The 72,089-nt window shown below is 42.3% G+C and overlaps 2 protein-coding genes across 3 annotated transcripts; one reads left to right on the top strand and one right to left on the bottom strand.

Moving 5' to 3' along the window:
- The first annotated feature begins 16,399 nt into the window (after window positions 1-16,399).
- On the top strand, window positions 16,400-24,865 carry LOC147460929 (linoleate 9S-lipoxygenase 6-like). 2 transcript variants are annotated; one of them, XM_086508617.1, is made up of 11 exons: window positions 16,400-16,554; window positions 16,998-17,158; window positions 17,269-17,350; window positions 17,907-18,202; window positions 18,765-19,005; window positions 19,382-19,741; window positions 19,881-19,966; window positions 20,042-20,149; window positions 23,104-23,405; window positions 23,510-23,794; window positions 23,886-24,865. In XM_086508617.1, coding segments are annotated over exons 1-11 (2,676 nt in total). In that variant the 5' UTR covers window positions 16,400-16,553; the 3' UTR covers window positions 24,640-24,865. The 2 variants fall into 2 exon arrangements, with proteins under 2 accessions (XP_086364743.1, XP_086364742.1); XM_086508616.1 differs by lacking the exon at window positions 16,400-16,554 and having other exon boundaries at window positions 16,620-17,158.
- A 30,565-nt stretch (window positions 24,866-55,430) lies between these two features.
- LOC147460928 (uncharacterized) lies at window positions 55,431-60,879 on the bottom strand. The gene is made up of 4 exons (XM_086504449.1): window positions 57,217-60,879; window positions 56,211-57,099; window positions 55,820-55,910; window positions 55,431-55,731 (listed from the first exon to the last, which is right to left on the bottom strand). The coding sequence occupies exons 1-4, from the start codon at window positions 60,877-60,879 to the stop codon at window positions 55,431-55,433; spliced, it is 4,944 nt and encodes a 1,647-aa protein (XP_086360575.1).
- Between the last annotated feature and the right edge of the window lie 11,210 nt (window positions 60,880-72,089).

The raw sequence follows: 72,089 nt of genomic DNA, 5'->3' as shown, positions 1-72,089 counted from the left end.
CACTATAGCACATCCACATCTTGGTGCATAATTGGTGTAGCATGTGTTAGCCGCTGCTAACATTCCCCCCTTCCTAATTTGGCGCACGTCCTCGTGTGCCGGTGAAGCAAGACACGGTGACATGTTAGAAAGCAAGTCAAAATGTTGAGATGCAAAACATAAGAACAAGTAATGAGCATCAAAGGCCACCAAGAATGAATAAAACATGAAGCATAAATGAACAATCATGCAAAGTGATTTTTTGCTTCTAAAAGATGGGTCAATCATAGTCAAAAACTAGACAACATAAAGCAAAAAAATACTCAAACTATTGTGAAGATTAAACCACTTGAAATTTCAGTTTTATGCATGAAACACAAGCAATCAATTATGACCCTAGGCTAATGCAATTTCATAAACCTACTAGCCTAAAACTATGTGAACAATCTTAATAAATCATTCAACTCTATCATGTCTATGGGCTATAAAAAAGCTCCTAATCTATTAGTACATTGTCAAAGTTTTTTGAAGCTCATGGAAGTTTTGATTTAGTCATTCATTGAAAAATTAAAGCACAATCACAAGGCTACCACCCCAAGGCAAGTCTAGGTGCGACTCTCAGCTCCTTGAACCCTCAAGAAGGTGTTCCAAAAGCCTACTAGCTTACCAAGGCGACGGCTAACCCCTATCAACCCAGGGCATCCGTTTAGGGAATTGACCAAGCAAGCCAAGGTGATTCCCCTCGCCTGCCAAGTGCCAATAAGGCGCTAGGCCTCTCATAGACACAACATAACATATAATTTTTATTTTCATGTGCCTTAGTAGCATTTTTGCTACCTTTTTGGACACTTCTTTGCTTCATGGTTCATTTTTTAGCACATTTTTATTGCTTACTTTATGAGATACTAATGGCAATTGGACTAAAAAAGACTAAAGCCTAATCATAGCCCTAGGTCATGTTAAAAAAGGATGGAGTATTAAGACTATCACTAAGATTCTAGGACTAGCAAGAAATAATCCTACATTAACCTAAGGTCAAGGCCAATTATCTATGATTAGCACACATAAAACCTAATTTTTTGATGAGTTAATTTTCACAAAGAAAAGTGTTGAAACTTTAAAATGCCTAGCTTTCGAACATGAAAAAACCCATAGCTTAGAAGCAGATTCACTTAAGCCAAGCAAGAGAATGAAAAGATAAAAGAGAAAAATCATGGAAGGATTACACCTATTCATGCTCTTTGTAAATTGTGCATCCTTGAGCAAGCATCCTTTGTGTAGAGAAGTCTCTTGATCCTTTTTATTTGCAAAAAGAAGCCTTTTGAAGCTAAGTGTAAACACAAGCTACAAAAGCCAATTATTGAAATCCAAAAGCACACAAAAAACATTAATGAATACCTAAAGCTAGGGTCTTGCATACCTAAATTTGCCAAAGGGAAAAACCCAAGGGAAAATAGTGCCTTTGGTTATGCACATAATGCTATTTGACAGCAAATTTATGCATACATAACAACAATGAGAGATAAAATATGCTTCTACATAAGCACATTTGACAATTTTTAGCAACTCTCATGCATGATTCAAAAGTCGATTAATTTCTACCTCTATGAAATATGGAGTTTAAAAACAAGCCAAGAGCTAAGAATAATGCAACTTTTGAATGAAACAAAGTGGCTCTCGATAGCCAAATTTTACAATTTAAAGCTTTTCAAAAAGTTGGCTAACAACTAGCTCACATGAAATTTTACATTTTTAGAGCAATCTATGAGCTAGAGATGACTGCAACTTGATAAAATGAAATGAATGGTTCTCAATAGACAAGTTTGTACTTGAAAGCTTCAAAAATTTGGGTAAATACTAGCTCAAAAGAAAACATTTGCATTTTAGACCAAGCTATTGGCTAGCATTACAATTTTAATCCAAACATTTGGAATGGCTCTAAGTAGCCAATTTTTGCAATGATGACCCGTCCTTGGATCACTGAAAGCACACTCCAGTCGCAACCTTTCATAATAACTCAATCATTAGTACTTTCAAGCATTTGGAAATACAACACAAGCACTAAAAACATGCTAACTCACAAGCCCAAAAGTTTTGGTGCTCTCTTTTGTCCATCAAACAAGATCAATGTTAGTGTTATGCAAGGATTTTTCATTTGAATCAAAAACTAAAAATGTTCAATCAATGCCAAGCCCAACTTTCAATGTACACCCTCGATGATCACATCCAACTAGCACTCATACGGCATGCATAGCAAGGGAAAAAAAGAAAGAGCATAAGATGAAGTAAATTGAATCTCCCTCGAGGAATAGAAACCTTTTTTGTATCATTGGCCATCATCCCTTCAAAAAAGATCATTGATTAGTGCTATACATTCATATGGTCAACACAATACAAGCACTAAAAGAATTTAAGAACAATCATAAGCCCGAAATTTTATTTCCCTTCCATGGTCGTCAAACAAGATCAATTTTAGTACTTTGCATGATTTTCACATTCAAATCAAGCACTAAAATGTAACAAACAATGCCAAGCCCAAGTTGAATGCACATTCTTTGACCAAGCATCAGTTTACTTCAATGTACCTCAAGATGAAGCTCGCATGTAGCTGATATGATATATATAACATCGTAGAGGAAAAGTATAAGGTAAACTTTTGTTTCCCAGCTCTTTTGAGAAGACCAAAGCAACAAGCTCTGCTTATGAAATTCAAGGAAAGCCCGAGCACTTGCAGCTGAAGCCAGCAAAATTTTGAACTTGAGGGTGGGAATGTCCCCTTGATTTTGTTTTTTATTTTTATAAATGATTTTCTTTTTTGTTAAACTGAGTTATTATCTCCTCTTTTTTTATTTTTAATGGTGAGACGCTGCAGCTTCCCAAGTCAACAGGGAGAGGAAGGCAAAGCAATGGCTCGTCGTGCTGAGAAAGTGTGTGTGTGTGGTCTCATGCTGACGCGAGATGAGGTGAGCAGCATCCCTCAGTTGCGGTGCTGTTGCAAGTCCCGGGCCCCATATTCCGAGGTGTTTGCAGGCTTTGAGCCAGAAACAGGACCAACAACGTGTGTGTGTGTGTGTGTGTGTGTGTGTGTGTGTGTGTGTGTGTGTGTGAAGGGTTTATGGTAGGCAGTGCCATAATTGGCGAGGTGGGCCAGGCTAGCTGTGTGCATGCGAGGGAATCATTTGTGTGTGTGTGTGGCAATGAGCTAGCGCGAGTGTGGCGGGTCATCTGCAGGCTGCAACCGAAGAAAGTGGGTGTGTGTGCTTGTGCTGGGGTCAAGCCAACTCAACCAATAGAGAGCTGAGCTTGCGCGGGTCAAGCCACGAGGCCATTCTGTGTGGGTGTGGGTCTCTGTGACAAAAGCAAAGTCAAGTGGGTGGTTTTTTTTATGCGCCACATTCGGCAGGTGGCATCCTGAGTGTGTGTGTTGCAAAAACGCCAACTGCAAGTGGTGTCGCCACTCCGGGTCAGCAGGTAAAACAGATGGGCTTAATGATGTTATCAACAAGGAGGTGGTTCCCACTGTGAGCAAGACCAAGTGAGAGCAAGAGTGAGTGATGACAAATCACAATTTAGGCATAATTGGCCATTAATTAGGCACACACACCTAAATATAGGCCATCGATTTGTGCAGAAATTTCATTAAACACTCATTGCATTTCATCAATTGCACACTTGATCACACATACATGAGTATATACATGCTAAATTAACTCATTTTTTATCAAATATTGATCAAATTTTAACTCAATTTAGCATTGCACACACACAAAAATTAGGTGCACAAATCCAAATCTTTTGCTCAATTAGCAACGAAATTAGGCCAATTCCTAATGTTTGCACGCACATTTCTTGCAAAATCATCAATCTACAAGCATTTAGGTGTTCAATTTGACCATAAATCTTCTCATCAAAGTTATTTAAAATGGACACACACATTCAAATCTTGCCCTAATTTTGGCAATTAGGCCTACTCCATGACCGGAATAGCCTCTCATACACATCAATTTAGTGATTTGCACACACAATTTATGCAAAACTACCATTCCTGAAGCATCTAGGCATCCAATTTCATTCCAATTTCATCAAATTAAGCATAAATTCCATCAATTAGACACACACACCTAATTTTAGCAATGATTTAGCAACTCAATGGGATCAACTTAATCAATCAAAAATTGAATAGAGTAGGTCAATCTACTTACAATCGATGGCTTGCTCACTTAGTCACGGCTCCTCGCGTAGACACTCCATTGCACACACATGTGTGCAACTCCGATTCGGTCCAAAATTGAAATTTTTTTTGACCAAAATCAACACTCAATCACATGATTAGGCATAGATAAGAGCAATTATGAGTGATGATCCTCCTCAATTAAGGGGATTTAGCATCCATTCCAAATAAAAAATAATGGTTAGGTTAGCACAATTAGCATGAAATTAGCATGGAGTTAGTACAATTAGCATGAAATTAGCATGAATAGGGATGCAAAATTAGTGAAGGTTAGTGAAAAATTAGCAAAATCAAAAGAGAATTTAGGGGTTTTTTAGGGTGAAATCACTCTATACACATCTAATTAGACCTAATTATACTACACACAAATCAAATCCTACATAATTACAAGAAATCGGTAATCAAATTACTCTTATCTTTTGCAACCTCAACTCCACTAGCGTAGGCAACCCGTTCTCCGGCAGCGGCGCCAATGTTGGAGGCTCGCCATTGCATAGGCAATCTCCCACAAAATCTATCAATCCGGAGAGAGAGAGAGAGAGAGAGAGAGAGAGAGAGAGAGAGAGAGAGAGAGAGAGAGACACGGCTAGGGCTTGAAGGCATCACACAAAGAATGTGCGAGAGCGTCATCGGATGCAAAGATTGAGAGGATTCAAGAGCGTGCATCCTCCAATGGAAATAGAAATCATCCCAAATCAACTAATGCTAATCTCACATCAAGCATCAATACAAGCAATCATCTACACACATCAAGCAACGAAGTGAAACACACTAATCTTCGAGTCTCTCAAGCACAACTCTAATTACATGCATTGACGATTAAGCACACAAGATCTCATTCAAGTCGGCCACCCCAACCATGCCAATCATGGTGTCCAAATCAAAGTTAAGCTCAAGGCTTCTTAAACCTACACACACACAGGCACACCATTAGAGGACAACTCTAATCCCTCAATCACGAGTACGCCCACTCCACTTAATCGAGAGAATTAGATAAGGACTTCACTAATCAGAGTAGCTTAGCATAAGTAAGAGTTGGATTAGAAAAGGTCAACACTTCAAAACAATGACAGAAAGTAGAGAAACATGATTGACAACATAATGAAAACTAGATTAATTAAGAGAGGATTACACTAATTACATGTGATTAGCACTAGCCTTCTAAGCATGGGCATTAAGCTCAAAGGCTAGGCCATCAAGACCTACTCTAGGGAGAGATTTCTCAAAAGGACCACTCCAGAATGATCTCTTTGCATAAAAGGGTTCCTTATAAAGGCATGCACCACAATGTCTCCTCCTATGGGATTAAGTTGAGCTTTCTGGCTAGCATATACAACTTTGGAACTCTCAAATGAGCCCAAGACCTTATACAATGTGAATAGAAAATATTGTGCACTATAGCATATCCACAGCTTGGTGCATAATTGGTGTAGCCTGTGTTAGCCGCTACTAACAGTCATGTATGAATCACATGCTCCTCCTTATGTGGGACATAGAGGCATTCAACCTACTCTTCGAGGAGTAGAACATATGTCTTTTGGCCTATCATGAAAGTGGACATACAAGAGTATGTTTCAAAATGTGTGGTATGCCAAAAGACCAAGTTTGATAGAGGGAAGCAACCTAGATTACTCTAGCCATTGCCTACTCCAAATTCACCATGGGAGAGTTTATCCATGGATTTTATCTTTGGATTACCCAAGTCTATCTATGGGAATACGAGAATATGGACAATAGTCAAACAAGTTTAGCAAGCAAGCACACTTCATTCCTGTCAGAAATACTATTAAGGCACACCAAATGGCAATTCTCTTCATATCACAGATTTTCAAACACCATGTATTACCAACATCCATCGTCTCAGATAGAGATCCTAGAATGACCACTAATTTTTGGAAAGGTCTCTTTGAAAATATAGGTACAAGATTGAATTTCTCTTCGGCCTATCACCCACAAACAGATGGTGAAAGTGAGATAGCCAATCTTACAATACTCAACCTACTGAACTAATTACATCTTGTAGCATAAGAGTACAATAATATTGTACATGCTTCTACAAGAAAAGAACCTTTGAAATCAGTGAGGGAAGACCTAAAAGTCCCTTTCTACTTAAAGTACATGGGATAATCTTCACTTCCAATGAGTATAGTTGTGACCTACAAGAATCTTTTCAAAAGATTAAGGAGGCTATATCCATCTCTCAACAAAGGCAAAACGCTACTGCTGACAAGCACAGAAGGGCCTTAACATTCAAGGAAAATTTTTGGGTCTTTTTAAGTTTCCCAAGGCTTGATTGAGGTAAACAAGCACAGAAGGGCCTTAACATTCAAGGAAAATGTTTGGGTCTTTCTTAAGTTTCCCAAGGCTTGATCGAGGCAAACAACGGGCAAAAATCATACGGGCCATCAAAAGTATTATGCTAAATTAGCAAAAAGATACTATGATCCTTTTCAAATCTTGAAGCCAATCTATTAGATGGCTTATCAACTCAAGTTTCCCAACCATTAGCTCATACACAATGCTTTTCATGTGAGCCTACTCAATCCCTACAAGGGAGAGCCACCAAGTGAGCCAATTATTGAAGACTCTCCCGAAATCAAAGACCAAGAAGAGATGCTACAACCCGAAGCTATCCTTCGGCATGAAGACAAGGTACTATGGCATGGTAAGATTATCCGATGATATCTTATTAAGTTCAAAAATTATCCTTTTGAATATGCTAGATGGATACAAGGAATACAGCTTAAGGATAGTATGAACCTTGTCAATGCTTACAAATGCTACATTAGATTAAGAAAATGTACAAATTTCTTTTGAATGAACAATGTTTTTGACTTATAAGACTAGTTCTTTCTTTATTGTGCACAAGTTCAAATAGTATGCATGCTTAAGATCATGTTTGTTATAACGACGTCTCTCCAACATCAAGTAGAATTTGTCACTCTACTTTGAAAAAATGAAATGGACTAAAGAGTATACATGCTTGCGATAGCTATGTCTCCCAAGCACCAAATGGATTAGTCATCCATCTTGGAATGATGTCATAGGGTGAAAATAGATCCTCTACTCGCTAGGAAACATTGACTAATGACTAAGGCTTTATCTCTACCTCATAGGACGACTATGATTTCAAGAGAGAGTTAATTTCATAAAATCTAATATCTAACCAACCCAAATGATTTTCTTGTATTAAACTGATCATTCAATGTGGGAGAATAAACATGAACAAGGGTTAGAATATAGACATGTGCTTACAGATCTATCTCAACGCGGGGCCAATGGTAAAGGGGTCCAAATGAGAGATGGTCTATCAAAGACCAAGGCTAGCCAATGGAGCTTAAAATACCATAGGGTTAGCTTCATTAAAAACCTGCAAAGGTTAGTGTTAAAAGTCCTTTGACCTTAGGTAAGCTAGGGCTGTTGAGCTTGAGGTGGGAACCCGGCCCAAGCTTGAGGTGCTTGTCGTGCTTGCTGACTAAGGTTCTTGAGGTGCTTGTTGTTCTTGATGACTAAGGTTCTTCATGTGCTTTTCATGCTTGTTGACTAAGATGCTGAGGACCCAGGGTGGTAGTAAAGCCATCTAGCAGTACATGCATCCATAGTTGAAGTCGTGTTGTACTGTGGTTCAAACGGAAATCCGTATTTGCACACTCTAGCTGATCCCATGACTCTACAAGAGTCTCTGCATCTGTGTATCTGTTTCGTGGTAATGAGGGTTCGTAGCTCAGTGGTGAAGGTGTCTTGTGATTCTGCTGGTATGTATGCAGCAATCTCATTTGTAACTTGGCACAAATCTTCGTTAGAGATCCACAGTATGACATGTGCATGTAGTGAGCCTCGATTTTGCACTTCGTAGCGCACCATGTGATGGTCTACATGGCCAAGTATGCTGCTTCCATTGATGATGTGTTTATTCAGGAAAGCATGCAAGCGAAGGTGAAACAGTGTTGCACACTCTATCGTTCCACTTGAAGTCTTGGTTGTAGCCTTGAGCAAGTTTTTCAATTGTGATGACTTCTTGCCATCTTGTTTGGGAAACCTCATCAGTAGTGAATGTCAAGAACAAATGTGGTAGTCCCCATGTGTCCACCATTGTTATGAGGTCTCTCAAGTTTTGTCGATGCCATGGTGGAGTACTTGGCATTGTGGCTGGGAGATTGTATCGAATAATATGCTTCACTGCATCATGTGTAGATGCCGCGGTGTGTGCTCGTTTGTAGTTATCAATATCCCTTTGTAAAAATGTACTGTTTGTGGAGTTTGCAATCATGATAGCTTGTTTCAATTGGTACATCATGAGCAAATATGGCTTGTACAATGTGTATACAGAGAAGGAAGTTCCGATTCTCATTCTAATGTATTCACTGAAGTCAAATTCTCCTTGGTAGTTTCCTTTTCCTGTGGGAAACAGGAAAGGGAATATCCCTGATTCTAATGTAATATCCTGCACTTCAGATTCATGAGACGGAAGTCCATTGTATTGAAAACTAACTGTCCGCTCGCTTAGATAAGCGGTATCACGTATTTGTATGGAACCAAACTCGTGTTTGTCTTTAGCAGTAAATGCAGTTCTCTTTGTTGTGCTGAACAAATTTTGTAATTTGCTAATTTCACATTGTGCTTCTGCTTGTTGCATAAGTTCAAATGGATTGTTCTCTGAGTGGTCCCTTACGATATTCTGTATAGCCGATGCTGATAGAATACAAATAGATGTCCTTTTGTTTGGCTGCTCAGCGATGCACCGGTACTTCTTGAGAATTGGATTATTCTTTATGTTGTATGCTAGCACTGCTGCTAGTGGCGTGTTTGCAAGTAATGAAGTTGGCTGAGACATGTTTTGCTTTGTTGACGAGCAGATCAGTGGATTGTCGAGTAGTGATCTTCTATCAAGCAAGCCTTTTGCAACCGCAGTTGTTGTTTTTGTGACGCTGATTGTAACATCGATGACGCTAAGGAGTTGCACAATTAGTTGATTTGTGTTTAGGATGGCTTGTATGTAGTCGGGTTGCAAGATGACAACACTGCTTGCTCGTGAACTTTTCAGGCAAGCTGAACAGCAAGTCCAATTCACGTTGAGATTATGCATTGCAGTTGTTTGCAATAAGATTGCACTTGCTTGCTTCGGGGCGTGTGGTATTAAGATCATCATTGTGGGTATCTTTTTTTGATAGGTTGCAAATGCCACAACTTCCGCAAATGGAAATGTTGCGAGCTGTGATGTTGCATTCTTCTTGCCAAGCCTCATAAATATGTTGCACATTAAACCATGAAGAAGCAACAAGACAGAGTAGAACTTTTCGTCTATTCATAGTTTGAAAAGCGACGTATTCACGGCGCCTTTTGCGGGTAGCACGTAGCGTAGTAGCGATTGCCATTGAGAAGACCTACACTTAAATGCAACTGTGAACACAATAGATACAAGTTAGTCCGATTCAAATTAGAAGGGACAGCTAATATAATGAAATTGGACGACGAAAAAAGAAGTAGAAGGGATGAATATAATGGAAGTAGGCAACAAATTAATGTTCAAAGAACTATTGCAAACCATAATGGAACTTTCAGCTCAATAAATAAAGAGAGCTTGGCAGTTGCGATAAATTTTCTAGGATCAGTGGAAAAAAGAAATACACATTTCAGAGATGGGACGCAAGCATTGTTCGGGGTGCATGTGCAAATGTTCCAGATCTTTATCTAGATCAGCAAGCGTCTTTCTTTTAGACGGATTCTCCAGAAGGTAGGCATTGTTGTTATATTTTGTATGGCTTCAACCTCTACAGCAGTACTTGTTTGCATCAAGTCAAGTTTGTAATACACACAAAATTCGTTGCAGAAAATACCAAGCTGATTGATGACCCATGCAAGTGCATATACATGATCGGTTGATTTGCTCCAAGGGCATGTAGATCTGGTATTCAGTAGTTTGGCTGCTTGCCAAGGCCTCTTGGTATGCTCTTTTGTCTTACGAATATTTGTTGGTCTTCTCTCATACGGTGGTCGAAGGGCAAGACCGTACCCCAATCTATAATTCCTACTCTTGGTATTCCCTCTCTAGTGAAGTCTAGCATAATGTTCCAAGGGTGAAGGTCATTGTGAATAACTCCATTCTCATGTGCAAATGCCAAAGCTTTTATTAGTGCATAAATCAAAGACAAAGCATGATTGATGATAAGCCTGCATTGCTGCAACTCCAGTTCAGTTGGTTTTTTGTGTTTTTGATCACCCATCGCAAGTACAATTTCACTGATGCTTCCAAAAGGTGTAGGCACACACTCCATCAAATTGCCAAGGGAAGATCCATTGAAATAAGGAAATATAAGTATCCATGGTGATTGAATTGTATGTGCAAGAGCACGCACAACACCTCGGTGATTGAGGTCAACACTGCTCTCGATTGCGAATGATTTGAATTGTTGTTTTGCTTGACCTTTGAATTCCTTACAACAATACACATTGTTGGACGGAAGGAAAGAAATCCCTTCGATCTTGCATTCATAAGTGTCTCCATATGACCCAGATCCTAGTTTCCTTCCTCATTTTATAGCCTCAAATGGAATGCCCAAGGTGACAGAGCAAAATGAGTTCAGTACAGTTTTCTGAATGTGCAAACTAGACATCGATCCTCTGCTATCTTGAAGGGTCTCCTTCCGCAATTTCTTACTGAAGGTGTTCTGTGTGTCAATATTCCTTGCGCGAGTGGATTTTTCCTTTTCAATCTTCCAGCAGTTATACCAATGTTGTAATTTCTCCATTTGTATGCCCTCTGGTAAGTCAGCTCGCAGGTCGATAGCGCATTTTGGCATGTCTCCAACAATACTAAAGAGAAGATGCTGTACGTCACTAATATCTGCGCCCTCAAACTTCGAGGCTGTTGAGCGGACCACTTCAGAGAGAAAGGCCTGCAAGCGCCACTCATCTCACAAGGTTGTTGTTATCTCGTATAATGTGAGGGCATCCACTACACACACTAATTGTGTGCGTAATCTCTTTTTCAATTGCACTGCTTGATCGGGAAGCATTTTACCTACAACCATTCAAACGACATTATGATGTATTGGCGAGAGAATTTATCACTTCACAGCTCAAAAGGGGAGTGATATTTGTTGCATCAATGACCCATATTGTATAGAATAAATTAGTGTGTATAAATGAATTTTGCAAATGACATCAAATAGTTGATAAAGCAGTGCAATATGTTTGGGCAAGATCGATGCTCGTAGCCTAGGACGAGCCCTCCACGTACAAACTAATAGGAAGTGCAATTGTTTCACATTGGATGGCGTGCTAAGGGTAACAACTCATGGGAATTGTGCTCCTACAATGGGAACTAGCAGAAAATGGTTCAGTCAGGCGCAACGACATGTGGGGGGTCAAAATGGTAGCCAATGTTGTAGAACGGGATCGGATCTTTGTAGTCGCCAAGTTAAACAATGGAGTTCTATAACTAATTGCAACTTTACAGTTTAGAATGGGGTGTGTGTAAGAAGGACGCAATCACCACAGTGTGTTTGGATGGGAGACAACGACATTTGCAATTGGAGGACGGTTGGTGTCGAAGTAATCATGCTTTTGGTGTGCGGTAAATTTTACAGTTGAAGACGGGGATGTACACAAATGAGGGATGCCGACATCTGCAATTGATAAGATAGTTGATGTCGAAGTGATCAAGCTTTTTGAGTGTCATATAGGTCCCTGTATTTACGCCACAGCAGAGCTAAGCTTAATTTTATAGTTTAAGACGGGGAGGTGCACAAATGAGATGGTGACTATAGTGTGTGAATGGGAGAGCACGACATTTGCAACCGAGAGGACGATTGATGTCGAAGTGATCAGGCTTTTGGAGAGTCATACAGTCCTTCACATTTACTCAACAACAGAAGTAAAATTCAGTTTTCTTTTTAATACCTTAAATTGATATGTACAAGAAAAAACCCTAAATTGATATGTACAGAAAAAAACAGTCTCTGAACTTGGAACGATAAATTGATAACACTAAAAAATATACTAGCAATCAATTGATCCCTAGATTTTCAGCAACAACATCATAGTATTGCATAATAGATGAGCAACCTTGATCACTAAATCACCAACCAATGGCAGAGTGTTAAGGAAATATGGTTTTTTCTCAATAAAAAAAAGGCAATGCAAAAGGTTTGCATTAGTTGACAGCATGGAATTATTTGTTGCAGTAAACCGTACAATACATCAATATGCACGTGGACGTACACAAATGGGAGATGACGACATTTGCAATCAATAAGACAATTGATGTCGATGAGATCAGGCTTTTGGAGTGTCATATAGGAATGGGAGAGTACGACATTTGCAATCGAGAGGACGATTGATGTCGAAGTGATCAGGCTTTTGGAGATTCATACAGTCGTTCACATCTACTCAACAACAGAAATAAAATTTGGTTTTCTTCTTAAGGCGCTAAATTGATATGCACAAAAAAAAAGTTCACTTTTCTTCTTCATACCCTAAATTGATATGCACACAAAAAAACGACCTCTAAACCTGGAACGATAAGTTGATGATAGTAAACAATATACTAGAAATCAATTGATCCCTAGATTTTCGTCAACAACATCATAGTACTACATAATAGATGAGCAACCTTCATCACTGAAGGAAATATGGTTTCTCAATTAAAAAGGCAATGCAGAAGTTTTACGTTAATTGACAACATGGAATTATTTGTTGCAGTAAACCGTACAATTCAGCAACATGCACGTGCAAAATGCTAGTGTTTTTTGTGCAAACATCGTGCACAGAATGCTGGTGTGCTGTGGAAAAAAAAACCCATACATAAGTATGGTGTGGAGTTGGCACAATTCTCCACATTTTTTATAATACCGTAAGGAATGTGCCCTTCCCCCGCTACTTTTATCCCCTCCAATGTTGAAGGGGGGCTTATGCTTTTCCTCTAGTGTTAGAGGGGCTAGTTTTTTTAGTAAAATATTTTTTTTAATAAAAAAAATGACGATAGTTTGTTAGCTTTGCTTTCTTACATTTGATTCAAGGAACAAGCATGCACGCAGTATTTTTTAAGAAAGGACTAGCATGGCCACTAACAATATCATCGTGAAATACTTCAAAAAAGTAATTGGCAATAGTATAATTGAAAAGCCTTAGACTAACAATATGATCATGAATTACGCAAGATGCATGCAGACTCCCTCTTCCCCCCCCCCCCCTCTCTCTCTCTCTCTCTCTCTCTCTCTCTCTCTCTCTCTCTCTCTCTCTCTCTCTCACTTGGAGGCAGCTAGAAAATCGAAAATCCTTCGACTAACAATATCTTCGTGAATTATACTTCCAAAAAGTAATTGGCTACTGCTCAACAGTATAATCGAAAAGCCCTAGACTAACCCTACCATTGTGATTTTTCCTTTTTGTCTATATTAGCATCTTGTGATTGCAGACTGCACTCTCTCTCTCTCTCTCTCTCTCTCTCTCTCTCTCTCTCTCTCTCTCTCTCTCTCTCTCTCTCTCTCTCTCTCTCTCTCTCTGTCTCTCTCTCTCGTTCAATAGCTCCTCAGCGGGGCTAGATGTTTAAGGTCTCTTGGGATAGTTTCTTACAACATTAACAGTCTCTTAGACTTACAATATCATCTAGATACATGTATGTTGGAAGTTATTCTCACAGCCTCGACCACCCAACAAGACCATTGAAATTTGTAGTTAGCAGACGTATCGGGCAAAAGATATTGCAAAACATAATGTTTAAATATGCGTACGTGCTGGGGGATGCTCGTGCCCATAAAAAAAAGAAAAATCATACGCATGCATGGCGTGGAGTTGGCACCGTCCTCCACAAATTCAATAATCCCGTCGGGAACGTTCGCACACCAAGAAAATGTCGACCCGTGGACAAGCTCATTGCAGGTGTATGGCAGTAGGCAGGGTCGCGACAATGTGGTTGAGCCTATCCCGGACGCCAAGTGTGACAGGTATCATTGGATGTGTATGCTAAATGTGGCTCGAAGTTGGTCGAAGGCCGTTCCGAAGCTTTGCCAGGCTGAGAGGCATCAAAGTGTTGAAGCTTGATGGAAATCGTCACGAAGTGTTTCTGTGATATGTGCGCCAAAGCTACCTTGTGCTTGCAGACCCTTGTCAAGCAAGACCCTAATTATGGTGGCTTAGTGGTTTGGATGTTCGGTTTGCGGCCGTGCTGTCTTCTCAATGGAGGCACTGTTCGAATTGACAGGGCAATTTCTCAACAAGTGAAGGGAAATTATGTGAACTTCTTTGATCATCGGCATTGAAGCCTTGCCGTGGGTGTTGGCGGAATGAGCGGCCGTGGGTTGGCCGCGGGTTGTGTTCGGTGGGAATGGCCACTAAGTTGCAGTATAATTTTTTTTAAAAAAAAAGATGCCATAATAAATTAGAAAACGAGATGTAGTCTGTAGTCGACTGAAGGCGAGAGCACTATTTGTTGGAGTGCCGCCATGTGCAGGTCACAGAGGGAAGGAGGGAAGAGGAAGCGGCCATATGTGGGGAGGGGGCCAGCTCGTGGAGCAAGGGCAGCCAAGTAGTCGGCAGCCGAGGAGGGCGTCATCTGTGGTGGGAAGGAGAGCGGAGGTTTTGAGGAAGCAGGAGGCGGCCTTGCTGTGCAGGGGAGGCCCAGACGTGGGCGTTGCTTTTGCAGGTTGGAGGTTGTCACAGGGTCGCCATGATATGGAGATGGCACTACAAGCAGGGCCATAGAGAAGGAGGAGAAGAGCAGGTGAAGTGCACTGAGGGACGGGCCTTGGGGATGCAGAGACAGGCCTTGGGGATGCAGAGGGGCGGGCCTTGGGGATGCAAACAGGGGAGCTGTACGTGACAGCTTCTCTCTCTCTCTCTCTCTCTCTCTCTCTCTCTCTCTCTCTCTCTCTCTCTCCCCCCCCCCCCCCCCCCGCGGCAGTCCGTCTCTCTCCCCCCCCGCGGCAGTCCGTCTCTGGGTAGCACTTTCGTTTCTACAGCAAGGTGCACGCCCTGCACGACTCTCTCTCTCTCTCTTTCTCTCTCCCCGAAAAGCAAGACTACAGAAAATATTAACGAATTACCTCTCCAAGCTCTGCTCTGCACTTGCTCCGCGTCAGTTGCCTTGCTTGCTCTCTCTCTCTCTCTCTCTCTCTCTCTCTCTCTCTGTCTCTGCGCTAGGGAATTGCTTGATCTCTCTCTGCTGGGTGCTATATAAATTGGGTGGCCGCGGCCATGCTTTTCTTTTATCTCTAAAAACAGACGGCCATGCTTTGCTTTGCTCTCTAAAAACAGAAGGGTGCTTTTCTCTCTAATAAAACGGCACGCTTCTCTCTCTCTCTCTCTCTCTCTCTCTCTCTATCTTCGTTAATTCTTGAAACAAATCAATGAATGCCAAGTGGCATGCCTCTTCTTGCTCCTTTCGAGAAATCGGTATTACGTAATCAAGGTAACCATGGTGAGTTGTGTGCGGGCTATAAGAGAAAGAACAAGAGAAGCTTTAAAGTGGTAGGAACTATGGCTTTCATGTTTGATTTAGTTCTAACGCTCTAAACCAAAGAGTGTTGGACATTTCGGCGGAAGGGCAGTCCTTTTTGGGACTTATATCCTTTCACCTACTAATCCCAAGAGACTTGAAAGATCTATCTAATGAGTTGTGAACTCAAAAGACTTAGGTGCCCCCCACACGGAGGGGGTAATCGTAAAAGAAGCTCCATGCGATTTTGATTTGACTTCAGTGGTCTCACAAACACATGTGTTCAGGTGGGGTTAATGTCCAAGTCATCAACTGGACCTTGTTGAGGTTCTCCTCAAGCAATGAGAGTAGCCCAAGTGGTAGATCATCCGTCCTTGGCGTTGCAAGTCAGGGCTCAAACCCTCTCAACTGCTATCGCGCGTGTACTTTTGCAGATGGCCGCACATTTGGAAAGTTGGCCAGGCATGCGAAGCCGCCCCTCTGACATCCTCTCGCGGCCAGCTTTCTCTTTTTGCAACGGCGAATGAGCGGATGCCAAATCAACATGGCCATCCATTCCCCGTCCCAGTGTGACACCAGCCTTAGTGTGGAAGTACCCTTATAATAGAGGGAAACTGTGTGTGTACAGTGTGAGCCTTGAGGTACATGTAGATCGTTTCAAACTCAAGACGTAGCCAAATCAATTGGGAACTCTGCGAGAGAGAGAGAGAGAGAGAGAGAGAGAGAGAGACGCGCGTTTAAACTTCAAAGCTTAAGAGTCGCCCCGCCTCTCTCTCTCTCTCTCTCTCTCTCTCTCTCTCTCTCTCTCTCTCTCGCACACACATTGCCAGCACGGTGCGTCTGGCTTCTAAGAAAAGGCATTAGCCTAGCATTTTGGAATGAGTCTTTGCTACATCAAAGCTGCACAGTAAGGTCCCTAGCTTCTTTAGAATAGAGTGTTTTTTACTTTAAATCTGCAGTGTACGTAAATTCCCTTATTTCTTTTTAAGCTGTGGGAGAGCCACCGTCAACTTGCTCCCTTGTTAAGCTTGGCTATGCAGAAACATAGAACCAGCTCTCTCTCTAGCTCTCTGTGTCCGTGCCCAGGATTTTCTTTTTTTTACTTGAAAAAAAAACCCTTCTTTTAAGCAGACAGATTAGCCATTTTCTTGAGCTTGCTTTGTTGTGGGCAGTGGGTGCTCAAGCAAGAAAGTGGGCTTGTTAAAAGCTTTCATTTTCCTGTCAAGGGTTTTTTAATTCGGTTTACGAGCAAAAGTTTGTGTCTGGCTGTTAAGTGCTTTTTTAGAAACGGATACTGATTCTTATATTCCCTGTGGTTTGCAACAAAAATGGAATGCATTTCATTTATAGTGATGCTGCTAAAGAAGATGGCAGCTTTTGTGAAGAGATTATTTCTCCCACATGCAAGTGCTGATCATGAGCAGCAACAACAACTTGAAGACCGCCTTCTGCCGCATTTCTCCGGCACAGTTCTCCTTCGTCGGAAAGGCTTTGTTGATTTGAATGACCAGGTCTCTTCCCCCCTACCTTTTCCTTAAAGCTTCAAAGATGTGGGGACTTTTTAAAAGTTAGCAAAAACAAAATTTGGACCCTTTTTTTCCTTCTTTTTCTTGATCATCAGGTTGCCCACATAAGAGGTCAGATTGATGAATTTTTGGGGCAAAAAGTTAAGTTTCAGCTTGTAAGCTCTCATAGCTTATCAGGTATTCTGCTGTTCTCTCCCCAAATATTTCATTCCCTGTATGGTTTGCTGCATATACGCATTTTTAGCGTATTGCTGTAGTTCTGTTGCAAAACCTCAGAATTGTAAACCACATAAAGTCCATGCAATATCTCCTATACTGAAGCACACAAGCATACAAAGAACACTACATGCATGCGTACACACACACACACGCACGCACGCACACACACACACACACACACACACATATTCTTTTGGGTAAAACTAAATTTTCATGGATTAGAGGAATGCACAAGATATGGCCACTCAAGATGGGTCCAAAAAGCTAGAAACAATCATAGAAAACCTCAACCACTGAAGTATGTCCGTGGACGCATCCACGCACACCCACCCACACACACATGCATCCTCACTCACACTTACTTCCTTTCTCAAGTGTGCTAGTTGCATAGAACAACCAATGATTCTACCCACCCTTTTTGGAATGTGCGAGCTTCTTGGATTCCTGGCTTATATTCAAATGTATTCATAAAGCAGCCTGAATGCTTATGAGAGAGTGCATTTTTTCTAAGCAGCAACTGATGGGGCAGCACGTGTGAGCAAGAATGCGGAGCTTCAAAATTGGGATGCACAGCACAATCAACTGGCAGCGGATCAGGGCTCGACATATTCCATCACCTTTACCATAGACAAAGAATTTGGTCGTCCAGGTGCCCTTCTTGTGAAGAACCACCATCACGACGAGTTTTACCTTGAGTCAGCAACTCTTCACGATCCTGATAATCCTGGCCAGCATCTTTATTTTTCTTGTCACTCTTGGATCTACAATGCCACCAACTACAACAGCCCCCGTGTTTTTTTCACCAATCAGGTGCGGATGATTCAAGGTCCTTTGGGTCAAGTATTGTAGTTTCGGAATGTTGTCGCTTACGCTGCATTTTCTGAAAGGCAAAGGGGCATAGAAATCTAACCTCATCAATTAATGGTTTAAGGGAAGCTCATCTTTGATTCATTTCACTCCTCTCCCACCTATTATGCATGTTTTTCTATTGTCTATACATGTATCATGTCTGATTGTATGCGTTTACACACACACACACACACACACACACACACACATCTAAACGTTGTACGTACACGTTTACATGCACACATATCATGTGTGTATAATGAAAGGCTTGATTTTCTTCACTCTCTTCCTTGGCCCTCTTCCCTTTTGGTCTACTTGTCTATGGGTATGGTAAGCTTTATATGTATAATTTTTCTTCTATCTAGTAGAAAGACCTAGTAACAACCATCTTCTACACACACATACACACACACAAGCACACGTATGTGTAGATATATATTTATGTTGTTATGGACATGGATGCTTGTTCCACAGTTTTTTGGCATTATACATCTCTTGATAGTCCTGCATTTTATGCACATAGGCCTACCTCCCCAATCAAACACCACCAGGCCTTATGGGTTTGCGAAATGAGGAGCTCAAAATGCTACAAGGTGATGGAACGGGAGAAAGAAAAAATGTCGATAGAATTTATGATTATGATGTTTACAATGACCTTGGGACCCCCGATGAAGGAGAGAACAATGCAAGACCTACTTTAGGAGGATCAAAAGAGTTTCCTTATCCAAGAAGATGCCGCACGGGCCGTGAACGCAACAAGTCAGGTAAGTTTTATTGGATGGTGGCCTACAGTTAGGACATAGAGACATGTGCTTCCAAGCTTGAAATTGTGTGTGTTGAAACATGGGGTGAAATGTCTATGCATTTTGGTCATTGCTGAAGTGCATGCTTGCCTACATGTTTGTGGCTATGGTTTTGAACGAAGCATTACGACTGATGTGTTTCGCCATATACTCGTCTATTTTTTGGGATTTGCATTACATTAATCACAAGTGTGTTGTTAAGCTATGAAAGATTGCATCGGTGTGGCATTCACCACTGGAATTTGTATTGTATTGGGGGTCTTGGATCCTCTCTACTAAGGAAAGGTAGCACAATAATTGCCTGTCAATGCTTTTGATTTTTTATTGGTTCTTACAGATCCAAAAACAGAGAAACCAGTTTCTCTCTTGGAGCTCATATATATTCCGAGAGATGAGATATTTGACTACACAAAGACCGCAGATTTTACAGCTGGTGCGATCAAAGCGGTGTCTCACCTCCTTTTACCTGCAGTGAAGTCCGTTTTCAAGGGCATTGAGCAATTCAAGACCATGAAAGATGTTTACAATCTCTATGCAAAAGGGATAGATCTTCCAGCCACGCCGTCTTTACAAGCTAGTAAAGAAGAAGAAGAAGAGTATATGAGGCCTGCTTATGAGATCTTATCCCAGCTAACTACTGATAGGAGCACGGGCAATACAAGCCTTCTTAAATTTCCACTTCCCCTTGTCATCCATAGTATGTCTGAAAAACAACCTTTTGCTTATTGATTGCATGGTGAATTTGTACATTGAGAACTAGAAACATAGAGAAATCATAAGATTCTTTAAAGTAGGAATGTCAGTATAATACTCATATGCATGCATTGATGGTGTAGAAAACAAGGATGCATGGAATACTGATGTCGAATTCGGTCGTCAGACTCTTGGTGGGATGCATCCCTTCACCATTGAGAGGGTGAAAGTAAGCATGCACTGCACTTTTCTTGGGATTTTAGAACTCCTTCTGAATGAGTTCACAAATGAGGCTTTTCTGTAGGTCTTCCCTCCTGTGAGTAAGCTTGATCCCCAAGAATATGGACCGCCAGTCTCTGCCATCAGACCGGATCACATAGAGCCCTACTTGGAGGGAATGACTGCTGCAGAGGTAGGCCCTCCTTTTCCATAACTTCGGTTTCATTTCAATTCGTGTTTTTCGCGGTCATGTTCTCGAGCATCTTTTGCTCTTGCTTGAACCCTAAACCCTAAACCCTGAATCTACATAATAACAAATCTCAGAAGGCTGTGAGACTGTACTACTATGCAAACAGGACAGTAGCCAATTGTCTGGTTGGGTGCGCACAAAGTCGAGCTATCGGGATTGAAGCCTGGTGATCTGGTTTCGATTCCCAATGCCATATTTCAAAATTGAGAGGAGGAATGAAAACCAGTTGAAAATGGATATGTCCAGGGGAAACCCTCTCAACACAGAAAATAAAGATAACTGAGGCAAAACCAGGAGGAGAAGTTGCCTCCTGATTACTTTGGGAACTTAAGCTTAACATGAAGAGAACGAGAGAGGTTCCATGACAGCTTTAAAGGACAGGCTCCCTCACAGAGCCGCGCCTATAGAACTTCATTATTCCAGAAAAGCAAGTGAAATGACAGAAGTGGGGTTGCAGCTTACATAGCCTTTGCTTTATTCTGCAGGTTTGATCTCTGCATTGATCTACATTGCCACTCTGTGTTTGATGCACATTGATGGGCGGCCTGTCCTTAAAGGGGCTGTGGGTCTGTTGCTGCTAGTTTTCAAGACCTCGCTTCATCTTCTTATTGGGTTTGCTGGCAGCGATGAGAGAGAGAGAGAGAGAGAGAGAGAGACGAAGGAAAAGTTTGCCGCATGGCCTGCAAGCGCCTCTGCCCAGCGTTGCTTCGATCTGCCCTCGGCACCGTGCGCCTTCTTCCTTTTGCCCTGTGTACTATGTCTTTTAGTTTTCAACTTGTCACGTTCTTTTTGTGTTGCCTTCCCTTATATGTGATCCTCTTTTTTTTTTTTCTTTTTCTCTTTTTGCTGTTTTCGTTTTCAGGTTTTAGGTGTTTGCCTCTATTAGGATATTGAACTCTTTCCTTGCTCGCATTCTGCACGTGCTTGTCACGTTTGTGTACGATGTGGGCGCATGCACACTAGTTTGTGTAAGGTGTGTGCTCATGCAGCTGTGTGCATGTGAGGTGATGAGTGGTTGGGTAAAGGGGTCTTCATGGTGTGAGTAAATGTTTGTGCCATAGTGATCGGGAACGGAAAATCGGAACATGGAACGGGGAACAGAAACGGGCATGAATTGCCATTCTTTGTTATGGATAGTCATGTCTAAAACACGAAATGGGTATTTGGAATGCAAAACCTTGGAAAAGGAATGGGGGAATGCAAGCTTTAAAATGACCATCTCCTGTAACTATCGGTTTGTGCTGTTGTTTTGATCTTTTGCTTTCATATTTTCTCTCACTGATATAAAGTCTATGGAAAATGGCAACAAAGGACGATTAGGAATAGTTAAAGAGTGGAGCAATTTACGGCATTGTTGCGTGGCTTCGTGTGCATGAATTGTTTGGTCAATTTCCACCTTTTGGGCCACCAAAATCACCTTGAGTAGAAAGACTTTGCAAGAGACAAGAACTTCGTGTTGCATGGACTTCAACGAGACGGACGAGCAGTGATGTAAATGTAAGTGTGCGGATGGAGTAGCGTGTGAGAGCGAGAGAAAATGTTAAAGAGTGAAACCATGATGAATGACTGCCTGTCATGTGCATGTGGACAAGCTAACTCCTACTTCTAGGGTTTAGGACAACCTAGCAACTGGCACCTTAGTGAGCTTGTAAGCAAGACTTGCCCAGGCACTTTGTAGGTGGATTTGATGCTGCATGCTTAAAACGCCAGGCTGGGTGCTGTTGGTGCTGTGGTAGTGATTGACTTGTGGAAATGGTGACCCTCGGGGTGACCTTTAATATAACCTGAAGGCTTGGCTGGGCAAAGCTATTGCCAACGTTTTCACCCATCAGCCCATCGCCAACTTCAGTAGCAGAATCAGCCAAGCGTTATCAGATTGCGGCCTAGTCTCATTGTCAGGTTGCAGTTAAAGTCAAATCAGCCCAACGTTTTCAGTTTTCAGCCTTAGCATCGTAGATCCACGCATCAATAGCAAGATCCCATCAACATCTCAACATCTAGGACCATTTAGAACCATTGTATTAACATTCATGCAATCTAAAGCAAAAACCTCTCTAGTGATCTAGAGAGGGGGGCCCTTGGAGGGGGTTTGGGACCCCATCTGGTGTTAGTCTTCTCTCTCTCTCTCTCTCTCTCTCTCTCTCTCTCAATATCATTATCTCTTCTCTCTCTGGTTTTTAGGTTCTTCCAAGTTCCAACATTTTTCCTTTTGGGTGTTTGCCCTACCCAACCCTACCTCCCTATATATATGGGTGTAGGTGTAATGTGCAACAGAAGTGATTTATGATAAATGCTAAGGATGAGTACTCGTGAAGGGATATGGCTTCAGAGGTTACCTGAGGAATTGGGATTCCCTCAAGTAAACACTTTCAGTTTGGTCCAGTTGGTCATGTTAGGTCTGAATTTGGGGTTTCCTTCTTTTCCTGTATTTTCATGTAGTGAAACAAGTTGCTCTATCCAATACTGCGAGAGACTGGATAGCCATATAAAGAGTCAAAACCCGGGCTAAGCATGACCATAAATGATCCTAAGCATGACCATTAATGGCCAAGCTCTGTACAAACTGTGAGAGACTGGATAGCCACATAAATGATCCTAAGCATGACCATTAATGACCAAGTTGAAAAATCTTCACCTGACTTGACCGGCCACACCTCACTCCTTTTGTAGGAATCCTTGCAATTAGTTGCCATGCAGTCACTGCTTGGAAGATAGATGATGATGGTGATGATGTGGTTACAAGATGGCAAGGTAGCTAATCTAGGTGTCCATGCAGATAATCTATCCATAATGCCTTTCTACATTGTACATAGAACGAGGCAAGCTAGCAAATTAAGGTTGTGCTATTTTCGGCTCTTAATTAACTTTCGATTTTGTATTTGCGCCTGTACATTCAGGCATTGAGGCAAAACAAGCTCTACATGCTGGACTACCATGATGCCTTCTTACCATTCATTAAGAGGATCAATGCATTGCAGAATCACAAGGCGTATGCCTCTCGATCTATTTTCTTTCTAACAAAGAAAGGTGCTTTGATGCCAGTAGCCATAGAGTTGAGCCTGCCTGCAGAGAAAGGAAGCCTTGATAGAGTGTTTGTCCCCCCCCTTACTTCTGATAAGCATCAACATGGGCTATGGAAGCTTGCAAAAACTCATGCCATTCTTAACGATACACCAGTACATCAACTTGTCAGCCATTTGTAAGTGACATTTTCGGATTGTGGCCTTTCATTTGTTATGCTTGTGCATGTGTATGCTCTCAAAATAACGCATGGGTGCTGGTTTTTTGGTCTTGTTTTTGTAGTGTAAGGACCCATGCTTCCATAGAGCCCTTCATCATCGCCTCTCATCGGCAGCTCAGTGCTATGCATCCTTTAATGATATTGCTCCTCCCTCATTTCAAGAATACGTTGAACATCAATGCTATAGCTCGAAAGATTCTTCTCAATGCAGATACAGGAAATGTACTCCAGGGTGGGCTTGTTGAGCGGACATTCACAGTAGGAAGGTATTCCCTTGAGCTATCGTCTGCAATGTACAAGGGCTGGCAATTCAACGAGCAAGGTTTACCAGCTGATTTAATCAAAAGGTGAGCTTTTAAGAAGGAAAATTACCAGAATAGTCTTGGATGCCTAAAATTGTTTGATGGCTATGATAACTCATTTCATGGGTCGAATCAGAGGAATGGCGGTGCAGGATTCAAATGCCAAACATGGAGTGAGACTATTGATAGAGGACTATCCGTATGCAGTAGATGGATTGGAAGTGTGGGAGGCAGTACAGACATGGGTGGGGGACTATGTAGCCATTTACTACAAAGCAGACATGGATGTGAAGCATGACGTCGAGCTACAAAGATGGTGGCAAGAAGTGATAGAAAAGGGGCATGGTGACAAGAAAGATGAACCATGGTGGCCTTCAATGCATAGCATCGACAGTCTAGCGTCGGTATTGACGACTATCATATGGTTGGCATCTGCCCATCACGCTGCTGTGAATTTTGGCCAATACCCATTCGCAGGGCACTTTCCATATAGGCCGACAATGGGGCGTCGACTTGTGCCTTCTCCAGGTACCCCTGAATATGATTCCTTTTTTGAAAATCCGGAGTCTTTCTTTCTGTCATCGATATCATCGCCTTTCCAAGCAATTCTTGGTCTTGCCATCATTGAGCTCCTGTCAACACATGCTTCCAATGAGGAGTACCTTGGGCAGAGGTCGTCACCATATTGGACCAACAATGCAGAGGTGATGCATGCCTTTAAAAGGTTTCAAGACAGGCTTGTTGCAGTGGAGCGGAATATCAATGAAAGAAACAGTAATCCAAAGCTGTTTAATAGATATGGCGACGTCCAAGTACCTTACACTCTTATGTATCCTAGCTCCAAAGAAGGTATCACCAACATGGGTATACCAAATAGCACGTCGATATGATGACAAGGTCCTACACTCCATCAATGTAATCAACTTCCCCTTTCAAACACTTTGTGAGTTACCTCCAAAATGGTCCTCATGGTACTATAGATACTTCCTATATTCATTTCTCCAATAGGATATTTTAGCTACTTTTTGCTATTTTCTCCACTATATTTTGTAAAATCTAAACTATATTTTTCCCCTTTTTCTCTTGCTCCTCTCAATTTGGCATTTTTTTGAATCCTTACAGTGGCATGATTGTAAGTTGAGACAACACTTTTTCCAAACATTGGTGCTAATAAGATTTGGCTTTACAAACTTCTTGACACCAAAACTTCTTGACACCATGTAGGAGCTCATGTTTAAGCTAAGCAAAAGTATGGGACCCACTAGACCTTCAAAATTAGTAACCCAATGGTCGGTGTGCGAACTTGTTTTAGTTAACTAAGTAGATAATTGACCCCGTGTTTTATATAAACAACACGGTTTTACTTATTTTTTAAACTACTATGAAAGTACCTTTCAATACTAACTATATTTACAAAAGTAAACAATCAAAAGATAGGGAAAATTACCAAAATACCTCTCTACTTTGTGGAAATTCCCGAAATACTCAAATTTTAAAAAATTCCCAGAATGCCTCCAATATTTTGTCATAAGTTCCCAAAATGCCAGAATTTACATTGGTTATGTAGGTTTGGAGATGAATTGCTTTCTTATTTTTAGACATAATTGTCCTTTTTTTTGCGAGGTAATTTGTGACAAATTACATGCTAAGCACTCACAAATGGATCTCAGTTGTCGAAAAGGAATAAAGATTGGAAAATCTTGAGCAATCCAACCAGAATAGATACGAGGGTATTTTGAGAATTTGTGAAATTTGAGGGGTATTTTGGGAATTTCCACAATTAGAGGGGTATTTTGGTATATTTTCCTAAAAGATATTGCCACACTAGTTTTGGAGAAAGTATTCAATCTTGCTAGTAAATATTTTCTTGATGAAAATATGATGATAGTTGTTGGATTTACGCACAAAACATGTAGGATGGTAGCTATTATTAGCCATGTTTTCCATGATGGACTCGTGACTATTGGAATGATAGTGGCAATGTGTCAAATGGGAATTTCCATCGAACTATTTTTTGCTTGTATTAGGAAAATTTAAGCCTTACATAATGTTACACACTTTCTAAGTATGGTGGAGTAGAATTACCTTTGTACTAGTGCATATATGCTTGTGAACACTAGGCCAACTTGCCCTTGGATAATCATGACAATCATAAACAATCTAGTTCCGAGCTTCTACTAATAGAGTTCACAGTCTCCCCTTATGATGACACAACATAAGCTTCACATTTTGTTCACAATCATTCGAGATGGTGAACTTGGTGTTATGCCTCTATCAAGGATGAAAAAAGGCTCTCAAGCATTTTTGGCAATAGAAGATATGATCTTGCACATCAAGATGCAATCCCAACAAGTAGAACAAGCTAAGCTTCCTTTGTAAATTAGTGCATGTGTCTTTTGAACATTAGGGTGAAAACCACCTAGACTACCATGACAATCGTATCAAAGCCAATGCCCAATGTAAGAGCTCGAGGGTTAGTACACATACTCTTCCCCTTACGTCATTATATAGGCCTTATATATTGTTAACCTTGCTACAACATTAAGAAACAAATGGTTATTGGGCATGTAAAACATCATCATAAACATCCTTATGTAATCCCAGCAAGGAGAAGATCAGAACACAAAACTTGAACATGTGCAATAATTCCTATATCTCCCACTAGACAAGGCATATAGCTTCCTTGCCAGATTTTGATGCACAAACGTACACTGCTTTTGTGGTAGATTGAGATGTTGAATCTTGGAAACAAGATCACCATAAAACTACATGACTAGTAAACGTGAAGAAATAGCCTAATTTATACCATCTGTTATCTAACATTCCCTGCTTACTCTTTATACATGTAACCATCCACACATGCTTCTTTGCCGCCAAAAAAAGTGCGTAGCTCTTTTCAATATCATTCAAGTATCTAATCACACCTTATACCGCCTCCTAGTACTTCTTGCCAAGATACACCACAAATCCACTAATGACTTCCTCTATAAATACACAAGTCCCAATCATGTCTTATTCAACAAACCAAAAATAGATGCATAAGTGTTGTGGCAAAAACAATTTGTTCCTTCCCATGTATATCTTTTCTAGATTGTCCATGTATATGTGCCAAGTACCCCATGAGTTGTCTCTTTGCCACTTGGAGCCTCATCTCTTTTACTTTATCAAACCACTTGTATGGGTCATGGATTCCACCACTATAATTTTAGGTAAGCATTCTCCAATCAATAGAAACCATATCTACACCACTTTTCCTATGAATGTCTCCTATCTCTACACACATTGTGAAAGAGAGAGGAATGTATCCAATTGACGAGTTAATTAAACGAAGTTTCCATTATCTTGGTTGACTCCATAATTACGTATTTAATTGAATTGTGGTATTAACACTATGAATGCAATCTTAATCTACCCACCAGAATTTCCAACAACTAGTATCAAAGCTCTATAGAGGTAACTATTTCCTAATCTGTATTATCATAGGGAAACTCTCATAGTTAATTTCAATTAGAATATTATGAGGCCCAATAATACCTTGGGTAAGTCACAGTCAAAGCAACTCCTATATTGTCTCGTAGCCTGTAACAATGGTGACTAGGTTGACCGCCTTCTTCTGGCCGTAGAGTCGGCAAGGCGGGATTCACGGCAAGACCGCCCGACCGTAGGGCCTGGGCGTCTGAACTAGACATGCCACACATATAAAGGGTCAAGGGATGAGGTGAAGTTCTCATTGTCTCGTTGGCTGGGTAGAGAGCTAGACGACCTACCCCTCTTGGTCAGGTAAGCCCGTAATGGTTTATGCATTTTTGTAACATTGGTATCAAAGCTTACACGTAGATTCGTGTGTAAACGGATTCACATACACCTTAATCCACAAATGAGTGAATTAATGAAGATTTGAGGGATAAGGGTGAATTTGAAGCTAAGAGGAAGGAGGAGTGCATAGAATAGTGCTCCATAGCTCAAAGGGGGAAGCTCTCTTGCTCTCTCTTTCTCGTAGCTCTCACCGCTCTCTCTCTTCTCTCGCTCCTGTCGACCACCTTTGCACTGCTCGTGGTGGCTGCCGCAATCTACACACGATTGTAGTTGCTGAACTATTGTTGCTGCTCTTAGGATTTCATAGAAGCATTATTAATTCAAGATTCAAGATATTAAGCTCACTAAGGGATTTTTCACGTGCATGGGCAAGGAGGGTTTCTAAGGAAGGATGTTCCACATTGAAGTTCGGCTACGAGCTCCATTGCCTACAAAATTCTTGGCATGTGGGACTCCCGTAGTAGATACCACAATGCACTGTCAACCTTGATGCTGGTTCGCGACTCTCGAAAAGAGAAGGGGGTGACTATTTTCCCTTTTTGATAATTTGTTAGCGTTTGTGTGTGCAAATTTCTATTAATCTGTTTTTTCATACATCCTCAAGTTCTCTAAGTTTTTCGGATTCGCTCTTGTTGGCTTCCTGATGAAATCTTCCCAACATTTTCACAACACTTTGATTATTAAATCAAAATAAATTCAACAAAAACGATCGATGAATTACAATAGTATAAATATATGAAAGACAAGAGAGCAAGAGCTACTCAATCGAGAGAGTGTATGCCATGATTAAGAGAGAAAATTAGCATAAAAGAGGGCAAAAGTGTATCTTTTGCAGCTTTGCTATGATGGATTCTAATGGCTCTGTGGCTTTGAAAGAGGGGGGGGGGGGTGGGTGGTATAAAAGTGAACAGTTAAGAATTTGATTCCTACTAAAAAAGTGCCTTGCGTACGAAGACACAATTTTGGGATTCTCTTTTGTTACCATATACATGTGGTAGTGATGTGTGTGAACACACTAGGACCGCCGGGGCATCTTTTCCCTCTTTAGGAGGTTTTTCCCCCCGTGCATTGTAACTCTAGGGCTATCTATCTTTCGATTGCACACTAAGTAACACACTCTCTATTGTGTGCCTTCAGCTTCCTTTGTCTTCTCCAAGCTGTGTGTGTTTCTCTGCAACCCTAATTCCAACAATTGGTATCAGAGTAGGTTGCATCCTTCCGGGCTTAGTCGCCAGCTGCTCCAGTACACGTCTGCTCACTTTCTCCGATTTCAGTGAGCTTCGGCAAGCGTTCGTAGGTTGACAAATACTTCGGGCAAGCTTGTAGAGCTTGGTCTGCTCAGATTTTTGCTTTGGGCTCATTTTGGCCTCCGTTTCCACTACAGACAGTACTGCACAGGCTATTTCGTCATTTTGTGCAGAGTTTCTGTCAGGGCCGTTTTTTGCATAACAGGTGCGTTACAGTCCTCTACAGTTTGTGCTATATAGCACGTGTTGTTCCCGCTCCGTTTCTCCTATTTTTGGGCAGTTTTCACATCAGGTGCAACATTTACCATGGCTGACAACAACAACACACATGTGTTCAAGATGTTTGTTGCTGAGGACAGGTTGGATGGGGACAATTACCCTATGTGGGCTTATATGATGCAACATCTTCTTGTGTCAAAGGGCGTCTGGAACATTGTGCAGGGCATTGATGTACGTCCTGGTTCTAAGGATGTAGGCGATGTTGAGGATGTTGCAAGTCTTGCTGCTGTTAGAGTTGTTTTGCCTACTGCCGGCAGAACAAGCTCATTGGGATGTAAAGGATGTGCATGCTCATGCATTGATTGCGTTGTCTGTGAAGCGCACCATTGTTCCTCACATCCGTTCAACAAAATCTGCAAAACAGTCTTGGGATATTCTAGCAGGTCTTTATGCAAGTCGCAATGTGGCTAAAATTGCTTTGCTGCGTAAAGAGCTGGAGTCGAAGATTATGCATGAGGAAGATGATATGGACACTTTCCTTGCTAGTGTCAAGGACATCAATGAGCAACTTATTTCTGCAGGTGAAGTCATTTCAGACAGTTCCCTTGTGCAGACTGTTCTTCATGCCTTACCAGATTCTTACCAGACTTTTGCGAGTACTTGGAGACTTATGACCCAAGGAAATCCAGAAGTTCTCAAGTTTGATGCATTATGCACATTGCTGTTGCAAGAGTCACTTTCCAAAAAAAAGAGGACTAGGCAGCGTTTAGTTGAACATGCTTTTATTGATTCTCAAAGAAAGGGTGGTAACAGTAATGCAGCCACTTCTTATGGTTCTATTGCGAGTGGGAAAAATTCTGTTCCTAATGCTTCTTCTGGCAGCAATTCGTCTGGAAATTCTGGTGACAAGGGCAAAAATAAGATGCGTTGCCATTATTGTAAAGCTAATGATCACTTGATCAAGTCGTGTCCTAAGTTGAAGGCCAAAGAGGCTAAGAAGAAAGAGGGTGGTTCCACTGCAAATGCTGGTTCCACTACAAATGCAGCCATTGTTGAGTCTTCTGTGAAAGGAGACTGTAATGCTGATGTTGATGCAGAATGGGCTTTTAGCGTAGAGTGCACTTACAATCCTGTTGTCCATGATGCATGCTTGTCAGTTGTGCTGCAGATTCACATGTGTGGTATTTCGACAGTGGTGCTACAAAGCACATTACCTCACATCGTGAATTGTTTACCTCTCTTGAGTCTGTCCCTCAGGGGAATTCAGTCACTTGTGCCAACAACGCCTCTTATCCAGTTCAGGGAGTTGGAAAGATTGTGCTCACTGCTGCTAATGGCAGCTCCTTCACACTTGTTGATGCACTTTATGTACCTGGGATCAAGAAGAATCTCTTGTCTATATCCGCACTTGCTAGACTTGGACTTGTAGTCAAATTTGTGGATGACAGATGTACAATTCATGATCTCAGTTTTGATGATGAAATTGTTGCATCTGGGCTTTTGTGCCATGGGCTGTATAAGCTCACTTTGTATGAAAAGTGTGGACAAAATTTTGCAAATGCTGTTGCAGATTCAAGGGCTATTTCAGATGCAAAACTTTGCCATGCACGTTTTGATCATCTGAATTTTGTCAGTTTGCTGCGTTTGCAGAAATCTGATATGGTTGCTTCTTTGCTGCCTCTTGAAGCACCTGTCAAACATGTTTGTGAAGGCTGTATTCTGTGTAAAATGCAGCATTCTAAGTTTCCAAAGGATGGTTCACAGTTAGGGCCACATGCAGGTTGCAACTTGTGCATAGTGATGTTTGTGGGCCCATGCAAACTCCGTCCTTAGGCAATTACCTGTACTTCGTGACTTTCATTGATGATTACTCCAGGCATGCATGGGTATTTTCGCTTAAAGCAAAGTCCGAAGTTACCCTATTTCCAACAATCATGGCCTTGAAAGTGCCAATTGGATGTCAGAAAGGTCTTTTTGCTCTCATCTTAGTATCTTCAAAGCAAAAACTCATAACAGCTAAAATTTCTTATTCGTTACTTGAGGTGTTCCCTTTGACTGATGACTATGGTATTTCATACCCGCGGTTTTCCCTTTGACAGTTCATTCAGTGGCTATTTGATGCTAAAGTTTTCCTTTTGACTATTAGTCTATGTGAGGTTTGCTCTTTGACAGTTATTCACTGTATCATTTAGATCAATACTTGATTGAGGTTTTGTCCTTTGAACAATGTGAAAGGTGATTTTTTTCCATTGTTTTTATGCTCTTCTTGTCTTTGTTAGAGGGCTCGTTAACAAAGACCTCTTCCAATTTTGTACATATTTGGATATGTGAATTGTACTTTTGTTTTCCTCTTTTTTGGATATTATGATTAGCGATGATAAATTTCCTCTAAGTACTTGATCCAATTTATATCGTGTGGAGACCTGCTTCGTCTCCACATAAATTTTGAAGATTCCCAATTTTGTTATTTTTGGCCAGTTGCTTCCCTATTGGGGAGGACTGTTATCACTATTATTACTTTTGAACGTTTATCAATTTTGCTTATCTTTTATTCTCCAAAATAATTCAAAAGCAGCAATGTAAATAGAACTCTCCTTTACCTATTATTCTTAGAGTTTAAGAGAAAAGCAACCACTTCTATGTTTGGGTGCATGCATGAAGAGAGAAAGATGTTGGAATTAGGGTTGCAGAGAAACACACACAGCTTGGAGAAGACGAAGGAAGCTCAAGGCACACAATAGAGAGTGTGTTACTTAGTGTGCAATGGAAAGATAGATAGCCCTAGAGTGATGGGCGTATATACAATGCACTGGGGAAAAAACCTCCTAAAGAGGGAAAAAATGCCCCGGTGGTCCTAGTGTGTTCACACACATCACTACCACATGTATATGGTAACAAATCCCCCCTGGAGTGATGCAGTGAACGAGAGCTGGCACATGAGTAAAGGGAAGTGGCATGCTCTGAGGACATGATCAGTCCACAAAGGGGAGTAAGCCCAAAGCTTTGCGGAAAGCTTCAAGCTTCTCACAAGACAATGCCTTTGTGAAAAGATCTGCAAGGTTGTCCTATGTTGGCACATAAGCCAAGCTGATCTCTCGTGCTGAGAGCCTCTCCCTGACATAGTGGTAATGCACCTCAATGTGCTTTGTGCGAGCATGAAAAACTGGGTTCTTCGCAACTGCCAATGCGCTTTGACTATCATTGTAGATAGTGTTAGCAGTGTCTTGTCCAACACCCAAATCAGCCATAAGGCGTCTGAGCCATACACACTCAACCGTAGATAGCTGTGAGGACTGTCTTGTACTCAGCCTCACAACTCGAAGTGGCCACAGTAGGTTGCTTCTTGCTCAACCATGATATACATGAACTGCCAAGCATGAAACAAAAACCACTTGTGGACACTCTCATGTCAAAACAACCAGCCCAATCTGAGTCCGAAAAAGCATGTAAGTCTGGCCGCAATGATCCCCCCTTGGGATAAAACAAGCCAAGATGTAAAATGCCACTAAGGTAGCGGAAAATCCTCTTGACAGCCTACCAATGCTTAGACCCTGGGCTATGCATAAATCTGCTGACCTGTGAGACTGCAAACTGAATATCCGGCCTCGTGTTGCATACATATAGCAGGATCGCCATCATAATGTAGAATCAACTTCAAACCTGTTTCCATGGGAGTGGAAATAGGTTTGCAATCCTCAAGTCCAAACTTACATAGCAATGTCTCTATGTAACTTTTCTGACACAAGGCAATACCATCATCACACTGCTTAAACTGTATACCCAAGTAATGATGCAACAGCCCCAAATCTTTCATCTTGAAAGTAGCATTCAAATCAACCTTAAATTCAGCAATATGTCTCTCATTTGGTCCAGTGATCAACAAATCATCAACATAAAGAACCACAATGAGAAGTACATCACCCTCACGCTTTACATACAATGTGCTTTCTGTTGGACTATTACGAAAGCCTTGTTTGACCAAATGAGTGTTAGCTTTCTCATACCAAGCACGAGGAGATTTCTTCAACCCATACAAATCCTTGTTACATTTGCACACTTTGTCCTCTTGTCCTTTTATGACAAAATTGCGAGGCTGCATTACATAAACTTCCTCAAATATGTCACCATTCAAGAAAGCAGTAACAATGTTTGATTGATGTACATCCCAACCAAAATGAGATGCCAATGCACATAGAAAACACACAGTAGTCATACGACAAGTGGGAGCAAAAGTCTCTTCATAATCTATGCCTTTTTGCTTTGCATAACCCTTTGCAACAAGTTGAGCCTTATGGCGATCGATCTCACCATCCGGCTTGCGTTTCAACTTGTAAACCCACTTCGTGCCAATGGCCTTTTTGCTAGGAGGCAAATCACATAAAGTCCATGTGTCATTTTCTATGAGTGCATCATATTCTGATTGCATGGCAACCATCCAATTTTTTGAATTCTGTGCTTCATCAAAAGACAGAGGCTCCTCAACATCATGTAAGCTAGACACAGCCAAAGCATAACAATCTGATGCATAAGATGCATGGTGAGAGCTTGAACGAGTACGACTAGACAAAGGTGCATCCAATTTACTGTCACGCAAAGTTTGCACTAGCCATTTTGGCATACCTCTAGCCTGCTCATTTTCAGCCCTTTCCTCATCAAGTACATCATGTACATCTGCATCAGTTGTAGGCTGATCTAGAACATTTTCAGAAACCCGCATAGGTTGTACATTTGCCTCATTGGAACTTACATTCGTATTTCCACCACCGAAAAGAGGCAACAAAGTGTCATAATGTCCTGTGAGCTTACATTACTGTCTCTAGTACATGACAACAAGGGCTGAACAGAATTTTCCACAAACACTACATCCCGAGAAACCAGAATATGTTTTGTTTGCGGATGATACAACCTGTAACCTTTGCTTTCAGCACTATAACCAACAAAAATACATTTGACAGCCTTATCATCCAATTTTCTTCGTTGCACTTGTGGCACCAAAGCATATGCCAAACAGCCAAAAACACGCATGTGCTCAATAGAAGTCTTTCTATCATGCCATGCTTCATATGGAGTAATAGATTGCAAAGATTTCGTAGGACACCTGTTAAGTACATAAGTGGCACACATGATGGCCTCAAGCCAAAAAGAATGCGGCAAAGCTTGACTTTTGACCATACAGTGTGCCATTTCCGTAAGTGACCTGTTTTTCCGTAAGTGCCATTTCCGTAAGTGACATATACTCCCCCCCTCGATCGGAACGGAGGGTGCCCATAGTACATTTCGAGACATTTTCAGCCATAGCAAAAAATTGTTTGAAGCACAGAAACACACACAGCTTGGAGAAGATGAAGAAGCTTAAGGTACACAAAAGAGATTATATTTCTTAATGCACAATGGAATGATAAGTTAGCCCTAGAATGATGGACATATATACAATGCACAAGGGAAAAACCCTAGAATGATGGACGTATGTACAATGCACACGAGAAAAAACCTCCTAGTAAGGGAAAAATGCCTCGACGGTCCTAAGTGTGTTCACACACATCACTATCTCATACATGGTAACAAATCCCGCCTGGGAGTGATGCTGTAACATTTAATGGCCTAATAACTTATGTGTAGCGGAAATTAACATGAACATAGTGGGCATTTCATTAGAATAGATTCCTAATGAGAATTACAAGAGTGCTTGGGTGGAGAGAGCAACAAAAAGCATAACACCTAGTTAGATAGCATCAACAATACTTTCAAAAGAGAGAGAAATTAAGCTATTGACAACAGTTGAGGACCGGATTTGCATGGAGCCGGTCCCCCCTCCAAAAGGCTTTGTATTATGGTTTCTCCCATCAAGAGAGACATTGTACAATACAATTCTTTGTGTTCCTTCAAGACTAGCTAGTGCAATGAAGATGGAAGCTTCATGCACTAAGCAAAACACTTAATCAAACACAACTTGAATTATCCCCGTTCTAAGACCCAAGACCTCACACACCTTCGAAGATGGTGAGAGCTAGCAGGATATGAGGGTAGATTGAGAGGAAGAAGGAGTATCTTACGAGAAAGATGTACATCTCCTCACATAATCACTCACATGTAGCATAGCTTAGCTTAGTAATTAGCTTGGTAGAGGAGATGAGCATGCATTGAAGATTGGCTCTTGGTTGGATTTGCATCCACATGCCAAGAGAGTGTTGATGTAGGCTTCTATCTCACAAGCTTGGAGTAGGTGATGAGTTCTCCATTAAAGCTTGGGAAGAGATAGTCTTCTCTTTCTTCACACATGAGCTTGTGTGAGCGTGTGTGTGATAATGCCTTGCAAAAATAGCCCCCCCCTCTCTCTCTCTTGGGTGAGCCCTCTTGCTAATTGCTCTTGCTGTAGCCTCATTGGCCCTCCCCAAGTCAAGCCAATTACAATTAAGCAGCATAAGTGATAGCCTTCTGACATGTGTCCCCCTTTCCCCTTTTGTGAGAGCTTTAGGTAATTGAATAATTAAACTAAACTCTCATTGGACCCCTTTGCCTCTTGGCCAATAGGAATTAGGCAAGCCATGGGGCTCCTGAATGCTCATTGGACCCCTTGGGAGACTGCCCAATAGTCTTCTAGGAGACTTAATTCTCATTGGTTTCTTTTATTAAATGTTTTTAAATTAATTAAACTAGATTTACTCTAGCTTAATTCTCATTGGTCCACTTCAAGGGTCATCCAATAGAAATTGGGCACACCTTGTGGGCATCTGGCCTAGGGAGCTGACATGTGTCCCTCATTCCCTTTGTGTAAAGGGAGCCTGTGTGTGTGTGTGTGTGTGTGTGTGTGTGTGTGTGTGTGTGTGTGTGGATTTCTCTCTCATCCCCTACCTTTAGGGCTCGCCCCCTCCCATGTAGGGATGTGCAAAGACTTTTAGGGCACACACAAAGCATCCAATTTTCCCTAGGGTTGACCTTTGGACACAACCTTTGAATTTTGGAACCTTAGCATTTTGGAAGTCTTAATGGGCTGAACCTTAGGGTCTTTTTAGCCCGTTGTTACACATGGCTCTTTTGCAGATGGACCCCCCTTTGGATCCCTATTTTCACTCCTTTGGATCCCTACTGTGGCCGGTCTGCTAGCTTAACCAATATTCTAGCTTTTTCTCCCCTGGCCTTCCCCACATTAAATGATCAGTTTAATATGAGAAAATCATTTAGGAGAATTAGATATTGATTATTATGACAGATGCGGTGAATGAGAGCTAGCACATAGTGTATAGGGAAGTTCCATGTCCTAAGGACATGATCAATCCACAAAGGGGAGTAAGACCCAAGCTTTGCGGAAAGCTTCCCACTTCTCATGAGGCAATGCCTTTGTGAACATATATGCAAGGTTGTATTGTGTGTTGGCAAATAAGCCAAGCTGGGTCCCTCATGCTGAGAGTCTCTCTCACATAATGATAGTGCACCTCAATGTGCTTCGTGCGAGCATGAAAATTTAGGCTTCTTGCAACTGCCAATGCGATCTAGCTGTTAGTGTAGATGATGTTGGCTTTGTCCTATCAACACCCAAATCAGCCATAAGGCGGTTGGCCATACACACTCAATTGTATCTATGAATACTCTCTTGTACACAGCTTCACAATTGGAAGTGGCCATAGTAGGTTCAAAGGGCAACCATGATATGATGAACTGTTAAGCACAAAATAGAAACCACTACACTCACGTGCCATAACCATGATATGATGAACTGTTAAGCACAAAATATTATGCTTCTTTCTCAACCATGATATGATGAACTGTTAAGCACAAAATAGAAACCACTACACTCACGTGCCATAACAACCAACCCAATTCGAGCCTGCAAAAGCATGCAAATCTGGTGGAAATGATCTCCCCTTGGGTTAAAGCAAGCAAAGATGTAAAGTTCCACTCAAGTAGGAAAAATCCTCTTGACAGCCTATCAATGGTTAGACCCTAGGCTATGCATAAATCTGCTAACTTGTGAGACTGCAAATTGAATATCTAGCCACGTATTCCATACATAGATAACTTGACAGCCTATCAATGGTTAGACCCTAGGCTATGCATAAATCTGCTAACTTGTGAGACTGCAAATTGAATATCTAGCCACGTATTCCATACATAGATAAGGAATCCAGTAGAAGTTTGATAAAGAGTGACATCGACGGGATCACCGGTATCAGAAGGCTCAATTTCAAACCCATTTCCATTGGAGTAGCAATAGGTTTGCAGTCCTCAAGTCCAAACTTAGATAGTAAGGTCTCTATGTAGCTTTTTTGACACAAGGCAATACCTCTATCACATTGCTTAAACTCTATGCCCAAATAATGATGCAACAGTCCCAAGTCTTTCATCTTGAAAGCAACATTCAAATCAACCTTAAATTTAGCAATACGTGTCTCATTTGGGCCAGTAATCAGCAAATCATCGACATAAAGAATGACAATGAGAAATACATCACTCTCACGCTGTTGTGCAGCTCCGCTTCCACGAAGGAAAAATGAGCAAAGAGGTGCAAGTTAAGCTTCTTTGAAGGTTATGTGTTTAGTCAATAGTGATCATGACTTGATAATAAGCTAGCTTTATGCTAAATGTATGACAAATTCAATTATATAAAGGGCCAAAAAATGTCTTAATGATGCTAAAAGAAAGTATGTTTGGAGTGATCATAAACAGAAGTTTATGGATTAGAAGTGTAGTACTCAATTCTCTCTGCAGGATTGTCTTTACAGCCCATCAATTGGAGCTACGATGAGGAAGTTATGACAGTTTGAAATTTGAATGAATTGTAGATCTATCCCAGATTGGGCAATTGCAGATGAGGGATTCAGAGATGAAGAAAATGCATGGTCTTGAAGTGCACATCTTGTGGAGCACATCGGTCTTTTTAAATTGGCAATCAAAGTTTTGGTTGCCAAGATATTGTCAGTTAAAGTTTCATCAGGTGCCATTTTTGTACTAGTTTGGTCACCTCGATGAGTGTGCCATTTGAGATTTTTGCGGCTTTGCTAGGGTTTGTACAAAAATTATGGAGCATATGAAAGCCATGGGAGTTGACGGCTTGTTAAATGGAGCCCAGATCATGAAGATATTGCGAGTTGAAAGTTGTGCATATGACGGCCCAGCGCAGTGCCATGTGATTTTTGTAGTTTTTGGAATGTATGGTTGGAAGTCTTGGGGAAACTAAAATGCAGTAATATTTGCATGATTTGAAGTTGGTGAAGTGAAGTTCCAATTGATCTTTGTGGCTTGATCACCGAGTTGGTGGGTAGTACACTGCAAAGGCTTCAAGTTGGTGGAAAAATATTTTTAACAAGGGAGTTTTTGAGGGGTTTAAGGAGCTTTGGAGGCCTTGGTAGCCTTGGTAGTGCCACGTGGCAGGGACTTAGTTCCACATGTGCACTATGATTTGATTGGGGCGGGGTTTTTATAATGCAAGTGAGATCCTCCATTAGAAATGTGGTGTGAGGGAGTGAGCTCCTAAGCTCCCTAGCTATGGCCTTCCGCTGGGCGGGCGCTGCTTGTGGTGTCACTTGGCATTTGATGATGTTTACAACTGGGCTGGACATCGACGATGACACACAGTGGCATCGTAGGGTGATAATGTGGCATGCCTTGTAAGGCCTATTCCCATGTGGTGTAGAAAGGCCGCCTTATTTTTATTGAAGGGAAACTGTATGGGTTGTCACGGAGCCGTGACAACCCTCTGGGGGGGGCAGTCACACAAGTGCAAGCTAATTCAAGCTGAGAATAGCAAGTGTGCTTGTACATGCACTCTCAAGCTAATAATAGAAAAAAGGGGAGTCTGAAAATAGAGTGAAGGGAGGACTCACACACCCAAAGGGGGCGCAATTTTTTGCATTTGGATAGAGATTTTTGGCGATCAAGAAGGAGGATTTTCAAGCAAGGAGAGCAAGGGAAGAAGTAGGAGAAGGAGGAGGGTGCTCTCGATCGGGGAGAACTCTCGATCGGGCGACCCTCTTATAAGCTGAAATATGATATTGAACTGGCTATAGATTAAAAGAAGGTTTTTGAAGAGTGCGTTCTTAATAGTAAAGTGAAGCTCACATTGGGTGATATTTTGGGACTTGCCAAGTGCTAGTTCCATGAAAAGATCATTGATATTAACAAAAGAAAGCGGTAGTACCAAGTGACCAAGAGCCAGAGTCAGTAAAGAAAGCGGCAGTACCAAGTGACCAAGAGCCAGAGTTAGTAAAGAGCCAAATGATTCGACACATCGAAGAAATTTTGGATGATTATGAAGAAGAATTTAAAGAGCTTGAAGATGAAGAGTCAAAGCCTATGGGGTTTCAAACTCGATTGTACCTGAGGTCAGAAATGTTCATTTTAATGGCGAGGAAGACAATGAAATTATACCCAAGAGTCAATTTTCAAGGACTCGTTGGGCAAGAGCGACAACTAAAACCATCATGAAGGTTGGTGACATTGAAGAGCCAGTGGTCTTAGCACTTGTAGACGATGGTCCACAAATCAATCTTATGGAAAATGGCTTATACCAAAAGGGAAAGTGGCCTATTGATTTTGACCACGGTTGGTGGATATGATCTACCAACATGATTCCATGCGATTTATATGGTGCATGTGCAAAGGTCAAGGTAACTATTGGGGATGTTTTTGATGAACAAAACTTTTTTGTACAGGAGAATTCCTTCTATCCACTTATTTTGGTACAACTCAACATTACGTCTGCACGGATGGAAACAAAGGTGCTAGATGATGGCTCAGCCTATGCAAGGATCTGTAGTGGAGATGTTCAATTTATGACTGTATGTGTTGACCATGCCAGGAATAAAGACAATTTACATGATCATTCATTACCAAAGATACGCAAGGAGTTTAAAGTCACAAAGAGAGACTTTCTCTTCAGGGTTTTTGGGGTTAACATTTGAAGGTTCAGTGTCTTACAGGAAATTCAATGATTTGCCTAAGTGGGAGAAAAAATATGTTTCAAGTATTCAAAGTGAATTGCAGGGATGTGAAGTGCTTGAACCAGATGATGTGATTACAAGGATCATTGAAGAGGTATCTTATGTAGATACTATATCAGAGATTGAGGAGATCAAGCAATACAGGTTACAAAGTGGAACTGATATTGTTAAAGTGCACTCAATGAACATGTATGAAGAGTTAGACAGATACGAGCCACTTATACATATCAAAGAAAATTCGGGTGGAATAGTTGGAGTACAAGTAGAGATTAAGTACAAAACTGTTGCAAAGAAGTAGGACCATTGGCTACACCTCTACCAGAAGGAAGTGATGGGCTCACCAAAGAAGATTCTCAAAAGCCTATGCTCAAAAATCCAAAGAACATTGGACATAAGTTTTACTAAGGAGACATTGGAAATAGCAATGTGCATAATGCATCAAACTTGACAATTTCCTTGGGTCATAAGTCTCCAAGTACTAGCAAAAGTCTAGTAAAAATCTGGAAAAGCATTAAGAGCAATCTGCACAAGTGAACTGTTAGAAAAGACTTCGCCTGCATAAATAATTTCTCATTAATATCCTTGATACCAATAAGGAAAGTGTCCTTTTCATCTTCCTCATGCATAATCTTTGACTCCAGGTCTTTAGGCAACAATGAAATTTTAGCCTCATTGCGACTTGCATAAAGAACATCCAAAATACACCAAGCCTATTTTGTAGATTTAACTGAATGAATGTGAGGAGTAATAGTGCGCTTCATGGATAACATAATCAATGCATGAGCTTGTGCATCTCTAACATCCCAACGAGCTTGCTCAGCTGTAGGCAAAACAGTTATGGCAACAACAACCTTGCCACCAAAACTTGCAGCATCCTCAACATTGCCTGCATCCTCAGAACCAGGACGTACATCAATGCCCTGCACAACAATCCAAACACCCTTTGACACAAGAACATGTTGCATCATGTAAGCCCACATTAGGTAACTGTCCCCATCCAATTTATCCCGAGTAGCAAATAATTTGAACACACCTATGTTGTTGTTAGACATGGTGAATGCCTGCGCCTGATGTAAAAACTATCCAAAAAGAGGGGAACAAAGCGAGACCAACAAGTGCTATAACACAACCCGTCAAAGATTGCAAGGGATATGTTATGCATAAAACAACACTAACAAAAATTCTACACAAAATGACAAAACTGCCTATCAAGTATTGCTTGTAGTGGAAACAGAGACCAAAATGAGCTTGAAGTATTTGTTGAGTTGTTGACCCTCACCAAAGCTTGCTAGAATTTAAGAAAGTGAACAGGCATGTGCTGACAAGGCTGATGACTAAGTCCGGGAGGATGCGACCTTCTCTCATACTAATTGTTGGAAATAGGGTTGCAGGGAAGCACACACAGCTTGGAGAAGATGAAGGAATCTCAAGGCACACAACAAAGAGTAGTATTACTTAGTGTGAAATGAAACATGAGTTAGCCCTAGAATGATGGGCATATAAACAATGCACAGGGGGAAAAAACCTCCTAGTGAGGAAAAGAATGCCCTGGGGCAGCCCTAAGTGTGTTCACACACATCACTACCACATATGCAAGGTAACACCAAGCAATACCTCTTTGTAATCAACAACAAGGTTGTTCGGTCCAAAAAAGAGAAGAGCTCTTTGTGTGAGAACATACGTTTCCACAATAAATTTTTGTTAAAAATTGTACCTGATGTGAATTTTGCTCCCATTAATGAATATGGTGTTTTAAATCTTATCTCTGAGCATATTTGATCGTTTTCAATTTGCTCAATATTTTGATTAAAATGTGCAATTTCATTGATTTGAAACATGAATGCCTTCAACCTTGGTGTATTTTGTTGAGATGTCGAGCTCTACATCTTGAGCTGGCATCCACTACGGGTCTTGGCCGCTTACGACATTTACTCATTGGCGCGTTAGGTGACCGACACGGAGGATCTCTGCCAGTGATTCTACAGCTGGACTACACTTATAGTGCCAGCCTAGTACGCTTCTAGCGAGTTCACATTTAGTGACCGCATGTACATATGTGCTACTTTTCAGTTTTAGCACTAAGTCATTTTGTACTCTCTTTTCTGTGAAGAAGAAGAAGAAGCTTTCCATCTCTTTGTGCTTTGTGCTTGTCTTGTGTAGCTCTCTTGCATCCTCATTCTTTACATGGTATTAGAGCCTGGCGCAGGCAAGAGAGGCTAAGAGAGCAAGAGCATCACAATCCCTTCGTTCGCAATCCACGACCAGATGCCGAAGGCGCCCTACGCAGCGAAATTTTTTTTTAGGGGTTTTTCGTACAAGTTTCTAAACAGGTCTCCAAAAGTGCAATACACAGAGATTTACTATACAAGTATAGTGGTTGTATGTACGCTTGATTGTGGACACTCGTTGAGTGTAGAAAGCGTTACAGGTACCACGATAGCAGGTTCAGCAGATTTGCAGGTTTTTGCAAATTGCAGCTATTTTGTCTTAGTGCTTCAAGATGTCTGACAGTTTCAGTCAGATTGTTACTGAGAAGCTTGAGAAAAATAACTACCCTACATGGAAGTTCAGAATAACTAATTTCCTAAAAGGAAAAGGTTATTGGGACTATGTAGAAGGAGACAATGAAAAGGAACCAGAGATTCCCGAGGCAAATGCTACAGCAGAACAAAGGAAAGCTTTGAGGGACTGGCAACAAGGCCAGAGCAAAGTGATGTATTGGCTTTCTATGAGCATCACAGATGGCATGATGGGCTATCTACAGGATGCTAAAACCTCCGCAATTGCATGGAAAAACCTAGGCAGAGTGTTCGAGGTGAACACCAAGGCCAGGAAGCTTCAACTAAAGTCGGAGCTAAATCAGGTTAAGAGGAACAACCTCTCAATCAATGATTATGCCTTGAAGATTAAGAGTATCATTGAGGCTCTTGGATCTATTAAAGTCTCAGTGGAAGACGATGACATTGTCCGTGCATGCTTGGATGGTCTAGAAGATGAGTATGTACATTTCAGGTCTTCCATGAATACAAGAGACGACATCCCCGTGTTCCAAGATTTGATTTCTATGCTTATGCTTGAGGAGAAGAACCTTGACACATCTTCTTCTCATGGCAGAAATAATTTTGAACAGGCCTTCTATTCTAACTCCAACAAAGGTAGAGGTAGAGGTCGTGGTCGAGGCCCAAGGGGTTGCAGGGGCCAATTTCTGGAAGGTCAATCAAATCAAAACAATACAGGTGGCAGGGGAAACCAGTCTCAAGGCAGGGGGAGTCAAAGAAGTCGTGGTGCAGGATCAAGCAGGCAGCAACATACTCGAGATAGCAGAGAATGTTGGACTTGTGGTGAAAGAGGTCACATGTCACGTGATTGTCCAAAGGGAAAAGCAAGTGGAAACAGAGAACATGGCAACTATGCATCTACTAGCAGAGATGCAGATGACAACAAAAACGAGCGCATGTTTGTTATGCAGCATGTAATGAATACAATGACTGCAGAGAATTCCACCCAAGATGATGTTTGGTATGTGGATTCAGGTGCCTCTAATCACATGACGTCTCGTGGAGAGTGGTTTAGAGATATGCGCAAACCAGATGTGTCATGCTATGTGCAGACAGGAGATGACACAGCTCACCCCATTGCTCATGTAGGGGACATACCTCCCTAAACATCTTTTAATCTAAACAATTGTCTGTGTTTCCTTACAACAAGTGTTAAACTTTAAAATGTTATGCAGACAACATACTATGTTGATAAGTTCACAATGTGAACCGGATGTTCTCGCAATGTGCCCATGGGTAGGGTTAGCTCCTTGTGGCACTACTTGAGACACTTGGAACCATCCATTCATTGAGTTTCTCACACAAAGTTCTCCAAGCATGGTCGTGCGGACCTGCTCAAGTACAAAGCATTAAGTGCCATCCTCGTTGAAGATTCCCTCACCCTTAATGATAACAAATGTATGTTGGTGGACCAAGAGGTGGCCTTGTATGCCTTTACAAGCAAGCATCTTGGGTCAGTCCTCTCCCACTATGCCATAAGCGTAGGTCAAGAGGTGACAAACCCAAAAGAAATTGTAAAAACCCTTGGCATTAGGTCAACCATTTGTCCCATATCCACGGATGTATTTTGAAAAAAAAACTAATAAGCCATGATGTACTTCCCAAAGCAATAAAGAATAGTTTTGTATTTTGTAATGTATTTTGCTAACATTCTGTACTTTATGTTTTTTTTGTTCATATTGTCCATAAAACATCATTTTCACAACGCATGCATGGAATAGCCACCAAAAAACTCTTGGCAACTGGGGGCATCGCTGGTCAACTTTTGCCAAAATCGGGCAATGAGGGGGCCGTACGGTAGTGTGTTTTTTTTGCAAGCTTGTGATGTTGAGCTTTTGCAATGAAACCCATTTTTGTGAGGTTTTTGAATTTAAATTTGGATCCTTTTCGAACGACACAAAAAAGCTAACTAAAAAATCATGCATCACTCATATGATACAAAAAAAAAAAGAAGTGCATAAGTTTCGAAGAGTCCTAACTTTGAGTTTGAACATCTGTCACGATATGGACCACAAAGCATACATCTATAGAAAGAGGGGATTCAAAAAAGGCTTTAAAGGGTGGAGAAAGGTAATTTTGCAGCTCATACATAAGAGATGACTCCTTCAATGCACACCTCTCTAGACCACTTTACTTTTCCACAGGTTCACTACACTATAGGGTGTATCTTGTGTGTTTGCCCCAATACAAATTCAAGGTCCATGGGAGTTAGTACACACTAATAAATGATGATGTTCTCTTTTAGTTCAAGCTCAAGTATATGCACATATACATAATATATGTGCTTATGGAGAAATTTGAGCCTTCTCAAAACAAGCACCAAGCAAAGTAAAAAATGTAAACTTTCTACAGTGAAATGAAGCCCTTTTTTTAACTTTCGTAATCGAAGCATGGTATTTTTTCTTGAGAAGCGCCAACAAAACAAAGACAGTTTGAGAATAGTTAACTAATGAATCCCATTCTTTAATAAAAATTGTACTTCAATCCAATCACACAAAGCGTGAATGTTCTTATGCCCAAAAAAGTGTTGAGATGTCGAGCTCTACACCTTGAGCTGGCATCCACTACGGGTCTTGGCCGCTTACTGCATTTACTCACTGGCGCGTTAGGTGACCGACACGGAGGATCTCTGCCAGTGATTCTACAGCTGGACTACACTTATAGTGCCAGCCTAGTACGCTTCTAGCGAGTTCACACTTAGTGACCGCATGTACATATGTGCTACTTTTCAGCTTTAGCACTTAGTCATTTTGTACTCTCTTTTCTGTGAAGAAGAAGAAGAAGCTTTCCATCTCTGTGTGCTTTGTTCTTGTCTTGTGTAGCTCTCTTGCATCCTCATTCTTTACATGGTATCAGAGCCTGGTGCAGGCAAGAGAGGCTAAGAGAGCAAGAGCATCACAATCCCTTCGTTCGCAATTCACAAGTTTCTGAACAGGTTTCCAAAGTGCAGTATACAGAGATTTACTGTACAAGTACAGTGGTTGTGAAACGCTTGATTGTGGACACTCGTTGAGTGTAGAAAGCGTTACAGGAACCACGATAGCAGGTTCAGCAGATTTGCAGGTTTTTGCAGATTGCAGCTATTTTGTCTTAGTGCTTCAAGATGTCTGACGGTTTCAGTCAGATTGTTACTGAGAAGCTTGAGAAAAATAACTACCCTGCATGGAAGTTCAGAATAACAAATTTCCTAAAAGGAAAAGGTTATTGGGACTATGTAGAAGGAGACAATGAAAAGGAACCAGAGATTCCCGAGGCAAATGCTACAGCAGAACAAAGGAAAGCTTTGAGGGACTGGCAACAAGGCCAGAGCAAAGTGATGTATTGGCTGTCTATGAGCATCACAGATGGCATGATGGGCTATCTACAGGATGCTGAAACCCCCGCCATTGCATGGAGAAACTTAAGCAGAGTGTTCGAGGTGAACACCAAGGCCAGGAAGCTTCAACTAAAGTCGGAGCTAAATCAGGTTAAGAGGAACAACCTCTCAATCAATGATTATGCTTTGAAGATCAAGAGTATCATTGAGGCTCTTGGATCTATTAAAGTCTCAGTGGAAGACGATGACATTGTCCGTGCATGCTTGGATGGTCTAGGAGATGAGTATGTACATTTTAGGTCTTCCATGAATACAAGAGACGACATCCCCGTGTTCCAAGATTTGATTTCTATGCTTATTCTTGAGGAGAAGAACCTTGACACATCTTCTTCTCATGGCAGAAATAATTTTGAACAGGCCTTCTATTCTAACTCCAACAGAGGTAGAGGTAGAGGTCGTGGTCGAGGCCCAAGGGGTTGCAGGGGCCAATTTCTGGAAGGTCAATCAAATCAAAACAATACAGGTGGCAGGGGAAACCAGTCTCAAGGCAGGGGAGTCAAAGAGGTCGTGGTGCAGGATCAAGCAGGCAGCAACATACTCCAGATAGTAGAGAATGTTGGACTTGTGGTGAAAGAGGTCACATGTCACGTGACTGCCCAAAGGGAAAAGCAAGTAGAAAGAGAGAACAGGGCAACTATGCATCTACTAGCAGAGATGCAGATGACAGCAAAAACGAGCGCATGTTTGTTATGCAGCATGTAATGAATACAATGACTGCAGAGAATTCCACCCAAGATGATGTTTGGTATGTGGACTCAGGTGCCTCTAATCACATGACGTCTCGTGGAGAGTGGTTTAGAGATATGCGCAAACCAGATGTGTCAGGCTATGTGCAGACAGGAGATGACACAGCTCACCCCATTGCTCATGTAGGGGACATACCTCTAAATACGAAGAGTGGGAAATCAAAGTACTTAGCAGATGTACTTCATGTCCCAAACATTACAAAGAATCTTGTTTCTGTTGGACAAATGGTTGAGCAGGGTTTGCAGGTTCGCTTCAATCCAAATGGCTGTTATGTAGAAGATTTCCAGAATGGCTGTAAGCTGATCACAGAGGGCAAATGTGTGGGCAGAATGTTTACGCTGAATGTAGACATGCCTGAGGTAAAAGCTGCATTATTTGCACAAGGCACAGGTGTTGTGGCTGATGTTGACATTTGGCACAAACGCATTGGCCATGTCAATGAGCAGAGATTGCGCAGCATGCAATCAAAACAGATTGTAAAAGGTTTGCCCAAATTCAAGGTGGATGGTATGCATAAAGTGTGTGCAGCATGCCAGTTTGGAAAACAGTCAAAGGGCTCATTTCCACATGAGCGCAATGTATGTAAAAGGCCACTTGAGGTGGTGCACACAGATGTTTGAGGTCCAACCGATACTGCAAGTATACATGGTTGCAGGTATTATGTCTCTTTCATTGATGACCATACAAGGAAAGTATGGGTCTACTTCATGCGTAACAAAAGTGAAGTGTTTGGTCACTTTCAAGACTTCAAAGTCATGATTGAGAAGGAGACAGATATGCAAATCAATACATTGAGGTCAGATGGAGGGGGAGAGTACTTCTCCAATGATTTTTCAGATTTTCTGCGAATGCATGGTATACGCAGGCAGTTTACATGCAGATATACTCCACAGCAGAATGGGGTCGCAGAAAGGAAAAACAGGCACATTGCAGAGGTTGCACGTGCATTGATGAATGAGAAGAACATGCCTCATCATTTCTGGGCTGAAGCCGTAAATACAACTGTGTACATTATGAACAGGACACCTACAGCTGCGGTGCATGATGTAACACCTGAGGAAAAGTTTACAGGTACAAAGCCTGATTTGGCACACTTGAAAGTGTTTGGCTGCATAGCTTACGTGCATGTACCAGATGAGTTGCGTAGGAAATTGGATCCTAAAGCAGAGAAATGTATTCTTGTGGGATATTCCCTTGAACAAAAGGGGTACAGATGCTACAATCCTACTACACGAGAATTACGAGTGAGCAGAGATGTAGTCTTTGATGAGATGAGTAGCTGGTACAGTAATGCACATGGCACTATTGGGGCTGATGTAAAAGATGATGTGGTTGTACAAAATGTGAGGCCACAGTCACAGGTTTTGAGTGGACCACAAGAGTCCTCTTCTCGTGGCTCTATTGAGAAACCATGGAATGGTAGACTACGTACGCAGGTTACTCCACCAACAGGTACAGGGAATGTATCACGAAAAGGAAAGGAAAAGGTTGATGAACCTCCGTTTATGGTTGATGCATCATCAGGTTTTTCACATGTAGACATGGATTCAGATGGTTCTGAACAAACTCTTGATGAGGAATTTGGAATTCCGGCTGTCAGGACACCTGGTGTAAGGAAAGTACAAGAAGATGCTAGAGGGCAAAGGAGTGACCCAGGACCGCGCAGATCTAATAGAGTCAGAAATCCAGTTCAGAAATTGACTTATGATGGGTATCTAGCGCATCACCAAGCTTACATGGCTAAGGTGATACAGGATGTGGAGCCCACATGTTTGGAGGATGCAGTTGGAAATGTGCATTGGGATGATGCAATGAATAAAGAGATGGCTGCATTGGAAGCAAATGACACATGGGAGTTGGTGCCATTGCCAAGTGGCAAGAAAGCTATTGGCTGCAAATGGGTGTATAAAACCAAGCATAAGGCTGATGGTAACATTGAGCGTCACAAGGCAAGGCTGGTCGCAAAGGGTTATGCACAGACGTATGGCATATACTATGAGGAGACCTTTGCTCCAGTGGCAAAGATGACGACTGTGAGAGCTGTCATAGCAGTGGCTGCATCTAGAGGATGGATTATGCATCAAATGGATGTAAAGAATGCCTTCTTGAATGGTGAGTTGCAAGAGGAAGTGTATATGGATCAGCCACCTGGTTATGTCGATCCAGGTTACCCAGATTATGTATGCAGACTTCTCAAAGCTTTGTATGGTTTGAAGCAGGGCTCTAGAGCATGGTATGACAGGATTGCCAAGTATCTTGTCAGTATTGGTTTTAGGAGAGCTCATGCTGATCATTCACTCTATGTACGTGAGAGTGATGTGGGGATTGTGGTCATTACCATATATGTAGATGACCTTATTATTGTTGGTGACAATGCTATGGAGATTGACCATGTGAAGGGTCTTCTCAAACAGGAGTTTGAAATGAAAGATTTGGGCGAGTTGCGCTACTTTCTTGGCATTGAGGTGATCAGGACTCCAGAAGGTGTATGGCTGTCACAGAGACAATATGCTTTGGACATGTTGTCAAAGTATGGTATGGCTGATTGTAAGCCGATTTCCATTCCCTTGGATGTGAATGCAAAGCTGAGTGCAGAGAAGGGTGATGTTGTTGAGGATGTCAATATGTACAGGAAGATGGTGGGTAGTCTAATCTACTTGACTATCACAAGGCCAGACTTGAGCTACAGAGTAGGCTTGGAGAGTCAGTTCATGCAGCTTCCGAGGAAGCCACATTTGGATGGAGTACGACGCACACTTAGGTATGTGCAAGGGACTCTTGACTACGCATTGTTCTATGCAGCAGATGCACCATTAGCATTGTATGGGTATACAAATGCAGATTGGGCAGGTAGCATTGTTGATAGGAGATCTACGAGTGGCTTCATGTTCTCTTTTGGGAGTGCTGCTGTTACTTGGAGCAGCAAAAAGCAGCCTACGGTTGCTTTATCGAGCACAGAGGCCGAGTACAGAGGTGCAGCAGTTGCGGCGTGCGAGGTAGCTTGGCTACACACATTACTTGAGGACTTGGGAGTGCAGGTGGACCAGCAGATTGTCATTCATTGTGACAACCTCAGCAGCATGCAGTTGGCTAGGAACCCAGTGTTCCATGCTAGGACCAAACACATAGAGGTCCATTACCACTACGTTCGAGAGCGAGTGTTGGCAAGCGACATCGACTTGGTCTACGTCAACACAGAGGAGCAGATAGCGGATATCTTTACCAAGGCCCTCGGAGCTGAGAAGCTTCGACGTTTCCGGACTATGCTTGGACTCTGCGACATGCAGAGCTCGAGGGGGAGTGTTGAGATGTCGAGCTCTACACCTTGAGCTGGCATCCACTACGGGTCTTGGCCGCTTACTGCATTTACTCACTGGCGCGTTAGGTGACCGACACGGAGGATCTCTGCCAGTGATTCTACAGCTGGACTACACTTATAGTGCCAGCCTAGTACGCTTCTAGCGAGTTCACACTTAGTGACCGCATGTACATATGTGCTACTTTTCAACTTTAGCACTTAGTCATTTTGTACTCTCTTTTCTGTGAAGAAGAAGAAGAAGCTTTCCATCTCTGTGTGCTTTGTTCTTGTCTTGTGTAGCTCTCTTGCATCCTCATTCTTTACAAAAAGGACTACTCTCATCATAGGATATTGCCTACAATTGTTTGTGTCATACATTCAAAGATTGGCATGGTAAAAGAGCATGCATCTTATTCGTGTGCATATAGACAAAAAAGCATGCTCTACCTATCCACAGTACCGTGGTCACTTTCATGAGACATTGCCTCATTGCTTGTAGAGAAGATAAGAAAATATAGATTTGCATAATCAAAATCAATTGTGTTTAGGATCTAAATAGCACAAGCCTTGCCAATCTATTTATTCCATACCAGAAGATTTTCCAAAACCTATAAAGTCCTCATTCAAAAGAAAATTTTCAAAATTTGTGCTTCTAAAACCTGCAAACATGTGCTCATTTATCCCGTTTGTAGGATGATTCTTCAGTTGATATTGAAATATCATCTTAATAGCCCACAATCAACCCATGAAGAGTTGCAAATACATTTGCAATTTAGAGATATTTGCTAGGTTAATGAGGGGTATTTTGGAGAGATTGAAGGAAATTATGGAGAAATTGAAGGGCATTTTGGGATTTTTGGTCAAATATGAGGGCTATGTTAAAGATTATTAGAACTTGAGAGGTATTCTAAGAAACTCCACAAATTTTAGGAATCTTTTGGTAAGTTTTCCCATATTTTTTGCACATATTGGCTATCTTAAGAACAAGGTCGAGGATTTTTTTAATTTATTGAGCAATGTTGTATGTTGTGAACGTTATAGGAATCTCAATCAAATTCCTATCGCTTTCATGTCTTATAACATGCCTAACTTCCTTGGTCTAGAGTGTTTGAACATCCCCTCCCCCAAAAGATTCTCCCTTGTTAGATTTTCCCATCATCTAAGGGCATTACTAGCTCTTTTGAAACTAAACCATTGAATTCAAAGATTCGTTCTCTCTCTCTCTCTCTCTCTCTCTCTCTCTCCTCACCTCACCTCACCCTTGTCGCCTTCTATTACCATCTCATATCCTCCCCCCCCCCCCAAAAAAAAAAACCCCGTGCGACCCATTTGTTTGGCATACAAACAAACGCACCGCCTAAGCATGACACCTTTCTCTAACATCGCCTAAATAACAATCTCCTTGTGAAATCCCTCACCAATGTCAGCATCTTGTTGAAGGCCACATGCCTTTAGGTGAAAGCATAGATTATTGCATCTAGAGAAAGACATTCCCATTACATCTATGTAGCCCCAGAAGCGCGCGCGCACGAGAGAGAGAGAGAGAGAGAGAGAGAGAGAGAGAGGCAGGCAAATAAAGAGTGCATGCAAGCATTCACCAAACAAGAAAGCTTTGGGACCTCCCAGTTTAGTGTAAATTTCCCTCTCTTTGGGATTCACATCCTTAAACATTCTGAACCTACCATCAAAAAAGCTTTTTACCTATAGAGAATCTTGGAAGATTTGAGTCAAAAGCTCAATTTCAAAACATCGATACCCTACTACACTTCTTTTCTAACATATTCAAAACTTGCCTCAGAACTTGGACAAATTATCTATATAGTGAAGCCTAAGTACTTGTTGTGCATCAAAACCAATGGGCTATAAGCATTAAGACGTGCAAGAGCAGCATGATCGTCCGCTTGCATGCGGATGACCAGCGAGTCACTGGTTATTTCAAAAAGACACATTGTGTTACACACTGTGGGTTATTTGAGAAAGACGCACTGTCAAAGGGCAACTACCATAATACTTGCACTCAAGAGTAGCATGGCTGTCTGCGACCAATGGTTTCCATGTGTTAAGACATGCAAGAGCAGCCCGATCATCCACATGCATGCGGATGACTGACGATCTCCACACGATGGGTTATTTTAGATAGACACATGTAAATATGGTACCCTCATGAAAGTAGCTTCCTACTCTTAGAATGTCATCGACGGGAATGCATCGATTGTATACCCAACATGGTTGTGAAAAGGAAGCCCCATCCTAATCATTTGGATGTTAAAAGAGGGCTTGCACTTTAAGGCTTGTGGCCTTGTGCAACATTTCATCTCAGCGGTGCTTTTGGTGCCAAACATGGTTCCCTTGTTGATGCATGAACAATTTTTGATGGGCATTCTCTCCAAGATGTTTTCAATGCTAAAAACAAACCTAGGTTTAGTGTAATCCCACCTACAAATTTTGAAATGTACCTCTAAAATTTATATTTGAAGGTGAGAAAACCTACAAATTTTTTTAAAAATTTGTGTAATTGGGTATAAAAACCTTCAAATTTCTAGCACTGGTTGTCTCATTGATTGTAGGGTAGGGGCCATCATGGATCTGGCAAGGTATCTAAAGCATCCTAAACTAGATTGGAAGGGAAGGCCTTTCTCCAAATGTGAGGGGAGTGCACGTAGACAACTAGTGTAAGACTTGTCAACATGTGCTAGATCATCTGCACACATGTAAATGACGAGTGAGCTCCACAAAAGTGGGCTACCTAAGAAAGATGCACATTTAGGGAGTACATTGCTGAGTATGAATGTGGTACCCTCATGAAAGCAACTTGCTTCCCCGGAGTGTCATCACTTGGAATGCACTAGTTGTAAGGTACACCCAACATGTGTATGGCGAGGAAGCCCTATGTTGTTTTCACCGTATTTGAAAAGAGGGATTGCACCTTGAAGTCTTGTGGCCTTGTGGAAGATGTTGACTGAGCGATGCTTTGTTCAATATGTATGCCAAATGTGGTGCCCTATCAGATGCATGCGTAGTTATCGATGGGCATCCTCTCTAAGATGGCGTCTCATTAAATGTAGGATCTATCTCATGTTCATCCTACATAACACTAGTGTGCATGCCATCCACGTCACACAAGAGGAGTTGATTAGTATTTTACAAGCTAGATTCCTGTTTAGAGCAACCCTTTAACTCTTGATTGCTTTTCTTATAAGGTTAGAGAAACCCTATGGCTCTCTGTACTTTTTCCAGTTGTACTAATTTGATCTGAATACTTAAGTTGTTGAAATGGTTATGCCTTGTGTCCAAGATTTCAAGCTTGATAAGCCAAGCTATTAGGTGAAGCTCCAATTTTGTTGAAAAGGTTATGTCATGTGGAAAAACATTAAGTTTCTTAAAGAATTTTACTATCTCATGCCATATGGTCCAATACTTATAGTTAAGATGGTTAGAGGGTCTCTGTGAGAGTCCAAATTTTCACTAATAAGATTTTTTGTGTATATCATGTGGTGCTAATCATAGGCAAAGTTGTGTGATAAAAGATTTTCTAAATGACATCAAACTATTGAGAAACTTATACCATGTGTCAAAATGTTCAAGGTTGTTATGCAAAAGTATTGTGTAAGTTCGCGTATCGTATCATATCGGCTAGTGGACACAATGGAGTCATCATTAGAGGTAAGTTGAAGAGGCTATGCCATATTCCCAAATCTTTAAGATTGTTAATCCAAGGTACTAGATGAATAATCATGTATATTGTGGTGTTGCTTTGTAGACCTAATCAAAATGGTGTAAGAAGGAAAAGCTATGATATATTGGGCATTCCATATGGCCAACTCTCAAGCTTTCTAAGACAAGTTTCTATCGAGTCTCATGTTTAATCCATTGTTGAACAAGGTTAAAAATGTGTGATGTGGAGACACTCTCTTTGGAACCAAGATTTGAAACAATTTAAGCAGTGTGAACAAACTATATACCTTGTTAAGTAAAGTTCCTAGGTGAATTTGTTTTTGAGACCAAGGTACCAGGTAAAGGACCATCTATAATATTGTGGTAACAAGGAGTATCCTTTTCAACAACACTAGTACAACGGCGCCGTCTTCGGTGGCGGCACTGCCTCTGACAGTGCTATGTGGATTTTTCCTCTCTCTCTCTCTCTCTCTCTCTCTCTCTATCTTGCCTCAAAATGTCTTCTCTCTCTAAAGTACCTACCCACCCACTCTCTCAGGGTGTGTGAGTGTGTGTGTGTGCTTCGATCTGCACACCACTCAACACACGACTCTGTGTGTGTGTGTGTGTGTGTGTGTGTGTGTGTGTGTGTGAGAGAGAGAGAGAGAGAGAGAGAGAGAGAGAGAGATCGGGAAAAATCATTTTTCGAAACGTACAAAATTTCTTTGCTTGAATTTGCCAAGAGGAGATTTCAAAAAGTTGGGTTACTTTCTTTATTTTGGGACGGAATTTTGCCTTTTCCCACCGGCATATTTGAAATTGAAAATGACATGATATTAAGCTGAGACACATTTTTCCCGAGCACAACCAGTGTGTGTTCTTCTTCTTCTTCTTCTTCTCTCTCTCTTTCTCTCTCTCTCTCTCTCTCTCTCTCTCTCTCTCTCTCTCTCTGGTTTGTGCACCTTGTCTCATTTCAGTAGATTTGTTGGCCTACCCTTGTTCACCACGCCATAACTGGCGCCCCCACAACCTGCTACGATGTTGCGACGGTTGATACCAAGAGCCCGGGCGTGAGGCTGTGAGATTGCCCGGGCCCGTACATCTCTCTCTCTCTCTCTCTCTCTCTCTCTCTCTCTCTCTCTCTCTCTCTCTCTCTCTCTCGCAGTCATCAAGGCTATAGGGAACTCTTTCATCGGTCCTCCTTCAAATTTAAAATGCAGAGGTAAATCCCAAAATTTGTAAGTGGGATTACACTAAACCTTGGTGTTTTTCGAGCATTTTTCTTTGTCTACATACTGGGTGGATTCTCTCTCTCTCTCTCTCTCTCTCTCTCTCTCTCTCTTTGTTGTCCATGTACTGGGCTCTCTCTCTTTCTCTCTCTCCCCCCCCCCCCCCTCTCTCTCTCTCTCTCTCTCTCTTTGTTGTCCATGTACAGAGATCTCTCTCTCTCTCTCTCTCTCTCTCTCTCTCTCTCTTTCCTCACTCTCTCTCTGTCTCTCTCTCTCTCTCTCCCCCCCCCTCTCTCTCTCTCTCTTTGTTGTCCATGTACAAAGCTCTCTCTCTCTCTCTCTCCTTTCCTCACTCTCTCTCTGTCTCTCTCTCTAGCTAGAGAGAGAGAGAGCCTAGTACATGGACAACAAAGAGAGAGAGACACACAGAGAGAGAGAGGTATTGTATGTGTTTGAAATTTATAAGATGGACAACATTTGAATCTTTGCAAAAGTCATCACAACATATTTTCAAACTAACTTTGCACCAACATTTATAGAGTAAGTGATATTTCCTATGCCAAAAAATATAACATCCGTAGACTCTTAAGATTTATACGCTCAAAAGCGTAGCCTACGACATGCTCTGCTGCAGTATCGAACCACCCATGGCCCAAGATGTAAAACACATCTACCAATCACTGGAGGAAGAGATCCTAACACAAAAACACATAGGAACCAAGCACCGAGACTAAGATTTTGAGCAAACATAGCATTGATTGGACGGGTTCTGCCTAACTCTGCAATGGTGACACGTGTTTTGAATCCTCTCTGAATAGCAACTTGAATGTAGCACAGCAAGCTCGGATCATATGAAGCATGATATATACCCACCATCAAGAATTCTGGGTAATATTGTGATCTATAGCCAAACAAAAAGCTATTAATATAGATAAATATTTTGATACACAAAAGCTATTACTTTACTATATCAACATCAACATTGTTACCTTGCTACATCCAAGTCCTCGAGTAGATGAATCACCTGCATGGCTGTGATTGGACCCCTCCATAATGGTGGATCTAATACATAATCGTTGACTGTGAGATTTAAATTCTTTAAAGTATCGAAATGTCACAAACACACATATATAATATTTTACCTCGGACGTGTCGAGGTCGTCTCCCTAATGTATAAGTCACAGAGGCATTAGGATCCATCTTCATTCATACATATACATATATACATAAATAAAGGATTAGAAATTCATCAAAAAGCACATGAATCATAAATCTCTCAGCACTAATAAATCTTAGTCAATTGTTTCAATGAATACACCATGTTTCGTAAGAAGATATACTAAGCTTATAAATGAAAAAGAAATAGTTGCGAGAGTGAACCTGCTTTTTTATTGGATGATAAAACATATCCAACCACGTTAAACCCCATGGCAAGGGGGTGGCAGGTCAATTGCAACACCTCTTTGTAGACAATGTTAGAAGTGTATGTTCTTTGATCTCCATGTATACTAACGCTTGTTAAGTGACTATCACCAACCACAACCTTGATGGCAGAAGAGGATCTCACGCGAGACATTGCCACATACAGTTGACCATGGGTGAAAACAGGTGTTGGGAGATACAATCCAAGAACTCCCAATGTTTGGCCTTGCGCCTTGTTGATTGTCATCCCAAAAGCACAACGTAGGGGAAATTGGCGACGTCTCAAATCAAAAGGGAGACCTTCTCTAGATCCCATGAGAAAATCAATCCTTGGAATGAACACTGCATTTCCTGCATGTGACCCTGTAATGATTTCTGCTTCAATCACTTTGCTGTGGAATTGCTTACAAATCAAACGTGTCCCATTACAAAGACCACTTCTTGGATCCAAATTGCGAAGCAACATAACTGGAGCATTCTGTTTCAATTGTAAAACATGCGGTGGAAAACCTCCCCCAAGATCTAAACTATTTACAAACTCACTTGTAAATAAAATGCTATCACAATTTGATTCACATACTACGTCTACACTGACATATTCGTTATAAGTACCAGGAAATTGCTGCAAGCCCAAATTGTTTATAGCATCCACCTCCTTGTTCCGTGGAGCCAAAATTGCTCTATCCTTGAAAAAGGTTGCATGGCAAGTCTGTGTTTCAAGGTCTCTATATATGCAAGCAACCAATGCTTGCAAATTATTTTGTGGTAGCATCATGCAGGCCGGCAAAGCCACATTATCAAGTATGCCCCCATCACAAACATGTCCATTACCAATATCAAGTGTCCACTGCACAAACTCTCTTTCAATAACATTACTAAAACAATTGACCACTCACATATTCTGTGTTAGATGCATGATTTCTGTACGTTGCCAAATGTATGAGTGGCACAAAGATGCATTGACGATGTCTTCTCTTCCCCCTTTACGCACAACAGGTAATATCTGTCTGAAATCACCACCAAGGAGGAGAACATTTCCACCAAACAACATGTCATTTTTCATGACATCTCTTAGTGTCTTATCAAGAGCCTCAAAAGCATGTCTATGAGCCATGGGGGCTTCATCCCATATGATCAGTGAACTCATTCGCAATAGCTCAGCAAGCTGGCTGTTTACTTTAATGTTACATGTGGACTCAGAAGTTATATCAATAGGGATCTTGAATGTAGAGTGTGCAGTCCTTCCATTGTCGAGAAGTTGTGCTGCAATCCCGGACGATGCACATGCCAAAGCTACTTTGGACTCTCCACGTATCCGAGAGAGCAATGCATTGTAGAGATAAGTCTTTCCCGTTCCACCTGGCCCATCGAAGAAAAAAACAGTCCCTATGCTCTGGCCAGCTGCTTGTAAAACCCGATTGTAAGCTTCCCTTTGCCCAACATTGAAAGATGATTCCATTCGAGCAGACAATACTCTTTGTTCCTCTCTGTTATACATGAACTCTTCAGCAAGCACTCCATGCTCACTCATAGTTTGCAGTGTGTGATCCACCTGGGGCATTCCAGAATAATCCGAGAGCCTCTTTCCATAGTGTTGAAGCATTGTCTCTAAGTTTGATAAAGCTTGGTTTTGAGCCATGTGTTCACAGATATTCTCCCTCATATGATATACATGGTCCTCAGAAAGCTCCTTACAGAAGCGATTCCACAATGCACCAGGATGTATTGGATCACAAAAAACCAAAATGACTACAAACAGTAGGCGCAATTGTTGCCCTGTTTGTTGAAAAGAGGCTTCTTCCAAACAAAGAAACCATTCATCATCAACTTGCAGTAATCCTCGTGCATTACATGTTTCTTTAAATGTGTCATATACTTGTCCATTGAAGGTTCTAATATCCTCAAAAGACTTACATCCTTTGCACATGTTGAGTAACATACGCAAATAGTACAAATCTCCAGCATTGGGAACAATGTGGTACATTCTTCCAATCATGTCACCAATCTGTCTTTGAGTCCATGTTCTACTTGCTGGCTTCCAAACCCACTTTGTTGGAAAGTCTATGTACAACAAATTGTTGGCCTCTGGATATTGTTGATTTGCTACAAACCACTCAGTGAGCGTTGTCTTTTTGCTGACCTCTCCCTCCACCACACTCTGTACAGTCGCTCTGTCGCTGAAGATGACTTGATTTTGATGAGGCAAGTGAACTTGGAGCCGTTGTATGTCAGGTTTCTCTTGATGCATATGAAACCCAAGTATACGCCAGATAGCCTCAGACGCTGATACATATCGAGCATTAAGATAGTTTGTAACTTCATTTAGAAGCCCTTCACTATCTTGTAGAACAACAGTGGCCCTGTCATGTCCCTTATACACATACTTGTAGAGATATTTCATAGCAGATATAGTGGAGCAAACCTCCACATTGATAAATGCATTGTACCTTATTGACAAAAATGGATTGTATGGAACAATCCATTTATTACTCATTTGCACTTTATTACGAACAGTGTAATTTCCATCATCCCTCCTCATGTACGTTGGGTATCCATCCCTAGCCACAGTAGTCGACGCACTGAAGCTTCGAGGATATTTAAACCTGCACTTTCCATCTTTCATACATGGAGCATTCTTATTCAAGTTTCCACACGGGCCATGCACATTACACCGACTGATAACATCATACAACTGTGGAAACATTACATTATCAGGAAGCTCTGCACACACAATCTTATCATAATGCAATGTCTCTGTTGGATTATGCTCAGATGCAAGTATCAATAGAATGTGAGCATGAGGAAGGCCTCTCTTTTGGAACTCAATCACAGAAATGTGTCCAATGACCTTACCAAAAATAGCTCTCTTAATCATCAAGCCCATCAAATCCTTGAACTTATGGTAGAAAACACGGGCAGTAAGATCAGGACGATCATTGGATGTCTGTCCAGGCAGTAATGCATCCTGTATCTCTTTCCATCCAGGATTGCATGTGAATGTAATGAAGAGATCAGGTTTTCCTCTCTTGCGTACAATTGCCATAGCATCCTGGTACAGTTGGTGCATATAGCGGGGGCCACCAACATACGAAGAAGGCAATACAACCCTTCTTCCAACATTAGCACCCAATAACATTTCTCTATCATCCCTTGCTCCATCTCTTGCTCCAACCATATCTGTCAAGCCTTGATACACCTCACTGCAAAGTTCACTTTGATGATTACGAACCCACAAAAGCCTCAACTCCTCCATACAACTATATGCATCAACAATATATTGTTGCAGTAGCCTACCACCACGTAAAAGACATTGTGTTGTGTCATCTCTAATTTGCAATCTATACTTGTAGAAATCCATCGTAGAAATATACTTTGTAGTTCCATTTACTCGCTCTCTGTTTACTTCCGCTCTGTTCACTTGGGGTATGTAAGGATTCCAACCTTCTTCACCACTTGGAAATAGCAACACATATAATAGAGGCATGTATGACCTATGGCAATTTGAGATTCTTTTTAGACCACCACCCAAAAGATTCAACACAATATCATGATGGCCAATGTTGCTCTCTTCACCGTGACTAGGCATGATTGCAACAACTTCCACACTTGTTGGAGCAACATATTGCCAGCCATTTGTACGCTTCTCAGTAATGACCATCCTAATCTCCGGAATATTGGAAGTTTGGACCATTGTAGCAAACCCCCTAAAAGCTTGAACATACGGATTTACTCGATGCATCATCGATTGCAAGCTTTCCAAAACATCTGGTTTGAGTTTTGAAACATGACTCATCCTATTTTGCAACTCATTCTCAGTGTCAAAAAAATACAACTGAGCAAAGCGAGGGATTTGACCTGCTCGTTCTTCTGGCATCAATGGACCAATGTTATGATAAATAGATCCATGCACCTTGAAGGTATAGATTCCTTTTCTTTGGCAAAGAGATTCATCTATATGAGCTCCCAAAGAAGCAAATGCCAACACACTATTGTATGCTCTGATATGTTTCAAGAATTTTCTACTTCTAGTATTGCCCCCGTGCATCAATTCCCTTAATTCTAAAGGAGCTTCACTTACTGGCGGCAAAGAAACATTTCTTGAGTTGCAACAACTCATCCCCACAAATGTGCGAATGGTCTTTGCTTCTGTTTTCCAAGCTAAAGCACCACATAAGGAGCATGCAAAATCCAAGTTGCCTATGTTGTGAAGAATACACTTTTCATGAGAAAGAGACAACATAGAGACATGCGTCAAGGAAGTGGTCTCAGAATATAAGTAGGTGATAGATAGACAAAGTGTCTCAACTTTGGAGTAATCTCCCTCTCTGGAGACAATTACAGGCTCCTTAGGAACATCTCCATTATTGGCCTCCAAATTGTCTTCCACTTCAATCCTTACATAACTTTGTGAGAGAATTGACTCGTTAGCAATCCTTCCTTGAGGAAATTCATTGCATCGATTCACGTTTATCAAATGGTGGCAATCTTCCAAGCGAGGCACATCAATCTCACCCAGAGAACGTCGAACTCTATCTCGCGCTGTTGCACGTCGCGTAGCTCGAGAGGCTTGACATATCCTACTACGTCTTGCATGTCCAGGAGACAACACCTTTGGGCCAATAGCCATCTGTCCAAAAAATAACTCTTATAAGTACTCACAGATATATACAGGTTAGTATCTAGAGAATTAAGAAGAGAGTATGGAGAAGAAAGGATTTCCCAAATATGTCTATCTTTCTTTGAAGGAGTCAGTGAGAGGAGGCTTGCCAACCCACATGGTAAATGTCTATGAAGTTCTATATCTGTCTCTCTATATCTCATCTAACTACTACTAAGGATATAATTGGGGGAGCGAGTCCATCCGATTAGCCCATTGATGATTGTCGGTTAAGGCCTGGGTTACAGCCAACAAATTTCCATTGCAGTTACAATGCGCCAGTCTGCACGTCAATCGGATTCTCGCAGTCGATGTAGATGTGCCAAGTTAATCCATTATTGGTCGACCCTTATTGGCCATTTTGGCAACCCACATCAAGACGGATTCAAAGGTGCATCCAAATCAGCCCCGAGGTGCTTCATTATGAAGAGTTACCATGGTAACAGGTTAAGGCTTGAGTTTCAGTCGGCAATTTTCCACTGCTGTTACAACGCGTCAGTCTGCATGTCAGTCGGATTCTCGCAGTCGATGCAGACGTGCCAAGTTAACCCAATATTGGTCAACCCATTATTGGCCATTGAGGCTTGAATTGTTGTGTACATTCCGTTTACGCAATCAGAAGCAAATACCATATCGGTAATGGTGTGCATGTGATTGCATTGGGAGAGACACTCTCACTTTGCATCTGCCAAAAATAGACCAAAGCTTTTTGACCCTACCCAAATTGGGCATATCTGGCAATCAATGCACACAACACACACACACACACACACACACACACACACACACACACACACACACACACACACACACACAGAGAAGAGAGAGAGAGAGAGAGAGGAGAGAGAGAGAGAGAGAGGAGAGAGAGAGAGAGAGAGAGAGAGAGAAAGGGGGGGCGGAAACGGGAGTGTGTCCCAAAAGACACAATGGCAACAAAAAATACTATGGAGATCCTCTGAGAATGTAGCAATCAATGCATTCAAAGAGACAGCATCCTATATAGGAAGCTCTCTCCCATTTCTTGTGCTTTATGAAGTGCTTCACATTTGTCATACTAGAAAGAAGTCAAACATTGCACACACCTAGAATACTTTGTGTGTGTGTGTGAGTGTGGTGTCTCTGTGTGTGTGTGTGTGTGTGTGAGAGAGAGAGAGAGAGAGAGAGAGAGAGAGAGAGAGAGAGAGAGAGAGAGAGAGAGAGAGATTCATTGTAGCATAACTTGAGAGAGAGGCAGGAGGGAGGGGGGGGGGGGGGGGGGGGGGGGGGGGGGGGGGGGGGGGGGGGGGGGGGGGGGGGGGGGGGGGGGGGGGGGGGGGGGGGGGGGGGGGGGGGGGGGGGGGGGGGGGGGGGGGGGGGGGGGGGGGGGGGGGGGGGGGGGGGGGGGGGGGGGGGGGGGGGGGGGGGGGGGGGGGGGGGGGGGGGGGGGGGGGGGGGGGGGGGGGGGGGGGGGGGGGGGGGGGTGAGTATGTTTTTTGGAGATCCCCTCCCCATTATCCAAAGAAGACAACCAAGAGTTGTGAGCAAATTGGTATCCACTACATACATAAGCCTCCCCAAAATGTAGTCAATATCCCCAAAGCCACCAATATAGATTCCGCTAAGCCTATAAATGAGAAAGAAGTTAGTATTACTATCGATTACATAATTCACTTCTTGCAAGGGTTGCCCTGCTTTGAACTGGATGGAACATCTCCAACGACATTAATCCCCTTCTTGGGCCAATGGGTCGTTACCAATGCATGGAGCTTGTTTGAGATAGATCTAACTTCGGAGACACCTGTAGTATGTTGTACTGCTACGGCGGTCAATTTGTTGCTAGTGCTTCGTAATTCAGGCACAATGCTTTTGAAATCCATGCTATCCTTGTCAAGAAGGGACCTCTCCAAGAGACTCATGATTTTTTCCTGGTTGCTTTCTATGCGAGAAAGTTGTCCTTGCACTGAGCTTTGCTGCTGCAAAATACCATTGATCTGTAGTTGCATCCACTCTTCTAGATGGCGAAGATAAACCCCTTGCTCATATTGTGAATGGCTCAACCAGTGAATCCTCTCTCTATAGGAAACCTGTGATGCCTCCGCTCTCTCGCATGAGGCTTGAATTTTGGAGCATACTCTGTGGATGATACCTAATCCATCTACAATTTGCTTCTTTGCAAGTCCATCCCCACCTCGGGCAACACGCTTGGCATTTCGTAAATTTTTGCCTGGGTCTCTCTCTGGGGTAGAAAATATCACCTCCGAAGAATCTCCTCCAGAGGTAAGCACGTGCTCCATTACTGTAAGAATAAGATATATATTTAGCACCGGGTTATACATGTTTTTTCTCTCTCTCTATTTTTCCCCTATTTTTCCCCTATCCACCTCTCATACCTCCCTCTTTAATCTATGGTGTAGGTGGGCCATAGAGAGAGCAATAGCCAAAGCCATGTGCATCCTATGGCCATAGCAAAAGGTTGTTGACTTCCTAGGGCATAATGTGAAATCGAGCGGGCTCCCGCCACAGACACACACACACACACACACACAAAGGCTCTCTCTCTCTCTCTCTCTCTCTCTCTCTCTCTCTCTCTCTCATGCCACAATGAGTGCATTTCGGAAAGCAAAAAAAGTGCTTGAGAAGCTTCATGTGTAGGATTTCGTCTCTTGGAATGCACTGATTGTGGGATATGCCCTGTTTATGTGTCTGCTGATCCGTTGATAATGAGCAATGCCTCAATTCCTCCTCCTCCTGGCTTTTGAAACTGAGTTTGCCACGTGTTTCTTGGCTTCAAGCCTAGTTATTCGTCAGTAGATTGTTTTTGTTATGTGGGATTACATCAAACCTAGGTTTTTTTCTAGCTCTGCAAGCCCCACCATTATCAGAGCTCATTGAAAAGGCTCTCTCTCTCTCTCATGCCAAATGTCGTGCATTTCAGAAAGCACAAAAAGTGCTTGAGAAGCTTCCTGTGTAAATGTCGTCTCTTGGAATGCACTGATTGTGGGATATGCCTAACTCGGTTAAGCATATTTCGGTGCTAATTCGCATGCGCGATGATGCGTGACAGTCTTTAGGCATGTGGGCATTGGGGAGTGCGCTCAAGGCCAGGACATTTGTCGTTTTGGTGTGCATTTAAAAGTGCTTGAGAAACTTCTTGTGTAGGATGTCATCTCTTGGAATGCACTGATTGTGGGATATGTGCCTAACTTGGTTAGGGCCAAGAGAGCGCCTCAAGGGCCAAGACATTTGCCGTTTTTTGTGTATTTAAAAGTGCTTGAGAAACTTCCTCTGTAGGATGTCGTCTCTTGGAACGCACTGATTGTGGGATATGTGCCTAACTTGGTTAGGGCCAAGACCGAGGCTGCCCCACCTAATGCTTCTGGTCCATTAGCTCCATCATTAGAGTTTTTACACTATTTTTCTATATTTCGGGGCCGAATTTCTCCTTTTTCCCTTGCCTTCATATTTCGACACTAATTCGCATGCGCGACGATGCGTGACAATCTTTAGGCATGTGGGCACTACGGAGTGCGCTCAAGGGCCAGGACATTTGCCGTTTTGTTGTTCCGCTTAAAATACATGGAAAATAGTGTAATTTTGGAAAAATATTGGCTAGTATTGTCATTTTCCGGTTAAGATTTGTGTTGGAGAGATTTTTGTATGTTCGGGAAAAGTGTGCCTTAGCTTAGCCTTGAGCCGGTTGCAAAATCAAAGTAGCCGGTTGAGGGAAGGGCAAGAAGGAAAAAATTCCGCTTAAAATACATGGACAATAGTGTAATTTCCCGAAAATATTGGCTAGTATTAAAAATTCTGCCCTCCTGGTCATCCGCCTGCACTGACGCTCGTGCCAACTCTCTCTCTCTCTCTCTCTCTCTCTCTCTCTCTCTCTCTCTCTCTCTCTCTCTCTGTCCCGGGCCGCTGGCACTGAGCGCCAGTGTTCGGGAAAAGTGTGCCTCAGCTTAGCCTTGAGCCGGTTGCAAAATCAAAGTAGCCGGTTGAGGGGAGGGCAAGAAGGAGAAAATTTCTCCCTCCTGGTCATCTGCCTACCCCGGGCGCTCATGCCAAGTCTCTCTCTCTCTCTCTCTCTCTCTCTCTCTCTCACATTCATTCCATCCAATCACAAGTGGAATGAATGTGCTATGCGTCGTTTGGAAGCGGGAAAGAGAGCATATTATGCATTTGAGAACATGTGTAATGCGGGAAACATCAAGTGTTGGGTTCTCAAGAAGTATCTTTTTGATGCATTGGTGACACCGGTTCTTCTTTATGGAGTTCAAGTGTGGGGTGGGAGCATCTCAAAGTCTACTTGGAAAGAGTTTGAGAATGTCCAAAAGCGTTTTCTTACAAACTTTCTCCAAGTTAAGACACAAACACCATATATGCTCCTACTTCTTGAGTCGGGATCTCTTCCAATTGAGGTTATGGGCATGGAAAGGGTTGTGGAGTACATGATAAAGATGCGTCAAAACCCCTCAAATCGACTTCCTACAATTGCATGGGAAGCAAGCAAAAAAGTTCAAAAGACGCATAAAAGCAAGATCTTGAGCACGGGATGGATGAAAGACATAAAGAAGTGGTTTGGGAGATGGGATGCATTACACTTGCTACATGATGCTTCAATTGACTCTCAAGTGAATGAAGCTTTTCTACAACGCCAATGTATTACGGCTTGGGAGAAATCCGGTGGGTCACGCTTCATACATTACACCACCTATATTGCCCTCAACTACAAAACCATGTTCTTCGATGAGAGAGGAAACCGTACTCACACTTACATGCTTGAGCCTATTCCCTTGTCCGCGATACGCACTATCGCAGCAATTCGGCTTAGCTCCCATTTCCTTCGATGCGAGATAGGGCGTTGGGGCAATGGAGAAGAGTCAAATCGATTGTGCACATTATGCTCACTGCAAGTTCGAGAGTCTGAGTACCACACACTACTAGAGTGCTCAGCTTTTGATCACATCCGAACTTGCTTCTCTCACATTTTCAGCCATAACTTAGACCTACACACTTTCCTCTCCCAGCCAAAGTGTGGGCTCTCCATTGTGACTCTCATCACTACAATTTTGGAGCATCGAGAGTCACTCATCAACCGTACACATACTACATCACATGTAACTTTGGTCCCATAGGTCATATTTGACCTCCGAGGACGATAATAAAATCTATCTATCTCTCTCTCTCTCTCTCTCTCTCTCTCTCTCTCTCTCTCTCTCTCTCTCTCTCTCTCTGTGTTCGGGGCCGCTAGCACTGAGCGCCAGTGTTCGGGAAAAGTGTGCCTCAGCTTAGCCTTGAGCCGGTTGCAAAATCAAAGTAGCCGGTTGAGGGGAGGGCAAGAAGGAGAAAATTCCGCCCTCCTGGTCATCCACCTGCACCGACGCTCATGCCAAGTCTCTGTGTGTGTGTGTGTGTGTGTGTGTGTGTGTGTGTGTGTGCGGGGCCGCTGGCATTGAGCGCCAGTGTTCGGGAAAAGTGTGCCTCAGCTTAGCCTTGAGCCGGTTGCAAAATCAAAGTAGCCGGTTGAGGGTAGGGCAAGAAGGAGAAAATTTCGCTTAAAATAAATGAAAAATAGTGCCGACACTGAGCGCCATTGTTTGGGAAAAGTGTGCCTCAGCTTAGCCTTGAGCCGGTTGCAAAATCAAAGTAGCCGGTTGAGGGGAGGCCAAGAAGGAGAAAATTCCGCCCTCCTGGTCATCTGCCTGCACCGACGCTCTTGCCAAGTCTCTCTCTCTCTCTCTCTCTCTCTCTCTCTCTCTCTCTCTCTCTCTCTCTCTCTCTCTCTCTCTCTCTCTCTCGTTGTCCGGGGCCGCTGGCACTGAGCGCTAGTGTTCGGGAAAAGTGTGCCTCAGCTTAGCCTTGAGCCGGTTGCAAAATCAAAGTAGCCAGTTGAGGGTAGGGCAAGAAGGAGAAAATTCCGCTTAAAATACATGAAAAATAGTGCCGACAGTGAGCCCCAGTGTTCGGGTAAAGTATGTCTTACCTTAGCCTTGAGCCGGTTGCAAAATCAAAGTAGTCGGTTTTGGGGAGGCCAAGAAGGAGAAAATTCCGCCCTCCTGGTCATCCGCCTGCACCGACGCTCGTGCCAAGTCTCTCTCTCTCTCTCTCTCTCTCTCTCTCTCTCTCTCTCTCTCTCTCTCTCTCTCTCTCTCTCTCTCTCTCTCTCTCTCTCTCTCTCTCTCTCGTTGTCTGGGGCCGCTGGCACTGAGCGCCAGTGTTCGGGAAAAGTGTGCCTCAGCTTAGCCTTGAGCCGGTTGCAAAATCAAAGTAGCCGATTGAGGGGAGGGCAAGAAGGAGAAAATTCCGCTCTCCTGGTCATCCGCCTGCACCGACGCTCGTGCCTAGTCTCTCTCTCTCTCTCTCTCTCGTTGTCCGGGGCCGCTGGCACTGAGCGCCAGTGTTCGGGGAAAGTGTGCCTCAGCTTAGACTTGAGCCGGTTGCAAAATCAAAGTAGCCGGTTGAGGGTAGGGCAAGAAGGAGAAATACATGAAAAATAGTGTACTTTTGTAACAATACTGGCTAGTATTGTAAAATTTCCGGTTCAGATTTGTCTTGGAGGGATTTTTGTATGTTTGTGAAAATGAATTTTCCCAAACACCAGTCAGTCAGTCAGTCAGTCTCTCTCTCTCTCTCTCTCTCTCTCTCTCTCTCTCTCTCTCTCTCTCTCTCTCTCTCTCTCTCTCTCTCTCTCTCTCTCTCTCTCTCTCTCTCTCTCTCTCTCTCCCTCCCCCCCCCCGAGGTCGGCTGCACTGAGCGCTGCGCTGCACTCTCTCTCTCTCTCTCTCCCGATGTCTGCCTGTGCGCGCCCCGAGGGCCCGAACACTGCCGCATGCAGTCTCTCTCTCTCTCTCTCTCTCTCTCTTTCGGCTTCGACATTCATTTCATTTCATTTCTCTCTCCGTCTCTCTCTCTCTCTCTCTCTCTCATACACACACACACACCCCAGCATTTCATTTCATTTCATTTCTCTCTCTCACACAGAGACGCGAAAACAGAGACCTAAAGCCTTCATTTCATTTCATTCTCTCTCGCTCACAGAGACGTAGCCATTTCATTTCTCTCTCTCTCTCTCTCTCTCTCTCTCTCTCTCTCTCTCTCTCTCTCTCTCTCTCTATGACAGAGACGCCCCCGAGGGCCCGAACACTGCCGCGTGCAGTCTCTCTCTCTCTCTCTCTCTCTCTCTCTCTCTTTCTCTCACACAGACATTCATTTCATTTCATTTCTCTCTCTCTCTCTCTCTCTGTCTCTCTCTCTCTCTCTCTCTCTCTCTCTCTCTCTCTCTCTTCGGCTTCGACATTCATTTCATTTCATTTCTCTCCCTCTCTCTCTCTCTCTCTCTCTCTCTCTCTCTCACACACACACACACACACACACACACACACACACACCCCGACATTTCTTTTCATTTCATTTCTCTCTCTCACACAGAGACGCGAAAACAGAGACCTAAAGCCTGCATTTCATTTCATTCTCTCTCTCTCACAGAGACGTAGCCATTTCATTTCTCTCTCTCTCTCTCTCTCTCTCTCTCTCTCTCTCTCTCTCTATGACAGAGACGCACCCCGTCACTCCTGTGGTGAAGAAGAGAGCCCGCCACTCCTGTGGTGAAGAGAAGAGGAAGAGAGAGAGAGAGAGAGAGAGAGAGAGAGAGAGAGAGAGAGAGAGCTGCACATTACCGACGCGCAGGGTTCGGAGCAGGTGATGACGAAGCCGCGCAGGTTGACGAAGCCGCGCAGTCTGTGGAGAGCTTCCAACGCAGGTTCGAAGCAGGTGATGACGAAATCGAGACGAAGCAGGTGATGACGAAGCCGCGCAGGTTGACGAAGCTGCGTAGTCTGTGGAGAGCTTCCAACGCACGTTCGGAGTAGCTGAGGTCGACGCAGGCGATGAGCGCAGGTGATGACGACGCAGGTGATTAGCAGCTGAGGTCGACGCAGGCGATGAGCATTGCGTGGAAGAAGCAGCTGAGGTCGACGCAGGTGAAGCCACTGAGGATGACGACGCAGGTGATGATGACGCAGCTGAGAGCCGCTTGAGGATGACGCCTCTCTCTCTCTCTCTCCCCCTTGCCCCGCTATGATCACCCTCCTTGCCAAGCGCGCCAGGTGGCTGGCGGTGTTATTTTTTGAACTCATGAGCCTGAGCGCCTTGCCTTGAACTGAGCCTTGCATTTTTAGCCTGAGCCCTCACAAATGGACACGTGGTGGGGGGGGGAGCCGGAATCCCCTCCCCCATTATCTATTTAGATAGATACTTTCTACTTCCTTTCTCTACTACTTTTGTTTTTCATTACATAGAATCTCCCCAAGATCCTTTAGCATCTCCAATTAGCATGTCCATGCACGTCACCATTTAAAATCAATGTTAATGAGTAGCATTTGAACTCATCGAGTACATACTATAAAACTCAACCTAAACCATTAGGCTATATGCCTGCGCTCGTCCTTGAGTTCCCTTTGAGCCATAAACAAAAGGATACACCCCCCTTTAAACCCCCCCCCCCCCCCCCCCCCCTCTTCTTCTTTCGCTTTTTTTTCCCACCCTTCCCTTTTCTTTTTCTTCCCTCCCCCCAAACTAATTAATTAACGACTTCTAAAGAAGTCGTTTTGGCTCCCTACTTGTAGACAAGTTTGTTGAAAAGATTATGACATGTAGCAAAATCTCAAGCTGGCTAAGCCAAGTTTCCGGATGAAAGTTCATGGGTAGTATCCATTGTTCAATAGAAATGAAGTGGAGTCAAGATGAGACATTCTCCATGTGAGTCAAAATTCAAAATATTTACTCCATGAGGACAAAATGTGTACCTTGATAAGCCAAATTCCTATGTAAAAATTTGAGCATATCATGTGCTACTGTTCAGTAGCCAAAGTAGTCATTAAGAAAAATTATTGAACAAAGCCAAGCTAGTGAGAAGTTTATGCCAGGTGGACAAATCCTAAATCTTTCCATGCCACCTCAAGAGGTTCACCTCAAGAAGCAATCATTTATATCACGTGCATTTAAAGAGTATTAAGAAGAATACCTCATGTTACATGCTATCACATGTAATAAAATGACCCCTCTTTGTACAAGAACTTATATTTTCAAAATGGATAAATCTCCAAGATAATGGGTGAAAGTGCAAGTGTAATATGTGTTGGTCGCTTGAATGATGAGGAGAATGTTTTCTAGTGAGCATGGGTTCTATTTTTGCAAGGTTTCAATTTCATGCGTTTGGAATTGAAGCCAATTTTTGGAGCTTTTTCACTGTGCTATAGTGACATTATACACGGTGTCCATGTGACTTGATTATGTAATTGGATTTATTCCTTTATTACTGTACCATAGAGCTCCTCGGATTCTTCTTTGGTTTTGTGGTTGCTTTGAGCTGATTAGCTTGGTTACTTTGCAACCATGGCAAGTTTGCATTTTTTTCTATTCTATATGGTGCGATTTTCTTCTTTATACTTGATTAGAAATAGTTCTTCTTTTAATGTTATAGTTCATGTTTATAGGAGGTATGCATGATTTTACATTGCCAGAAGGAAGGATGTATGTATGCTTTAGTTGATTGTTGTACAAATGTAGAAATGCAAACATACATGTAGAATTTTTAGATGTCACACTAGTATGTGTACAAATTATATTTTTCTAATATAAGAGTGAAAAAGCTCAAAAAAATGGATTCAATTGCAAAAGCTTGAAAGTAAAAGCTCACAAAAATAAAATCTCCACCGTACGGAGGTGCTTGGCAGGGTCAGTCAGTGCAAAAAAAGCCCCTCTGTGCCATGACATGTAGGGAGCAATTTTGACCTGGGTTTGTTTTGCACCGGCCAACCCTGCCGGGTGCAGCCGTGCAACATGGACGTTTGCCACCTCTATATGGTCCCCTCGTTGCCCGTTTTGGTAAAAGTTGGCTAGCGATGTCCCCCTAGCCACCGGGTGATTGCGGTAGGGAGTTTGAATTTAACAACTTCAAAAATACAAATACTAAAAGAACATAATATACATAATCAATTGTTACAATTGTACCAAATTGTAGAATTTTGCGTCATTGATGTTAGATGAAAAGATTACAAATCTCTTAAAGAAAGAAAGGTTACATGAGATAAACTTTTTTTCTCAAAACTCTCTAGAAAAGAGAGACGGTATTAAGAAAGATGGACTATACATATATCCATGCTCAAAACAAGCCATGGAGGTGACCAAAAACAGTTACTTAGAATACATAAACCATCACACTGTGCAAGACCAACTAGTACTGGGTTTCACAGGGATCCAAAACCCGTACAGACAGACTAAGTAGCTGAAATGGGAGCCACCGTGCATAAACAACAAGAACAAGACAAGGGTCTCTACCTCAAATGCCACAAAATAGATCTCATCTACCACATAAGATCCCTTCCTTCGAAGGAGATCCCAAACACGAGCCAACGAGACAACAAGATCCAACTAGTAAGAACAAAAAAGAGAATAACATCAGTAGACAAGAAGCATCCCAAACCACCATGAACCAAAACCCACAAGTGGAAGCCATCAGAACGCGGGACACGATGAACCAGCATCCTCACAATAAAACCAATAGAACAAGGACCCCACTACTAGTGTTGAATGCAGACCTTGGAAGCCCTTCTGCAAAATATCACGGCCCTTGCATTCCATAGCCGCCCTCCACACTAGCACAAGTCTTTTCAAGGATGTGGTAGGCCCCAAACTTGGATGTTGTTGCCTGCTCCCCACATGCATGCAAGGACCCTCAATCTAGGCTCCTTCCAAAGCCAGTACAATGCACCCTTTCCAGGATGCACCAAAGTTCCTCGGTGAAGTAAGACAGGCCCCCACGGTGCCTGTAGTCCAAAAATGAAGAGTTGACAACATCACAAAACGGGCTAAGGGGCTGCCCAGCTAGAACCTCCCCTCCCAAAGGCACCCCCAAAGCAGAAGCCTCTCCTTGCTTCACCCGCATCCCCTGATACAACTACACCCTTTGTTTCACAAATTGATTGCTTGGGCTTAATCCATGATTTTTAGGGTTACTCGCTTTGCATGCACCATGGAAGAAACACCATCGTGTAACAGTTTCACCAAAATGTCCTCGATATTGTCCTATAGGGCCAATAAAGTAGCACACTGTATCCACATTATATAATCACTGTACTCATCCAATATCTCTCTCACCACCACAGAGAAGGCCGGTTTTGATATGATTGGCTCAATGGTCTTTT

The sequence above is a fragment of the Adiantum capillus-veneris genome, chromosome 3 (genome assembly GCF_014529385.1).
Source record: "Adiantum capillus-veneris isolate H3 chromosome 3, ASM1452938v2, whole genome shotgun sequence".
In the NCBI taxonomy this organism is placed as follows: Eukaryota; Viridiplantae; Streptophyta; class Polypodiopsida; order Polypodiales; family Pteridaceae; genus Adiantum; species Adiantum capillus-veneris.
Note: the sequence above shows the minus strand (reverse complement) of the source record. Positions and strands in the feature narration are given on the sequence as shown.

What these genes read in the sequence shown, in the direction of transcription:
- LOC147460928 (XM_086504449.1), bottom strand. Translation starts at nt 60,879, where the DNA reads ATGGCTATTGGCCCAAAGGTGTTGTCTCCTGGACATGCAAGACGTAGT. An exon ending in AAGGGGGAAGAGAAGACATC is followed by an intron (nt 57,100 to 57,216) that starts GTCAATGCATCT and finishes GAGTTTGTGCAG; the next exon opens with TGGACACTTGATATTGGTAA. An exon ending in GAGGACTTGGATGTAGCAAG is followed by an intron (nt 55,732 to 55,819) that starts GTAACAATGTTG and finishes GTTTGGCTATAG; the next exon opens with ATCACAATATTACCCAGAAT.
- LOC147460929 (XM_086508616.1), top strand. Translation starts at nt 16,976, where the DNA reads ATGGAATGCATTTCATTTATAGTGATGCTGCTAAAGAAGATGGCAGCT. An exon ending in AAGCTCTCATAGCTTATCAG is followed by an intron (nt 17,351 to 17,906) that starts GTATTCTGCTGT and finishes TTTTCTAAGCAG; the next exon opens with CAACTGATGGGGCAGCACGT. An exon ending in CCGTGAACGCAACAAGTCAG is followed by an intron (nt 19,006 to 19,381) that starts GTAAGTTTTATT and finishes TGGTTCTTACAG; the next exon opens with ATCCAAAAACAGAGAAACCA.